Here is a 72,089-nt window from a genome sequence, read left to right on the forward strand (position 1 = left end):
TTAATATTTATCTCATTAGGTATATATTTATCGTAGGTAGTGTAGACACTATCTTAATCGAAACTATTACTATTGTTTTTATATGATACGTATGAACCGTCTTTAGAATTACACCTATCACAATTTAATAATTAATCGCCGTTTTGACTTTGCGTATTTTTGAACAATGTTCTACGTATATTTTGCTTATTATATAACGAATATTTTTTTAGAAAGTTACTATGTAACTAAATAAATGGCATATTATTTAATAATTAGCTTATACTTATTTAAATTGACCTATAGGAATTAGCTATAATGATTCTTCTTAATTTTATTGTGAATAACTATATCGTAACCTGTAAGGTAGTCTGTATTTTATGGAAATAAATTTATATTTGTCTACCGATCTGTTTTTATTTCGTATTAAAGGTATTATTACATTTTATCTCTGAATATGGTCATAATGATTGGCTGAAGATTAAAGGAGCCGGTACAGGTGACTAATTAGTTATTAGACTAGTTAGATATAATTATCATTTCACTACATACAAATTTATGCCTATAAAACAATTCGATGATGTAACTGTTGCTATCTATGAAAAATTGTAAGCTATTTGTAAGGTTTAAAATTTCGATTAAACACCATGGACATCATACCACTGAGAATTATTACAAGTGTGACACACTTTAATATTTATGTTTTGTTGTCGAAACAAAACCAGAGTGGGGGAAGCGATTGTCAGCATTTCCTCAATCATAATCTAGATCAACAGTATCTATTATGGTTTATTGAATTGCGACATTGTCTTTTATAATATATTGATTTCGTCTGCATAAATAGCGAGGACGATCCACAACTTGTCATCTCGAGTACATCATTCGACTCACTACTCCACCCGAGTCCAGTCGCACGACACTCATCATTCGACATCCATCTCTCGAGCACAGACTTCTGAGCTCGTCACCCGATCATCATCATAACCGCCGGATTGCGGTTCGGTCTCAGCACCTAGTTCACCGCGATACTCTACCGTTAACAGGATGCCAGACACTGACCCTTTATGATCTTGATGATCACACTATATCAAGCTGGCCTGGCCGTGGCCCACGAAAATCTTCTGAATCAGTATGTGTAATCGAGTCAATCAATAAACTATGGTTTAGCGGTAACAGGCTTACGCACCAGTTGTCTCGAGCTAACTCAACTTAACATATCGCTAATGAGAAAACAATACCTCGTATGCCACATGACACTATTTGTACATGAGATGAAAAAAATCTATATAATCTATGATTCCATCAAATTTATCACGTATTTTTCATATTCTACTATTAAATTATTTTAATAGTGAAACACAAAAATGAAGAATTTTTATGCATTAAGTGACCAGAGAGAGTTTTCTTCATCTCGTGTTTTGTTATGTGTTTTAAGTCACTTTGCCTCGTTCGTATCGTATCAGATAGAGAGTGCTAACTTTAACAAGTCTACGCGAGTCGGCTGTCTTGAAGTTACTGACTGTACATCTCAGTCACGGTCTACTCATGACCCGTAATTGCTCGTCGTCTGGTCTTGTGACAATAATAAATAAGGGAATTTGAGCAGGCGGGGAATAAGGATGACGGCCGCCATCACAATCGGCCCAACCACCTACGATTAACAAATTTTAAAGCATTTCGATCACATTGTTGTGTTCTAATTAATATCTTTGGGTTATTAATTTTTTTCTTCAGAAATGCTTATAACGATTCCTGTTCTGTGATGCCATATCAGGTTTGCATAGGTTCCATTTTTTTAATATTTGAGTTAAGCATTTTATCTACTTCATATCTTAGATATTTATTTAATTATTGATAAAATAATTGCAAATACCAGTTTTGTAATTTTAATGAAGGTATATTATTTTTATTTAAAATACTGTCGTATATTGAAACTAGTACGGTAACGCTATGTGACCTCACATGACAATACAGTATTTATTAGAACAATAAAAGAAAGGTTAATAAATCGTGTAATCTTATATAACCAGTTTTCTTTTTTTAGCTAAGTACATCTACACAAGACGAGGAGGTGACAAACGTTTACTGATGGTAGACGGGTATACATTTGGTGTTCAGAAGATATGCCCTGATGGTAGAGTACGTTGGGCTTGCACAACCCACACTCCTACAAACTGTCGCGGCTTAGCTTACACATTGAACAATAATATATTATCAATTAAACAAGATCACCATCATCCGCGGCCAAAATACCATGTGTCACCTGATGGGGTTTATGTAAGAATTTAATATCTTGGAAGACTAATTAAAACACTACATATGAAATTGAATTTTTATTTTTCTCACTTGAAAATACCCCTTGGTAACGTATAAAACCTGGGTTATCGTAGTTGGTATGATTAATTCGCATTACTCATAAATGGATCAGTAACTCATATGATCATAGCGCTCGACCGGATAGTGAAGTATGTGATTTCAAATCCCACTAACAGTCTATATTTATTTCTAGTACTATTGCGATTATTGGTTTTGTATTTTTCTGATTTTCTCGAAAATGAAGTAGTTTAAAGCAACTACCGTTGATGATTATGTTTAATCAATTAATTGAATTGACCGTTACGATGATGAGCTTATAGCCCGAAACAGCTATCAACGTAAATGACTCAATTAAAGTAGAATTAACAAAAATAACTTTCTTTCAAAACCATGATTATATTTAACTTTTTGATGGATAGCTCCTGACCTAGTAAGGAGACACACTTTATATATATTTTGTTACGATGTTATTTTGCAAGATAATATCACATTACATATTAAAATTCCTACTTATAAACAATGATTTGTTGGTTTTTTTTTTATTTCCTTGCCTATCTATCTAATGATACTATCCGTTAATTTTACCTTGCAGACTCTATGGCATACTTACAGTGTGTGGATAAATTATGCAAGGCCTCGAAAGATAATAATGTAATTACAGTATCTATTTGCGAACACTCATCTAGGACAAAAAACTATCCAAGCCATAAATGGTGTTGAAAGTTCATTGTTCCCGCGATAGCAGGTACCTACGTAAAATTTTCATATTTCTCTATGCACAAGTATCAAGTATTCTAACCCTTGGTATAGACTAAGACTGGTCTAATTTCTGAACAAAATGAATAGTGTATAAGTACTATCTAGGTTCCCACCACCACCCGTCATGTATGTTCAGTCGTGGTTATCCACGGCCGCCCGCCATGATGCAATGAACGTATCTGAAAGAAGTGATTTTAAGTGCTCATTCCGTCTTGAGACGGAGCCGCACGGGCCGATGCTGCACCCATGGCCGTCGTACTTAAAGAAGGAAGTTAAGAAAGAAAAAAAATATTTTTTGTACTGGCTCTTCCGTCCGCTGACGTTGAGAGCATATTGAGCGTCACTAGTTGAAATAAAAGAGTCTGCAGAGGAGTCGGGACTGTCCCGCTCCCCATACGACGCTGCAAATTTCTCGAAGCCGCAAAGTTGGCCCCGTTTGCTATCAGATCCGTGTGGCCAATTTAGACCGTGTGAGGACGGACCCTGGAAAACAGCTCCGTTCGTTCGGGTTGTATAGGCGGGCAACCCCCGAGGACATGTTCAACGTCTTGGTGGTCATGCCCGCAGGTAGGTGCAACCCAGCCCGCCTACTATTAAGCCAAAGTCGTGGAGTCTGGCGGCGAAGTTGCCATGGCCAGTGAGGAACTGTTTGGAAGTTTATGTTTTTGGTTATGGTTTTAGTGTTTCATCGGAATGTTGTTTTAACGCGTGTAAATTTGTATGATGGCTGTACAATCTACATTTATTTTGATAGCGATATTATTTGTTAAGGTGTTGACATGCGTTAGTTTCAAACAAATGATTATGCATGGATATTTGCGATGGAACATTTTTATTATTTATTATATTGGCAGACATTCGTATAATTTGTTAAGAGCGTACTTCAGTGAAACGGCAAATAATTTTCAACAGTAGGTGCGACGAAATTTCTCACTAGTCTCCAATCGGAGACAGACAGCGAGGTGTCCGTACGTCGATTTGTTTTGTCATGACGTCGGATGAAAATATTCTTAAATCGTATAAAGATGACTAAAAAACTTTACGTAAGTATGTACTTAAAAAAGAAAACAAGTCAATGAACATACTATTATTATTAGTAATATAACAATAAACATAACATTAAATGGACGCATGTTGGATTTTTATGACAAATTATATTTCGTTCGGCACGCCTCATTTGCACAATCCGCGCATCGCCTAGCCACGATTTTTTAGACCATGCCGCAACTGAAGTATTGCCTTAACGGCCAGATGTATCTCGGTCTTGAATAGGCATAACAGATCCACTAAGATTTTTTAGAACATGGATCTTTTTTTCTAAAACATCATTTTAATTTTAGCTAAGTACATCAACACGCTGCGAGGTGGTAACAGGCGCCTTTTGATGATTGATGGTTACACGTTTGGCGTCCAGACGAAATATCGCGATGGCAGATATCGCTGGTGCTGCACAACACATAGTACAACAAAGTGCAACGGCTTGGCATACACCCTCAATGAAAGTATCATATTCTTAAAACAAACTCACAACCATCCTCAGCCTAAGTACCGCATCACCCCGGAAGGATTTTATGCCAAGATAAAAAAATCTGAACTTCCACGAATTCAATATGCACCACAAAAAGGCTTAACCGAGCGCGGAAAAAAGAGTAAGTAGTTGTTTTATTTTACAGCGTTTTTATTAGGTCGTATTCTTATTTGTCCGGTGGTTGTTTATCCAGTACAAATCTTGCAATCGATTTTTAACTAACTTCCCGACTAGCTAGACATTTTAAACTTTTAGAATATAATATAAGAACACGATGCCAATGCATTCTTTTAATACTTTTAGCCATCTTTAAGTAGAATTGAATTCATTTTCAGTTAATTCTATTCTTAAGTTATTTCGGAAGAAATCCGTAATCCAATCCACTATTATTGGTTGCTAGGGGGTGGTCCTAAAAACTAAATTATAATATAAACGTGAGTTACTATAAAAATCAATATGAAATGTCAAAATGACATTTATTTTCAGTATTATTTCTATCAATTCCAATTTTTTTTGATCGTTTAAGCTACTCGTAGTTAAGTCAAGTGTATATGATTCAACAGAAAATTTAAAAACGTTGTATATAAAAAGTTCTTTTTATCTTGTAATTATTTTTGTTATTGCTTCAAATGAACTATTGATATTATGTATAATAGAATTTTATTATAAATAATTACCAATTATTTTTTATAATAAAAATGCATTAACTGCCCATGGTTGGCTTTTTATTTTGATCTCATTCAAATCAACTACCTACTACTGGCGAAAGGTGGAAGTAGGCTGTTTAGATTCGATATAAATAGTGCACACTAAACGTAGTCAGTCAAACATATTTGTTTTCATTGAACGATGACTGTAATGTGTAGACAGTGATTGTTAGTTTGAAAAATTCAATTAAACCCTGTCTAATCCCAGCCATACTAGATAATAGTCAAAAAAATATTCGTTTATCTATAAAATATTCAAAAATATACTATTAAACCATACATAATTTTAAATATTTTATAGATAGAAGAATATTTTTATTGATTACGGTTCGGGTAGCAGGGCTTAGTGAATTTTATAAAACTAACCAACACCATCTGCAATATGTATTCTAATTTAACGAAAACAAACTAGTATCACTGAAAAAGTGTGCACTATTTTTGTTGTATCGCCCATAGCATACCTAAACTATTTTGTTTTGGTTTAGGTATGATATAATTGAATTTAAAAAACTAACTAGCACCATCTGCAAATTGTATTCTTAGTACAACAAAATTAAATAAGTATGACTGACATAGTTTAGCGTGCACTATTTATATCGGATCCTAACAACCTACTTCCACCATTCGCCACTGCTACCTACCTACTTCAATATTTCCACGTTTGATAATAAATTATATTGTAACGTGACACCTGATTATACTTATCAATCGTCTAGCAGGGATATTTTACCATCTCACTTGACTATAAATATACCTATGTCGTATTCCGACAGTTAATAATATATCTCGGGATATGAACTGTTAAGCGTAACTTTTTTTAACGCGTGTCAAGAAGACCTAAAGGTACACAAAGCTCCGCCGAGTCCACGCGAAGTCGACCGTTCTCTGCGAACCAAAGAGATGCGGTTCACATGACATGTGTACCAAATTAGTTATTCGCTTATTACTGTGTTACCAATTATTACCGCTTTGTATACGGTATTTCCCAGAGTGATATTCTTGTTATTTTGGATCAAAAAAATAACGGAAACATGTTACCGTGTTCTCTAGTTAGGATTGTTCGTAAATACAGATCTTTTAAAACACGTTGGCATTGATATACTACTAGATGAGCAGTTCCCATACAAGTGTCATTTAAAAAATGTACCACAAAAGATATTACGAATATCGTCTTATAATATTTCCTTGTAGGTATAATGCGTTAAGACCGTTAACATGGATTCCCGTATTGCCCTGGCTGTAAAACTAAATTTGCGTTCTTGGAATAGTGAACCTAAGGGTGCCTGCAACGCAAAACAGACAGAGCAAGTCGTCATGCGCTGACTATTAGTTAGAGTAATATGCAAGCTAGATCGGACTTACTCAGTAAGTTTTAACAAAGGCCGAGTCGCTGAAAATCGGGCGTCATTTTAAAAAGCATATGATTCATCCAGTAGTATATCAATGCACGTTGGTCTCATCAATTTCGGGTTATATATTTATACATAATTCTGAAAACACATGAGAAAATATAGCCAAAAATATCTTTCAAAAAAAGTAAGACACCCGGCAGGAATCGAACCTGCGTCTCTTGAGTATCGCGCCCTGTGTATTACCGCCATGCTACGACTGCCATGCTTAATTGCGACAGACTCTAACTATTGGCATTTATTAATACCTGCTCATTAGTGCTCTCCAAATTGAGTTACGGTAGGCGATCGATTTTTGTATTCTAATTCTTCTTTCGATTTTTTTTTATATTGGCTATATTTTCTCAAGAGTGTTTTCAGAATGGAAGTGGAGTGGAATAAAAATCTTCAAAAACTAATAATTCGCACTTAGGTACAACAAGCTAGAGCTGTTTTAGAGGTGGTGCCGGAGCGACGTTACGATACTCCTTGAGACAGTTCTCAGCAATGTTATGTTACACAAAATATTTTTTAAATACGTGAATATGTAATTTTCCAGTGTATTACCAGAAGAAATGCCAAATTATTAACTATTTACATACTTGAGATTTGGGATCTAAGCTGAATAAACAGAACAAGGCGACAGAAGATTTGAAAATCCGCCTAATTATGGTAAACATACTCGTGTGCTACTTGCAAGAAACTGCTGTGGTCGAAAATACAATACAAGTAACGAAAATGAAACCTTGTGAACCCAGAAGAGAAGAGCAGTCTTTAAAAAAAATATTGCGAGGAATTATTGGAAAAGAGGCTTTTAGAAGATACTGCGATTGATGAGTTAAGTTACATTGAGATTCTGAATGCGTGGATACCTTAGCGGAAGCACCCTAGAAGGGGACATAGAATAAGGATGATTGACGGTGTCGAGGATCTCCGGTGCAAGGCATGGAAACTGCATAGAACTTGCGACAAATAGGAGTCGGTGAAGGGTGCTTTTTGAGAAGACCAAACCTCAATCTAGTAGGTAGTTCCGCAAAAGAAGAGGAAAAGAACAACATTTCACTATTTTGTTTTATTTTAAATACGTCAGTGTTATGCTGGTAATTGCCGAAATCTTAATTTTTTTTTTCTTTTTTTCAATGTAAAACAAATTGGTATTAATGTAAGTATTCTAATATTTTTCAGTGAAGTACATATCAGCAAAGCGCGGCGGTAAACAGCTCCTAATGATAGACAACTACACATTTTGTATTCATAGGAAAAACCAATCTGGAAAAGTTCGTTGGTGTTGTTCAACACATGGTAGCAGGAAGTGTCTAGCGGTGGCTTTTACATTTGAAAAACATTTGGTGTCATTTAAAAATATCCATAATCATGCGCCGCCATCTAATATTTAATTACCTAATCGAGTGAAACGTTGGTAGACCAGGGGACGTAGAACTTCGTTGGGTTTTTGCCAAAAATTAATTGTAGTACATGATAATATGATATTATTTATACTCAATTCAGACCATTGATATACTACTGGATGAATCATATGCTTCTTAAAATGACGCCCGATTTTCAGCGACTTGGCCAGTGTTAAAACTTACTGTTTTAATATCAGCGGACTTAACCCGATATAAGCTCACTTAATATTTGTCTCGAAATCGACCTGGCAATAATTATGAGTAAGCCCGATCTAGCTTGCATCTTACTCTAACTAATAGTCAGCGCGTGACGACTTTCTCTGTCCGCTCAGACATGAATTTTTGGTAGCTTGCAAGCTTTGGGTTGCAGACACTAATATCTACTTTTGTGGTACATTTTTAAAATGACACTTGTATGGGAACTCCTCATCTAGTAGTATATCAATGATTCAGACATACAAAATTTTTAAATAAAGAATACATTTCAATCTAATGTAAATAAATACTTACTTTCGTAGGTACTATGAAGTATATTTTTAACTGACATTTCGACCCTTTGGTATTGATTGTGGATACAATTGCGGGGTATGGACAATTTTCGTTTTAAAAATTCAGTTTACACTGTTCTAAAATTCAATAAAATACAACAGTATTTTCAAAACCGATCTATCGACCATTTTTTAATTTCGATGCCAAATGGTCTTCTCTTTCAAAATCTACCCGATAGGTATGTACTCACTTTCGTACCTGCTCTGAAAGTAACGCGTAGTTGAAAATGTCCCTCTGAGGCGGACGAAACCGGTCCTAATTAATTGATTAAAAGTGTAATAAGTACTACAAAAAAATTGCGTTTTATTAAATTAAACAACAATACAATGCAGTACAAAACAAAGTAAATCGGTATGACTCACTGTTAAAACTTCTCAACTCAAATTCACAATGTTTCAAAACCTATATAAGTGTTTTTTAAACACTAAATATTTTTTGAGGGTTGCTTCTACATCTCTGCATTCATTCATTTCAACTTTTTTTATATTAATTGAAGCACACACAAGTTTCCTATTTGTCAACAATTTGGTTCGTGGATTTACGCAGTTATGATAATAAGGTGTTAATTAGTGCTATACCATGTAAATATTATAAAAGATTTTTACAATTGGTATTGCTATCCCTAATTTTAAATTAAATATATACGCGATATCTATGAGAATTGATTTACATTTAACATTCATATTCTTTGATCATAATCGTACATATTGTAATAATGTAATGTAATAAACAATGAATACCTTCCTTTTATTCAACATCTTTATATTGTATGACGTTTGGTAAGGTTAGTGTTTTGAAAAATTGTATTTAAAATGTGTGTTGTCGACCTACTTTCCGCGTTAATTGCGGTAAACGCCATTACCGCAAATATTTCTATTATATTTCAACACCACCAAATTCCGGATGCTAAAGCAGAATGTATAGAAGGAATATACTTCCTCGTTCTGGAAACAATCATTGCATTATAATATATGTATATATTTAAAGAACACATATGATACAATGATAACACGAACAATCTGTTTGTGTTCATAATAACTAATAACATATGAATGTAAAACTATCCATGTGATGGCTGCTATGCTATTATAACCTGAAATATCGCGATGATGCATCTATGTACCTTTTATTGTTAGTGTTACCAATTACTTTTTCCTGGAATACAGAACAAATTTAATGTCGACATTCTGTAAGCACCAGTACTTAATAATAGATTTTCGGGTAAAATTAATTATTAACTAATATTTCATTTGTATATGTATGACGTTATTTATTTTCAATAAATATGTTTCATTATTAAATGTTGTGTATTTTTTAATAAAAAAATAAGCTTTGTTTAAAGACATTTAGGTACCTACCTATGTATAAAATTTCGTAATGCTTATTAATGGAGCATGTGGCGGTCAACAACCCCAGGCCATGTCAGCGCGATTACGACAACGCGCTGCTCAGCGAGTTCCACAAGTATAGCACATCACCTCACCTGCGGTCAGCACATTCTACAGGTGTGACATACTTCGATGGCAGCAGGTTACCCAATGGTGTCCTACATCAACAATGACTTAAAGCGTTTTTTGAATATTCATTTCAATAAATAGCGAAGGATGATTGATGGAAACAGACACTCGACTGTAATATCTCAGTGTCTCAGTAGAAGTACACTCTATCATTGTGGCTCGGACTGAGCCGATCTCAACAAGAGACACACTCGAACGTAACATCTCCGATTAAGCATATCTCACCGCATAGTGTCTGTCACTGTTAACGTCGCACTTGTATTTTGTTTGTATTTCATCATTCGGTCAAATAAACTCTCTCCTCGCTTCGCTCCAATCAGTCTTTTCATTGCTACACCTTCACCATCAAAAAGCGATCTGATGATAGAATTTAAAATTCCATCAAATAATAATATATATTCATCTACATTCGCAAAGAAGTCACTTGGTCGATATTTCAATGGTTAAATCACTCATATCGATATGGTATGATTGTGTTCGAATTTATCACTATGATTTTTTCTATATCTATTTTCAATGTTAATTAATTACTGAAATTAATACGATCTAAATAAACTATTTTCTGTTGGTTTCCAGTGCACTACATTCCATCTAGTCATGGTGGGAAACTCCTTATGGTTGACAACTATACATTTAGTAGACACAAGCGTCCCCGTCTAGATGGTAAACGAAGGTGGGTTTGTTCATCACACTGTGGCAAGAAATGTGGCGCTGTGGCCTATACCCACGAAGACACATTGATATCACTTAAAAATGTCCACAACCATAGTCCTCGGGACTACTAACGCCATAACCTTTATTAGTTTATTTACTGATATTCTCATATTTATAATACTTATGCGAGAAACCTTTATCTCACATAACTATAAGTTAAATACAAAAGTCTTTCTCTAATCACGGAATCATAGAGAAATAAATAACATATCAATTATATAATCTTATCCTATCTCTTGCTCATAGTATTTTTATTTAAGACTAAAACAGAATTTAAGAACAGTTAATTATTTATTGAAAATGTTTTCAATTAATCCACGAGGCTTTTCCAATTATCTGTGTGATTATTCTTGGATAGATGATAGAGATTAATATGTGAGAAGAATGCATGATGGATTAAGTGAATCGACCCCACGATGGCCGCGCGGCTTAAGCGTCGGCCTATAGCGTCGTGGGTCCCAGGTTCGAATCCTGGGTCCGGCAAATACACATTGTTTTTCAATTTTTGTTAGAGTCAGGGTATGGACCTAATAGGTTGAGCAAGTGGCTGACATCAATTTCTCCTAAAACAAAATCTGTTTATAAAAACCTCCACCTGTGTAAGCTTATGATCGTATAAGGATCGGACATGGTCGAAAAAGAAATAAACAAATAAATATTCGATAACTGCGAAATGATAGATTTTTTAAAGACTCCTTTCAATCGTTTACCTAAACAATAAATTAATATCTTGTAGAAAATTAAAACATCGCGTTTTTTTATTGTTTTCATTCCTTAAACGTGTATATCTTAAATACCTGGCACGTAACACGTATAGGTATGACTATTTCACATGTATGGTTCGGTCACTGCAGAGTTGATGATGAGTGTAACCCTCAAAACCGTAATATGAGAACTGCAACCGGCACTGGAATTACTATTTCATGATTAATACTTTTTTTTTAAATCTAACGGTTGGTTGAGTGGGAAAAGGTTTGATTTTTTTAAGAAAAGAACTGGAACACAATGTTTTTAGGATCCACTCGATTTTACGTATTCTAAAAAACGCACATTGCGCTCCACAATTTACTTCGTCAATCATGAACAAAATCGAACATAACATTTAATATATTTCTATCTAGTAAAACAGATTTTGAAGTTTTGTACCTTTTTACATCACGCAAAATACTGATTTACCTGCATCCTAGTATATTGACATAATTTTTATATTTGAAGAAATATACCATTTCTAGTTTCACATTAGAAACTTTCGTAATTTTGCTGTAAGTACATTATATTATGTAAAAGTTTTTTTGGTTCTTGTCTGTTTAGTGGAAGTCAGCGGCAAACAATTTTTTAAAATAGCCGATATATTGGATTATTCGATAGGTTAGGTTAGGTTATCATTATTTTCAATTTTGCCGAAATCGGCAACGAAAATTACCGCTGTTTTCGCTGTTAATTAATTATTGAAATTAATCCGATCTAAATGAACTATTTTCTGTTGTTTTCCAGTGCAATACATTCCATCTCGTCGTGGTGGAAAACTCCTTTTGATTGACAACTATACGTTTTGTATCCATAAGACCCGTCTAGATGGTAAAATAAGGTGGGCTTGTTCATCACACTGTGGCAGGAAATGTGGCGCTGTGGCCTATACCCATGATGAAACCTTGATATCACTTAAAAATGTCCACAACCATAGTCCTCGGAACTACCATATACCATATCACATCTGATGAAGCTTTTGTTAAAATTTAATATAACGGCATGTCCTTTATTAGTTTATTACAGATATTCCCATAGTTACAGTACTTAAACTAATAAACTTTACCGCACATAACTATAAGTTAAATACAAATAATACAAACAATAATCACGGAATCATAGCAAAATTAATCACATACTAATTATGGTTCAGTGAATAAACAGAACACGAAGAAATAGAACGGTGAGAAAACGGAACACCGATTAACAGAACTATGACATTTCGGGAAAAATATAACATTTTATATTGAAATTGTCGTATCTTAATAATGTTGTATAGTTTTTTAATAACACTGGTGCTGTAAACGCCGTAAAAAACAAATTATATAATTTCTAATCGCTGGAAAGCCTCAATTATACTCGGTGTTGCCGGCAAGCTAGGTATATCTCGTCTTCATCAATATAATATGTTCAAAACACTTAGGTGGCTAGGTACAACGAAATAATGAGTTTAATAATTCTGTGAAGTTGTGCACGATTATCAAAATCAAGCAGATAAATCTAGTTTTTTTCGGCGAATAGCCAACATGCAGTGACTATATAAGTAAATATATTTATTTTTTTATTTAAGTACGTAAGTTTTATAAGTATTTAATTCATAAATAGATACGACATAAATGAATGTTTTATTTTTCCACTGGCTGTTCTGTTTTGTCACTGTTCTGTTTCTTCATATTCTGTTTCTTCATACCTATTCTGTTTCGTCTGTTCTGTTTATTCATGTTTTGTGTTGTCCGGTTACCACCAATTATATATTACCTATCTCTTGCTTGTAGTACATATTCTGTTTTCTATTATTATTTTATTTAAGACGAAAACAAGGTTTAAGAATTATTAATTATTTATTGAAAATATATTAAGTAGGTATATTTAATCCAAGAGGCTTTTCCAATTGTCTGTGTGATCATTCTTGGATAGATGTTAGAGATTATCATATGAGAAGAATGTATGATGTATTAAACGAATATATTCGATACATACGAAATGATGTTTTTTTTTAAAGACTCATTTTCATCTTTTTCGTGGACAATAAATTAATACCCTGTAAAATACCTGGCACATCACACGTATATTTATAATTATTTTCCATGTATGGTTAAGTCACTGCAGAGCTGATGACGAAGCCTGAGTGTAACCTTCAAATCCGCATATTTTTATTATAACTGTAACCGGCACTGGAATTATAATTTTTATAACCCCGATCTTGAATTGTTTTGCAAAAATTCGAATATAATAAAATTGTAGTACTTCTTTACTTGTACTGTAAATTTAAAATCCTAACGTATTTTTTTGAAAATACTAGATTGGTCGTTTGAGTGGGGAAGGTTTTGATTTATTTTTAAAAAGGAACTAGAAACCCTCTATGGTTTTTGGATTACCACGTTTTTACGTATCCAAAAAAACACACATTCCTCTACAAGTCTACATAACCTACTTCGTCAATCATAAACAAAGTCGAACATAATACTATTTAATACATACCTACCTAGACAGATTTGTTAACTTTTTTACACCCATAATACTGTTTTACTTGCAATCCTAGTTTATCGAAATAATTTTGATATTCGAAGAAATGAACCATTTCTAGTTTGACTTTGGAAGCTTTTGTACTTTTGCCGTACATTAATGTAAAAGTTTTTTTCTGTTATTTAAAAAAAAATCCTATTGTCTGTACTCTACACCTATATAGTTTCTTACTACTAAATAGTTAATAAAATTTCACTGTGTGGCACCTAAATTAAAGTTGGTATTGATATTTTTGTCCTTTTGCATGTGTGATGGAAGTCTGTAACATGTAGGTATATTTTATTTAAAAAAATAGTTTTATATAAAATATCATTCAATAGATAAAGGGTTGAAATAATAATTAATAATCGTTCTATTATATATATTTCAGTTATGTACATCTACACAGCGCGTAGTAAGAAACCCCTGTTGATGATAGAAAACTTTACATTTTGTGTCAAAAGACTAAACCCGGACAAAGGAATCACATGGTATTGTTCGACCCATAACAGCAGAGGATGCCGAGCTGGCGCTTTTACCCATGAGGGAAAGTTATTGACGTTGAAAAATATCCATAACCATATACCACCAAAATACCATATTGCGCCGGACGGGAAATATATTAAAATATAATATAACATCTTTCTAAAGAAGTTTTAAAAATATAATTATATTTACATTGCTGTTATGTCGGTGATGTACAACCTTTTCATCAGTAGTGCACATATTCTTTCACGCCCCAGCATTGGGGCATAGGGCAAGCACAAATTCGCGCCACTTCCCTCGGTCTATCCTCAATTCTCGCACTTCCCACCTCCCACCATGCTAGACCTGCAGCGCGTAGATCACTTTTGTAGCACCGCTGCAGAGTGAGGGAGGGAATCCTTGAGGCTTTGCCACTCTGGCGGCATCCGAAACACATGGCTTCTGTGTCTGCTCATGAACATGAGTGTTTGTAACACATTCTTACCAATGTACCCCTAAAATTCGGCGGAGATATCGATTCTCAAAGCTCAATAGCCGAGACCTTTGACGCCTAGTAAGATGCCATATTACAATCGCGAATAATGTTAAGTCAAGTCACTCCTGAGTAGGGAATCCAATCCCGAGCCAAAATTCTGATCCCGGGATTTCGGGATTACAATTTGACAATCCCGGGCTGGTCCCGGGATTGGCATTTTTCTCCGTTGTTAATATAAAATTTTTATATTTACAAGTAACATTGATAAAATCGGTCAAAAATAAATCTAGTATAATTTATACTATTTAAGACATTTATTGTTAATATTGTATACGTTCAATCTTGGAAATACACAAGTTTAATGGAGTAAATAATATTGTAATATAAATAATAATGTGAACTTAATATGAGATTGCTGTTTCTGATAGTAAAGACATAATGAATGGATTAGCGAGATTTCAAATAGTAAAGCAAATAATCATGGCGTACTTGGCCTTTCCGCATCATAAATCTAATTAGTCAGCCAAATATGAAACTGCCGTAAAACGTATGATATCATGGTAGAATTACTTTTTTAAAAGTGCGAAGCATTGTTTTTTCCCAATCTTTCTCATTTTTAATAATTCATGTGAAAAAATAAAATGAATCGGCAACCTACACATGGGTATAAATCAAATTTCATTCAAACTCAGTTTATTTCTAATGTAGTTATTTTTTATTAAAAGTATTTTTTCTGTTTTATTTTATTTTCCATAAAAATTGATAAAAAAATCAATCCCGAAATCCCGGGATTATGTTTATCAATCCCGGGATTCATAGGTATCGAAAATAGCTCGGGATCCCTACTCCTGAGTCAAGATATATTATTATTTTTAACTAGTTGGAAAGCCCATCCAAATATATCTACATATATGTAAACTAACACAACAAAATATTGCGTAAAATCCTACTATTATGGGTATAATATAATTATACCCATAATTATCTACTTTTTACCACTACCAAGGAAATATCCTGCGTGTGTTAATATATTAATGATATATTATGGTCCAGCACAATAAACTATACTTAATATTAATATTACATTATTCTAATTAGCAATTGGTCGCAGTTTGCGATGTTTAATCTAGTCAGGATATTTATGAGGATATGCTTGGATTATTTTTTTCGCATATTTAATTTGATGGGCGGACCAACCCTCTGAGGCTACTGGTCATGCGCCTCTGCCTTAAATAGACAGTCAATAATATTATTGAACTTATATAGGGGACGCTCTACAGAAATGCCCTTGAGAATTGAAAATATGATATTTTTATATGTGGTCCGAAATAGCTGGTCTACTAGTAATATTAAAACGTCGCCGCCGATACTTGGGTCAAAAGTAATGGTCAATAAATTAAATTTAAAACAAACAAACTCGCTTCAGCTTAGTGAGTATGGCGTGACCAAAAAATAATATCTTTTAATATACTTAAATGTTACTAAATTCAATATGTTAATCAGCTTTTTGGTGGGAAGTATTGCAACCAATATGGTGGATATTGTGACGTTTTTAAACTTAGAGTTTAGTTTAGTAGTTTAGAAACTTAGAAATGGATTAATAACTTTTTAACCTGAAATTGTACGAGAACTAAACATACGAAGGATTTTGAAACACATTATCTACCTACATTTTTATTTCATGTCCTATCCAAAAAACATTATTAATGAATAGTAATTATTTTTAATGTGTAATACCTACATAATTATTTTAAAAAAATAGGTAAGTATTGTTTAATTCTAATGCATATTTAAAAAAACGTACAATATTACACTTATGACACTTTTACAAACTAGTAACGCAATTACTTTTATAATATATGTACAATATAATACAATATAATATAACAATACAATATAATATGAAACAATAGGTAGGTACTATTATTGTATTTTGTTGGTTGAGTAAAGCCAATGCACGAAATAATTTATAACGCCTAATAATAAATATTATCGTATAGGCCAATGACATATTAAATGGACGACTCACTTCATACCCGGCGCGCACGAGAAATTGTGCATGAAAGTCATTCACAGATGTATAGGTAGATGTCACGTGACCATTGACGTATCCGTTTCCATTATGCGATACAAGCTTCGAGAATTTATAGTAATATAACCTTTATTGTAATGGCGTATTAGTGTCATGACTCATTGCGTTAGAAACAGATTCTCGGTTACTTACGACTTCTCGGAGATTAGACGCAAGTGAACCCAGCGAATCACAGGCAACTGACTGTCCAATGGTTCCTGTCATTCAATTGCATTGAATAAACATTCATCAATATCTTAAAATGGCATTTTATAAATAATAAATAATACTCACACATGCAAATTGATATCCCATCTTTCTTGGAGTGTTTAGTAGATTTTTTTACAATTTTTAACTAGGCACATTGGCATTTTGTAACGTAATAATAACGGTGGAGTCGAAACCTGACAGTCAGAAATTTCGTATGGGCAGACCCAGCGGTGTCGCCAGACCGCTTGCAAGCAGAATGTTCATTTGAGCGTAGGATACCGATATTAAAATATGAATTTCGCCATCCGGCAGACCCGACACAAAGTGAGTGTCATTTTATTTTCTAGATGCTTCGTCCATATTAATGTCATTGGTATAGGCACCCCATATACTTTTATTATTTTCGCATTGTTTTCATTCCGCCGGCTGGCGAGAGCGTTCACGGCACCTAATAAATCATTGCAAAGAATTGCTCTAGCGACAATAATTATTATTATATTTTTAAAATAAAATCTTTGATGACCAGGTATTTTGTTGTAAATTTGATTTAAAATGACGTGGTGCTCGCTCTGTGGACTCTGCTCGACTGAAATATGAATCACATTGGTCTGTTATGCCTACTAAAAAAATCTGTAATACATACTTTTCATTGGTTGAATATGTTCTGAAAATGTAGCCAATAGAATTGATTGTTACTAACAAAATAAAAATCTGGTAGCACTTCTCATTGTATAATACGTTTTTGTAAAAATAAATACAATTCATTATAATAAAAGATATAATACTTATTTTGTGTTTTTTTTCAATGAAAATAAGTTTTATATTCTTTCTTTACTGAAAATAAAAAATCTGAAACGATTGTTTTGCGTCAATCAGCGGTTGATCAGCATCTTTTTACTTGTACAGTACGCATTATACGTAGGTAATTTAATAAAAAAAATCAGGAGCGGTTTCGTCCACTGAGCAAGACATTCTCAACCGATACGAAACATACGTAAGATATTGAAAACATGAAAACTGATTATGTATTTGTAATATTAATTAAAAGCTTCATTTTCGTTAATAGTAAATTAAATTTTATCGCTTGCGATTACTAATTCACGTAACTCTCATTTAGATTGAATTAAACACCCGCGATAGCCGAACGGTAACGTGTCGGCTTATAATCTTGAATCCAGGGTCCCCAAAATTCACATATGCGTGTTTTTCAAAGTGTGTTTGGGAATATTTCTCGTTAAAACAAACATCAGTATGTCACGTCCCAGGATTGGGACATAGGGCAACTGCAAGGTTACGCCATTTCCCTCGTTCCATTGCCAAATCTCATGTCTCTCGCCATGCAACACGTAGATCGCTTTTGTAACACCGATGCAGAGTGAGGGAGGGCCAGCCATGGCGAAGAAACTCTTGAGGTTGTGCGACAAGGGTACGGAGCGTCGCACTCTGGTGGCATCCGGAACACAAGTCTCAGCCACGCGAAGAGTCTCTTCTGCTGCGTCTTGCAGGATTAAAAATAAATAATTACATTCTTCAATATTAAAATAACTGTATCTAGGCATACAACTATAAAAATGAAAATAATTGACGGCTAAGTCAAACAAAAGAACATCAAATTAAAATCGAATCCAAAACATGCAAACTGTATCTTGATCTGTCGTGAAAATTCAAATTTGGAATCGGCAGGAAAGGTATTTTGAACAAAGAAACTTTATATGTAGGTAATATATGGAGATGCCAGTTGGGGCCAAATAGGAAAAGGAAATCAATCAAATATATTTTGACTATATAATTATATATGTCGGAGAAGTACCTACTATGTTTCGATTGTGTTCTATATCTATCAGAATTGACAGTCAACGCATTCAAACTACTATTAATTTGTTTATATTAAATCACTCGAGTCTCGTTACACAGGTAATGATAATACGTTGTTTTAAAATTAAATTATTTAATTATTGTAATATGATCAATTTACATTTGAATACGAAATTTGCAAACTGTAATTAATCATATTTAGTCAGCCCTGATGCAAACAAAGTACAACTGTCATTTAAAATTGTATAACGTCAAATATTTTGTAGTAGTGTGGACCTATTAATTCCATAAGCAGAGATTTTGTTATATACATTCAAGGATTAATTTTTGACTGTGTTATTTTTTCTGAAGTCAGATACGTGTGCTCAAAATTTGGAGGAAAACCTCTCTTGATGATAGACGACTACACGTTTTCCCTCCAGAGGACTAGCCCGGAAGGAAGGTCCCGTTGGTACTGCTCGTCCCACCACAGTAAGAAATGCCACGCAGTAGTGTACACTTGTGATGAAATAGTCACGTCCTTCAAAAATGTTCACAATCACCCGCCACCTAAGTATTATATTTCGCCCGAGGGACAGTACATAAAAATATAAACAGAACCTATACCCCTCTAGATTTTTTTGGGTCATCAAAGTGGTTTTTAAAACTTTCACCTTTGACGTTTCAACCTACGTCCGATTTTCATTTTACATTAATTAACTTTCAATACAATAATTACTTAGCAATTTATCATATTGTTTGTGTATAACAACAGTCGTGTTGTTGTTTTTTGTCGGTTGCATAAAATTAACAAAATTATAATAAAGGCTCGAATATTTTATTATGCACGTTGTTTTATTTTTTACCAATATATTATATTAAAAAAAAAAACTATGAAACTTCGTAATGGTCTTAGATTGTAACAATATCAGATTGTATGCGCTTCGGTGCGTCGTGGCACGTGGCCCGTTTACACATTTAATAAGGTAACTAAATCAATATATTATTTCTTGGTTCTTTAGAATATCACCACGTTAAGAAATCCGCGTAAGGTAATTTGTACGAAAAAAATTAATGAAACCATCAGAAGGGCAATTCACGAACGAAGCAGTAAAAAACACCGCTTAACTGAAGCATGTAAAATTTGTAGTTTTATAGGAGATATTGAGTGTGTAGAGCTTCGAACGACATCAATACGTGCGAGTGAGAAAGCATTCAGCATACTTTTACCTCATGTCCATGCGTTAGAGTAAGATAGAAAGTAAACATGCCAAAACGGATCGTTTGTGAATGTCATAGAAATTAAATAACATTTTTATCCATTTTGGTAATGACTTCATATTTAATCAGTACTTACTGTTAACGTTGCATGATTAAATCATTCATTGTTGAAGTACGTAGCCAATTAATCTTTAAACAGGCTAGTTACGTCTACAATATAACAATATTACAACACGGAATTACCGTTGTATTTTGCAAACAAACATGTGTGTTTCTGTATTACAAAATCACAATAAATATTTAAGTGAGAATTTAAATTCAAAATAATACTTTCAGCGGTAATAGAAAAAATAGAATAACAACCTGCTCACTACGTACAAATTTTTGACGTTTAATAATATGTCAAAGTCAAACGGATAGTTACTAGCGCCTCTACCGGCAAAGCGTGTATACTAAATTGCATACTGTACCCGACACCACCGGTTGACATTTAATATACTTCGTTGTAGTAGGTTTGCGCTTAGGTTGTGCAACCGGCAATACTGCTTTATTCAAGAATTGGCCTTCTGGGCGATTTGAAAATGCAAAAGAATATTATAAGCGAATGAATCACCATCAGTTTTGTCTTTGTTTTGTTGTACGAATATTTAAAAAATAAATATCATTAGTTTTGATAAACAACATTATTTCGTAATAATTTGATATGCTGGCTCATAATGTCTGAAAAATTAGTAAAGCAGCATCCAAGCACCACAGTTTGTATGTACCTACCGTCAGGCTATAAGCGAATTAACTCGCGAGATCTTTTCGATGGCATAGTAGTGTTAGTACTAGTTCATGTATATTTTAAAATAAATTTTTATTATTTATTTATGAAAAAATACAGAAACGTGTCAATTATAAGGTTTCACATTTTGTCAACATTCTATGCGCATTTTATAATTCTCATTTGATTTATTTTATTCCAAAAATACCTAGCTTAGAAGTATAATTTGGCAGGCAGTGAAAAGGTTAACGTTTAATTAACATATATGTATACCGAATCACTCCAGTTTAATAAGCACCGAATATTATCGCATGTTTGTTCGGGCTCTTTCACATATATGGCGCATTTGACTAGACCGAGACCTAGCTGATGCTTGGCGACCAAAACCGACAAGGTTTGTGACCGCTTTTCCCCGTTTCACATGCTGCAAATTTTATCGCACGATAATATTTACCTCATCAGTGTACCTACTATGCAAAACTTCTGTACAGTTCCAACATTTCCAACGCTCCACTGAAGAAACCGCTTGATGGAAAATGGTGATGTACTTTGTATTTAGTTACGTATAAAATGGCCGTAAATGTTCTGTTCCATTAATTGATTACTTATAACTTATATCTCGAGAAATCACAGGAGTTGGGTCGTAGGAAGTGTGACTTGACACAACGTTTTTGGTGGTATGTTGTCAATAATCACGTTAGTTTTTTAATATAATCGTTTGTGTATATTATTAATGGTTTGTAGTACTAATTCTAAGTGTGTCACCGAAACTTAAAATAATATTATCAATTTACTTTTCAAGTTCAATACATCACTCGGAAACTTGGTGGTCCACGGCTATTGATGGTGGGAAATTATACGTTTGGCGTCAACAGAAGATTGCCCGATGGTCGAGTTCGATGGCATTGCTCGACACACAACAACAAAAAATGCAACGCATATGCCTACGTGTTTGAAGAAAAATTGGTATCACTGAAAAACATACACAATCATCAACCAACGAGATATCACATTACAGCTGAAGGAATATACGTGAAAATTTCGTAATTCATATATTATATTATATATCGATGTATCATTTTGCGAGTGTGCAACCGGCATACATGAAAGCTACCTTAGTGATAATGAGTACAGCTCCGGTTTATGGGTAAAAATATTTGTTTAATAAATATGATATTACGATCAAGTTGCATACAGTGAGAGAAATGCTGTCCGTACGAAAAGCCGCATTTAGACCAAGCGAGCAAATGTTTGTTCTTCCCCCACTCCAATGAAATTCTCTTGACTTAAACGCTTTTTGTTGAGCGAGGATAGGAATTTCGCTGGAAGTTTAGGAAGAGCAAACATTCGCTCGCTTGGTCTAAATGCGGCTTAAGGTATCTACAGCTGTTCGTGTATGCGCATGCCATCCCCCTACACTAAGGGTCGATGTACATATCAATTTATTATTATTCTAAACAGTTCAGCCCTATTTAAAAAAAATATGTGCGCGGTCTCCCTAAGCCAGATGTGTTGAACCCATGTGCCATCTGCGCCACGCGAAATGTCTATACATGATATTGATTTTATATGCCTTAGCGCCTCACCACTATTTTTTTTCCTGCCCAAAATATCTAATATTACTGGTAATAAATACAGTATGTTTACATTTACTATTATTATTGTACTTACTTTTTGCTTTTGTGTCACTGGTAGTAGGTATTAATTAAAGTATTAAAGAATGTACAATTTTTTGTATCTTCCTATTGACGCGATGAAACTGTTATATGGTTATAAATTATACGGAGTAAGAATATATTATAAATATATTGTGTTTTATTTTTATTAATACACTATCTTTTCATGTAGGTTTGACAGTGAACATCTTTAAAGTGTATCTGTGATCTTTGCATCGTGAGTGTACCTAATTTTACATTATTTTGTATATTTTACATATTTATTTTACGTTAAATATAGACATATTGTAGAAAAAGTTGACTTTTTCCAATATATATTTACAACATTTTTTGGAAACTAATAAAATACGTTTATATCACAATTTACCAGATGTATGGAAAAATAAGAAAAAATCTTACACAAATAGTAAATTTGTTGTGTCGTAAAAGAGAATTTTTGCGGTTTAGCACCACTGTTAAAGCCTGATATAAATAATCAATGGTTTTCAAACATCCTAATTTAATTTTTAGGTACCTAAATATCTTTCCATGTCACTCGGAAAATATATCAATTAGCTGAATGAGCGAACCTGGTCATCACACAGTTTCTCAAATATTGGAATTAAGCTAGACACAGCTACCCTAATTTTTTGGTTTTACATTTTTAGTAATTTTTAGTTTTTGTATTACAGCTGACACTATCATATAAGTAGATATATCGTTTGCGGCCTCTTTTCATTGTGATAATACATATTAAAATAAAGGCAGCATCTATCGTTATATGTAGGAATCTATGTATTTGAAAAGACCGACGAGTTGGGCCAGTTAAATGTGTCATTCGGTAGACAGATGGAGGGATGTAAAATCATACCCAATTTAGATGCTGTACATAATGTCAACGATATGGGAAGATCACTTTAAACACAATCACTGCTGAACTTTTAATTATCACATTTAAATAACACGTTAATTATATATAATAGCCAAGTACTCCAAACGCGCCAGTCGCGGTGTTAGCACTAAATGAGTTTTAAAGAAAACGGTCACTGAATCAAACGAATCTATTGTTGTACCTAATTGTGCAACCTGGGTTTGAATTAAAAAGTCCTGTAAGTACCTATTACAATTTTCGAATGATTGTCATTGAATTGTTGTGCACACTTTGAAAGCCTTTGATTTATGCAATTATTTTTCATTTGCAGATATTAATCACTATCCAATAAAGGGAACAAGCCGTCGCTGCGCTTATTGCAGTCGAAAAAAAGAAGTCAAACGCACTACTTTATCTTGCCAAAAGTGCAAAAAAGGTTTATGCCTACAATGCTTTTTGCCATTTCACAAAACTGGGTGTCATAAAAAGATACAGTTACATTAAGTTTTACCATTTTCACCTGTTGGTTGATAAATTTTCTAAACGTGTACCTAATGTACGTACCTGATTTGAATAAAATTATTGTAATTATGCATGTTCTTATGTTCATTTTAAATCCCTTTTCATTTCCTAATTATGATAACAAAAACGTGATGACACTAGTCCTGTCATTATTTAAAACTTTCACACTGTTTTACAAACATACCTACCACATAATTATTGTTGAAATAAAGGCATTCGTAAAATAATATTTATCGGCGGCGAAGTTGTCTATTGAATCTATGTAGGCTGTGGTAAATAACTAAAAAGTCATACGACCGTCATATTATTTACAGTATCTACCTACTTAATTTTGTTTTTTTCATATTCGGTATTTTACAAAAACCTTTTTACAATGCATATTACATGAAATATAGACCGCGTTCGAACCCGGCTAGAAAATTGTGCTATCACGGCAGTCGGGGTCTTAGACCGCGACACTGTTTCGGTTAGCGCGCCGAAATTAACTTACAAAATTTACATCGTTGTATGGACCGGAGCGCCCGTTAGGCTTAAATAACTACATCCCCAGGTCACGTGATAGTATGACACTAATTTTTACATTGCGTCTATATATTTTTTTCACAAATACCTACGTGTGAAATCGTACACACCTATGCGTTTGCGGGAAATGTACCCACCAAATCAGCTTGTTTTGGATTGTGTTTGTGACGATGTTGCAATAGCTGCGCTGCATACGTGTTTGTGGCGATAGTTACATGTATTTGTAATCAAACAAGCCGGCAGTCAATTTATAATAAATACATACAGACAGATATTGTTGGAGAATTATTATATATTTTTTTTGGATATAAAATAATGAAGTTATTATTTAAATACGTTAATAGGCACTTAATTTGTTTTTAAGATTGTAGATTTTAAATAATCGTCTAGTATGGAGTCTTAGCTCCTGCATTGTATACACAATTATTTATTTCTCTATATTGATTTGATTATTTATTTCACTACTGTGCAACTATAACAATTCTTTTATCTTATCAAATTATAGTACTGGCCTTCACAATGGCATATTAAGAAAATGTTGATGCCCTTTGATGCGTGTTGAAACACCGTCACTGTGTCGGGAGATGGCAAACATTTGCTGGTAAACGCGTATGTCGCCCCTTCACAATGGTGAGCATGATGCGACTACTAAAATTTGCCTGAAATTGTCATTGGGCCATTGTGAAAAGCAATTATAAGAATTAACCCAATGACGTATTTAGTAGGTATATAAAGAAACGATTGTTTAATTAAATGACAAATTAATAAAAAAAAATCAGAAATGTATTTTTCGCATGAAAATGTTACGTGGATGGTCCCTATGAACCGTTAGCAGAGTCACTTCCTAATGCTAATATTCTTTCTTTTTCTGCGCCATAGATAACGCAAGAGAACGAAATAACATTTGAATACGTAATATATTATATTGCTAGCTTTATTTCCAATGTTAAGCACATAACATAGAGACTATTGTTTATATGATTGTTTATTTGTTGTTTTCTAGATGCTAAAGTGAAACGTCACATAATGGAGAAAAGCACGAGTCGCCGATGTGCCTACTGCAGTACGGTAAAACATACAAAACGTAGTAGTTTGAGTTGCCAAAAATGTGAAAGAGCGCTGTGCCAGACATGTTTTATACCGTATCACAAAAACGGGTGCAATAAAAGAAAACAGAATTAAAACGTGTCGGTGCTTTGCATATAAAAGTTTACAAAACGATTATTTTGCTTTTACTTTAAAAAAATAATTGTCAATAATTGTGAGCATTTAACATTATATCCAAGTACCACACATAACAGTGGCGAAGGGTGGAGGTAGGCTGTTAAATCCGACATAGATACTACACACGAAACTTTGTCAGTCAAACATGTTTATTTTCATTGAACTAAGACTACAATGCGTGGATAGTGTTTGTTAGTTTTTAAAATACAATTAAACCCTGCCTAACCCAAGCCATAGTGGATAATAGTCAAAAAATATTCGTTTATCTATAATATATTAAAAATTATGTCATTAAACCATACATCATTTTAGATATTTTATAGATAGAAGAATATTTTTATCGATTATGGTTTGGTTAGGCAGGGTTTAATGAATTAAAAAAAAAACTAGCCAACACTATCTGTTATAGGTATGTATTCTTAATTCAACGAAAACTTATAAGCGTGACTTTTAAGTGTGCATTTTTTTTGGCGGACTGCCCATTGCATACCTAAACAATTGTAGTTTGGTTTACAAACTAATTAACCAGCACAATCTGCGAATTGTATTCTTAGTTCAATAAAACCAGATATGTATGACAAGGTTTAGTGTGCACTATTTATATCGGATATTAACAGCCTACCTCCAGCCTTCGCCACTGACACATAGTACAAATAAATTAGTATTTATGTATATTATTTGAGTCGAGTATTAAATAAGTCCATTCTGTTGAATGTACTGATATCAGTGGCGGTTTTACGTGCAATGAGGTCCGAGACGTTGACAGGTTTGGGAGCCCCTTTTAAAGATTTGGCCTGTACACGATCGCGTCATTTGCTTCATGTAAAACTGCCACTGGGAATAGTAGCAGATTATTTAATTCTTTATAAGATTTTGTGTAAAAATCGATGATACAATCTAGCGGTAATTATCGAAGCAGTACGCCATTGTAATGGCCAAGTTACATGTTTATTCACATTTTATCGAATAATCTAGTACTAACCAAAGATTAGCACTATATATGATACATTGATGATAAGTATACCTATCATAAATTGACGTATTTCTGCAAACAAGATCCAACCCACACGTGTAACATGTTGAGAAAATTTAATATTTGAGCTAGGATTGATTTAAAATGATGTGTGATTATTTGATTTTATTAAAGTATCCCATCAGATGTTTCAATTAAATAATCACAAATCATATTTTTTAAATCAATAATCCCTCAAATGTTGAATTTTCTCAACATGTTACACGTGTTGATTGGATCTTGTTTGCAGAAATACTTCCAAATGTAAATAATAAAAAAATACATCTTGTCAAAGGTACCTACATCTTGTTTTTATTTTAATTTATAAGATGTACAATCCCATTCATTCCCCAGAGAATTCATTTTTTCCCACAAAACATAGATTTTAACCGTTTACTCAACTTACCAGGTCAATGCTTTGAATCCAAGTACACATTGAAAAACTATATAATGTGAAATTTACTGACACGGGATTCAAACTCGTAATCCACGAGTGAACACTTTGTAGTTTATCGTGGATACTTTTTTTCTATAAAGCTGTCACTCAATTTTAAGTCAATGTGTTTGATATTTAATCGATTTCGTATAATAATATGTCAAATGTGTAATAAGACTGTTGTTGATATTATAATTTACTTTGGTTTCGTAGACATGACTGCCGAAGCGTGCCCTCTCTCCAACAGACTTTCTTCACCTCTAGTACACTATGTTTTAAAATCTTAATTAAATTCCATTAGGAATACATTTTTTTTCATGTTATACCTACTTCTTCCTGAAATGCACTTAAGAATTTAATCTTATTGTCATGTGTCTCATAACCCTAAAAATGTTGGTTATATAGTTATAATAATTAACGTTTACTGGTAATCTACGCTGTAACGCGGAATAAATGCTTTTATTACGCATTGCGATACCAGTGGTTTTACAGTTTCAAATTCTGTCGGGGGTCGTATTTTTTTCTAGTAGGTATATCTATATATCTGAGGTGTTTTCAAGTTATGTATGTTGAATATATATAATGTTACATTCTAAAATCTTGTGAATTATTCGTTGAATAAAAAAAATGGTTTAACAAACAATACTTACTTGAGTTTTATCCAAAGTATGATAACGTTATAAAAATGAGCCGGATTTTTTGTGTTATCCTGAATGTGTCCCGAAGATAATTATATAACGTATTGTCTTTCTCTTTGTTTCAAGTTAAATTCATCAGGAAAAAATTAGGCGCACCGCGTCTTTTGTTGATTGACGATTATACGTTTTGCGTAAATAAAACATTACCTGACGGCAGAATACGGTGGCATTGCTCCACACACAGCCACAGAAAATGCAACGCTTATGTCCATACACTTGAAGATAACATTGTGAAGACGAAGACAACCCACAATCATCCTCATTCCAAGTATTATATTTCAAACGAGGGACTATACATAAAAATTTAATGTCAAGGAAAGTTGAGGTGTAGTACTAAAACTGTTGAGGCATCTGGCTACATAATGCCAAGCATAAAATTTACATTAATTATTTGAAAGTGTTTCTAATGTTTTTAAATTTAAAGATAGTTTTGCAATTATAATAAAATATTCAAAAATGAACACTTTCATCTTATTATTAGGCACATATTTTTATTGTTATTTTTATCGCTAATATGTTTTATAATGTGTTTTGAACGTATCCATTGTAAATATTCATCAATTCGTGCGCACTAGAAGAAATCTCAATGCGCACAAGGTTAAATTTTATTGTTCCACTATAGATAATTGTTAATTTAAAAAATATACTTATCAAATTATCTAACAATGTGTATAAAATGTTCTGGGTTGTCACCGTGTATTGTTTCTCCTTCTGTCCTCGACGTGTTTCAGTCTCATTTTAGAAACGATTCTCAAAGAGTATTGAAGAAAACTGTTACGCGTGATTGCGAACGCCGCTCTCATTGTGTCGAAACTCAGCTCATCTAAACGGATCCCTTTTCGACAAACTACTTACAGCTGCGTTCACATTCATACACCTAAGGCATAAAGCCCACTAAAGGCGTCGGATCGGTGCGATCACCGCGAAGTAGGCCCGTGAAGCGTAAATACAACCGAAATGACACTCCTCCCACCCGCGCATTACCCTTCACCATTGTAATAAGGGGCACAAGAAGCACAAAATAATTATTATTATCAGCGTCTCTCATAACAAAGCAATAACAATATTATTAAATTTCTCGGCGGCTTGTAATTTATATTCACGATGACGTAATTCTACCAGCGAAATATCTGACACCCAGCAACTAAACAATGAGTTCACTGTTATTAAATTATGCCGAGGCGCCCGTCTATCGACGACGCGTCCAGAAGCGGATAAAATAAACAGCGCGCGCTCCTTTTGCTTGCCGTGTTCAATGAATGGGCTACGTTGTGTTTTCGTTAATTCGTCCCGCTGAGAAGCCAATTTACTGGTGAATCATGGGGCGGGCGGGCACAATGCTCCGTCAAAACGAATGTGCGCTGCCATCTTTGATTACGTTGTATTTTCGATGATTCACATTGAATGTGCGCGAGCACCCCGCTCGCCCGCTTTAGTGGGCTTTATGCCTTACAGTACACTCCAATAATTATTACTTGACAATGGCCTCTGCAACGAGAGGAACACGCGGTAATAACCCATGCATTTATTAGGATAACTGACCACCGTGAAAGTTTCAAAAAATATAATATGACGTATAAAGCCTTCGAGTCATAAACTCCATATTATCTAACATTATTCCACCAATGTATTATAAGTACATTTATTTATACTTATGTATTGTTTAAAATCGCCCTGATGGTTGCCGACCTCCGCTAGGGGATGGCACGATAACTTAGAGAATGCAGTGTTTATATTAAAATAGTTTATTTAAATATTTATTTTTTTCATGTTATTATTTTTTTATAGACTTGGGTAATAATTGTAAATAAATCTTATTTACCTAATAAATATGTTTATAAACATATTTAGTTTTTTTAATTAATTATCTGTTCACATCTGGCGTGAAATACAATAACCTAACATATTTAATAATATAAATTATAATTAAAATATAAATAACTAGATATTGTGATAAAATTATAGAACACGACATACTAAAATTATTCTTTCTTCGCCGAAAGATACTGTTGTTTACTACACCTGGCATGGTCCTTAAAAAGCAAGAGCTCGTGAATATCTATTAGAAGCACATCAATATTCTTGAATAATAATTTGTTTGGATATCTCCAGTACTTTTATGATTACACTGCACAATGTTTATAATTAAATCTTCTTCTTTTTGGCGCAACAACCCTATGTGGGTCTTGGTCTCCCCGGCATCTGCCTCTAAAGCCACTTCTATCTAGTTTCCGACACCTAATGTTTTTAAATCCGATTCGACACTATCCCTCTATCTTCTACGAGGCCGACTAGGATTTAGATTGTATTTTTTTTATCTACATCTCGTAATTGTATCTCCACCTCAACGCCAATTGTGTGCCCGTGTGTCATTTATGTGTCCCTAGATACCACGCTTCTTGGTTCGCTTAAATGAGCCCAATATTCTTTCCACGTGTTTGATCGTGCACTAGGTTTCCGAGCCATACATGACAACTGATCTTATTAGTGTTTTGTAAAAAAAAAATGCCGCCTGCCTTGGAACACGTCGCCTTCATTTGACCGAAGTGCTATTTTTGTGGCCCAGCTAATAAATTCGTTTTATAGGCTATTCTCAGTGTTAGTCTAGTCACCTTCTAGTGAAGGACGTTAGATACATGAAATTATTGGCTCTCTCAAAAGCGCCGTTGTGTACACCTAAAAGCTAAAAGTATCAGAAAGTCTGGCCGGCCCTCCCGATACAACTATGTATTATTTAGTTATCTCCACGTTAATAGTGTACCTTAGTGCTCGGCCGTAGTAATTTGGCGGGCGCGGCGCGGCGGCGTCTTGCGAAACTCAAATGTATAAACGTGTGTATTATGTCCCAAAAAAGACACTGTCTACGAACATTTTACACACGGTTATACGTTTGAGTTTCGCAAGACGCCGCCGCGCCGCCTCCGCACGACCACTACGTTCTTGCACTTAGTGTGTTGTCGTTTTCCCCTTGACCTTGGTTCACAAATACTTGTTTGACAGCATTTTCGTTTCGGTCTACGATGTCAATTTCGTCCGCATATAATATTTGGGTTTATTGGCATTGATTTTAGTAATTCTTACTACAATCACATACATTAAACCCGTTTCTTTATGTTTTATTCTTTATGATTTTTAGAGATCGATGCTTCCTAGTTAGCAACGTCCAATTGGACTGGATCGGCCCAGTTTGGGCCTAATTACTTATTGTACTACTAGGGTAGCTCATGAGTGCTATAAAATACATATCCTGATGTTAATTAGTGTAACACTGTGTAATTATTATTTGGTTTTATTTTCAAGTTAAATACATCAGGAAAAAAAATGATGGGCCATTTCTGTTGATGGTGGATGATTACACATTCTGCGCCCATAAAAAAATCTCTGGTGATAGAATCAGATGGCGCTGTTCAAACCGTCTAACAAAGAAGAGCAAAGCCAACGCTCTCGCACACGAAGACCGACTGATAGCATTGGACAACAATCACACTCATCCGCCAACGAAGTATTTTATTTCAACTGATGGGACATACATAAAAATTTGAGGGACAGAAGATTAGACGAGTTCAAGTGGCATATAACTGAAAAATGGGTTAGAGAATCAGTTTTCATCCCATATAAAAATATCCAAACATATAACTGATTTATATAATTTTACTCTACAATTTGATGATCATATTAAGTATGTGTACTTATATATTTCTATTATATTCATAAAAACGTATCTAATTTGAATTTTCCTAACATGAACCGCCTTGCACCCCATATAAATCGCGTTAGTAACTGATTACCTCAATTTAATTACAAAGCCGGCCGCGCTAACTTAGTGATAGTAGTAACTAGTGATTGCAATACCGAATAAATATTTCAATACCGGTATTTCAGGCGGCTCTCGTGGTGCAGTGCCTAAGGCGCTTGTCTTCCTCCCGACATTTCTAAGTTCGATTCCCAGTCACAATATTTATGTGTTTTTATCAAAGCCTGGGTGTTTGTGATTGTTCAAAATTACTAACAACCACCTTGTACGAAAAAGCAAGGACATGGTTATTAATAATTAAAAAAAAAATAGCGGTATTTCAATATTTCATATTAAATACCGGTATTCTTCAAAACATAGAGAAAAATAAGTGTCAATTAATAAGTATAGCAATTAAAATCTATTTTATAGCAACCTAAAGTACATACCTACATTTATTATGTTGACCTTTATAAATATGTCTACTTAGATCATAATATTTTAGAACTGCTAGAATTTTTACAAATAATATAAGTCCAGGTACATGAAAATTTCTCTCAAATGAAAGGTTTATTTGATGTTTTATCAACGTTGGATCAATAGTTATAAATACTTAGAAATATTTGCCACGAATGTTTTCTTTTTCGAAATATATTGATGCATCGCGACTTTTATATATGTATTTAAGTAGGTATATTTGAGGAATTTTGTTATATTATTATTTCAGTTTTGTTGGTTTTAGTCAATATATCTTCGTTTTTAAGCAGCACTTCTTCTTCTTCTTCGATGGCGCTACAGCTCAAGTCGAGCCCTGGCGTCCTCCACCGCCGTCTTCCAGCCGGAACGGTACTCCGCACGTCTTTTCCAGTTCATGATTTTTAGCAGCTGGTTGGCATCTTTTGTAATGTTGTCACCCCATCATGTGCGTGGCTTTCCCACTGGCCTTTCCCCCCCTGGGTTTCCTTCGAGGATCTTCTTCGGTATCCGTGACTCAGGCATGCGCTGGACATGGCCTGCCCAGTTTAGCCTCTGGAGTTTTATGAAGGTGGAGAGTTTTGAATCTTGGTATAAGCGGTATAGTTCCGTGTTGTACCTAATTCTCCACTCCCCACCATCATTCATGGGTCCGTATATCCGCCTCAGGATCTTTCTCTCAACGCAATCTACCATTTCAGCTGCTTTCACATTTAGCGTCCATGACTCGCACCCGTATGCAACGACTGTGCGTATGGCGGTTTTATAGAATCGGGTCTTAGTTTTACTGTGGACATTTCTGGATTTGAATATGGGCAGCAATGAGAAGTACGATTTATTTGCAGCGTTTATACGGGCTTTTATTTCTTCCAGTTCCTCGTTCTCTTTTGTAATATTGGAACCCAGGTATGTGAACCGGTTGACAACCTCAAACTGGAACTTTGGCCCAGCCTACTCTGATTTTGTCGGCTTTGTACCATGACTTTAGTTTTGTTTTCATTTACTCTTAAGCCAATCTCTAGTACGGCTCTTTGGAGGTGGTCAAATTCTTTCTTCACAATCTGTATGGATCTGCCCATCATGTCGTCTGCGTAGCCAACCAGTTGGCTCGGTCTGCTTAATATAGTGCTGCTCCTATTCACTTGAGACTTTCTGATAGCGGATTCGATGGCTAAGTTGAACAGCATAGGCAGCACTAATCGTATACAATATTTTTGTAAGTAATGAAAAAATAACATTAAATTCTTTCTCTAAAAACATAAACTTGTATGCTTTCTTAATACCGAGAATACCGGTATTTTGGATTTTTGAAACCGGTATTTCGGTATCGATAAATAATTGAATACCTACCTGTTTTGAAATACCAGTATTGCAATCCCTAGTAGTAACACCCCAGAGTGGGTATATGAGATGCAATTTGAATGAATCATAGTCGGACCCATAGAGGTATATAAAAAATGCATTATTTTCAAAATAACGGTTTTCGGGTTCACTGAAAAATTGATAAATTTTAAAATATTAAATATTTATATACATATATGTATTTCGTTTATAAACATAAGTTATATTATATAATTATTTAATTAATAAATAGATTCCACAAAAATTAATGTTTTATTTTTCTCCTGGCTGTTCTGTTTTGGCATGGAACCAATAGAAGTAACTACACATTTCCCATTATTTCAAAATTCGTGGAATTCTTTGTTTTGATGTCATACATCCCGGTCTAGCATTCCACGATTATTTCGTTTAAAAGTTACATAATATATTATTTCCAGCGATTTAGATATAATATCTACGTTTCTTCCTTACTCTGTCGATTACAGGCTTTTTGATTAGGGATTTATGAATTTATTACGATAAGTATCAGTTCATATTAATGATACCCAAGGAAAAGTGTGATAAAATAAATTATCTTTATAAGTCTGAACGGAAGTATCAATTCGTCCGGATGTATGGTAAGCCTATTGATACCACATTACTAATTTGTAGATATATCATTCAAGTTTAATGGAGTACTCCAATCAATCAATGTCACTCAATGGTGACTCAGATACTTTCGTTTAATCTGTTCTAACGGGTTAGTTCATTTGAGTCATTTGTTATTTGAGTCAGTTGTGAATATGAACGTAGAAATAGCATTTTAACCCGTCTGTTTTTTAATCTTCATACATCATGAAATGTCCCAAAGAAACACTCAAGTCATGAATCACGAAAAGTTGCTTATGAGTATGACATTATGAAACTGTGTGTTACATTCGCATACAAACTGGTGACTGTTTCACAGACAGACTCTGACTATAGAAACGTAGCTTTTCGGCAATTACGTCATGAGTCAGTCATGACGTGTTTGAGTAGAAGATGGTGCATGATGTTATGTTTAGGAGAGATGTGGATGGATAGAAGGATGAAAGGAGCGTGGATTTAATAGGGTGTGGAATTATTCGTTTCAATACAACATCCGTCATCACAATTAAGGTTATGCGGGACTGGCATCGTCTAGTTAAAATATGAAATTTACGTACCAACGAAGTTACTAAAATTGATTATCGCACTACTGGTGGCTGGTGGTAATCGAAACAAGAGAAAGATCAATGAAAAAGTAAGGATTAAATCAATCAGGGTGCCACTCAGTCTGAAGGACAGAGAAATATAAACATGTGAGCAATCAAAGAAATCAAAACACGATTAGTTAAGACGATCAAGTATTTTCAGACATAATAGTGTATACATAAACCACTATCAAAGAGACTCCGAACGAACGAATTTAGATACAAGTTAACACGAGGTACGAACGGTGAGCATAGTAAATGTATCAAATTATAACGAAGCAGAAAGTAACATAAAGCTTCTACGAGAGTTCGGTGGACCATTAAAAAAATAAATTGAATAAAAATTAATAGGTCTGGCTCGATGGCTCTCAGCTTCCGAAGGCCGGGGGACCTCAAACTAAGGCACATCCGTCTTCTTCTACGGTACGGGTCAAAACTAAAGGACATCAAAAAAACTCCGATCCTCTTCACGGCGACAATTCAAATTGCAATTACCCCTTTCACTCTACGGGGTTCTTCTGCCGACCATAGTGCTAAATAGTGAAGACACTTACTGGCCGGCAGAATAAAATTGGTTATGAACAATGACTGATCAACTGGTAGGCTTTAACTCTTGCAGTTTTAATCAGTTGTACATGAACGTCGTACGTCTAGTGCAAAGTCGCCATATATGTTATCCTGCTTTACATATTATTATGTACTAGGTGCCCTGATATATTGACTAGTGAAGCCAAGTATTTTTCTATTTTATTTAATATTTTTTTAATAGCCATGATCTGACCTACAGTGGACATCTCACAATTTGAAAACCTGAAGAAGAATATGAATTTTTAATACTGGTCTTATTTTTTTTAAGTGAAATATATCACGACGCAAAAAGGAGCGAAACGTCTCTTGATGATCGACAGCTATACATTCTGCGTCCATTTGAAAAGGCCGGATGGAAGAATACGATGGTTTTGCTCGACACACCACGACAGGAAGTGTCGCGCCGTAGCTTACAGTCGTGATGAAAACCTGATATCGTTTAAAAACAAGCACACTCATCCACCTCCTCGGTATCACGTGACAGCTGACGGGATCCACATAAGAATATAATCAGCTATCCACTTCCAGAGCACCGAACTTATATTATTGAAAGCTAGACCGGGTCTTTATTACTTAAGCTAAATCTGCTAAATCCTTGTTTTCATTTGTAGAGATAGCGGTAGTTTACTTTAGCAAGTACCTTCTAACCATCCTTAAAACTCAACCAGTGAAAACGTAATTGATACAGTAGTGAGTAGGGTACTAAATCGTGATAGAATACCTAGAATAAGATTTTACGGTGGATTATTAATTCTGCAACTCGCCTTCCCCCTTTCGATTTCACGCTTTATTTTACTATCGCGCGTTTTAAAAATAAGCGACACGAGTGATGAAAATTATACTTGACCGAGTGAGAAAGCTAAATCATTAGACTTTGGATGACTTGACTCGACTTTAATATGCATGTAAACGTGTATTCCACCAACTCATTGGTCTTGATAATGCTGATTAATATTACAACCGAAATAGTTATCGACTTAGAAATTCACCTGTAAAGTTTAATATAATTCATATTAACATTTCGTAGAGTAGAGCAGTTTGGATAGTAAACATGCTAGTGCGCTAGTGTACCCGCTAAGTCTACCAATGAAAACAAGACTTATGGGCCAGGTGTCTGGCCATTTATTTTAGTCTGTGAAGTCATCAAAATATGCTGTCAGAATTACCAGGTGCATCGTGCATTTAAATAGGGCAACTATAGTGTTGCATTTTGTAATGTCTTTGAATTTCAGAAATTCAGCCTCATTTTATTTCTAAGACTAATCTTAGTCTTCTTCTTAATCATCTCAGTCTTAGTTCTAAGTACGATATGCGTGACTTCTTGTCTGCCACTATTTGGTGGCGATGCATTTATGTTAAGTCAATTTAACGACGACCATTCTGCATATGGACCCAAGTCCCTATATGGAATGGGCCGATAGAAAGGTATAACAGTATTTTTATTTAACTTTTGCTTTGTCAACATTAGAGTCCAATTGCTGTCTCCTGTTAGTTTATTGTTCAATGATATTATTTTTAATGCATGTAGAACTGTACTAAGCCAAGAAAGAAAACAATTAATTATAAATTATAAGATTTATACTAAATGAATAAATCCATGATTTTTTTATTGTTTATGCTTTGGGAGTTGACTGTTATTACGTGTTTTCTTGTGTCTTGAATTATATACAAATATGTAATTATTGAATAAAAAGTACTATGGCTAATTAAATATTGTGTTTATTTTTTATTGACATCAGGAACAACGATGCTTGTCCACGCATACAATGAGGACAAAGATGCAGGGCGCTGCAAGATGCCGCGGTCGAGCCGCATTGACGCGGATACTAAGTTAATTAGATGTGCATAGACAATGCGATGCACATCTGCCAGGCAATTTGTAGCACCGCGTGTCCTAGCCCAAACAAAAAATGGCACAACATTATTATAAAAATCGCAGCCTAAAGATTTTAAACACAATAAAAAGAATTGATCAGTAAAATTTTAAATACAGAAGATAATTAAAATAAAATGAACTATGTAACGGAGGCACAATAGTATAGTATAGTAATATTATATGTATAATAGAATGTACAGATACGACAGCCAAACTTTTTTCAAACATTATATGCTGTGAAACTAATATGGTAATCATTTTGAATTTAATAGCTTGCAGCAAAAAGAAAAATCTGGCACATGACGTTAAATATACTTACCACTTTTTTCATTCCTAAAATTTCTTATAACGCTCAAATATTTCACCGGGTTTGCTTTAAAGTCTACATTTGTTTGGTTTATATTATAGTTATAATAAACAAATACGGCGTGTTTGATCTTAAGAGGGTCAGATGGTCTTCCACAGTGGAGGTTGCTTTAACATAAGTATTTTTGAACATACATAATTTGAAAACATTTCTGAGACAATATACCTCTAACCATAACCAATAGAAAAAATCTTTTTTGAAAAAAATACGACACAGCAGAATCGAACCTGCGTCTCTTGGGATTCGCGCCCACGCACATTGACCACAATTCTATAGGCATCTTATCTAATTGCGACAAATTTATAATATATTAATATATATACTCAAAAGATTTTGAATATATATTAGTCTTCCCGTATGCATTTACCTTTTAATACAACATTTAATATAACATCTTTAGCATTTCAGTCACGCTCAATCCAATGCTGGAAATATGAAATATATATGAAATCTTATTTAGTATGGTCCCAATATTTAAGCTCAATTTGATATAAATGAAAAGGAGTTCAAGTTTTTTTTTTTCGACCATGTCCGATCCTACGTATCCACAGAGTAGAGGTTTGTGTTAACAGATTTTGTTTTTACGAGAAATAGATGTCAGCCACTTGCTCAACCTATTAGGTCCATACCCTGACTCACACACAAATTGAAAAACAATATGTGTACTTGCCAGACCTAGGATTCGAACCTGCGACCCACGGCGTTATAGTCCAACGCTTAAGCCGCGCGACCACCGTGGGTGTGCTATACACATTATATACTTACTTAGTTTATACATTAACTTAGTTATACACATTATATACTTACTGTGCGAAACCATCTTCTTGGCTACGTTTCTAGGCGCTGTTGTTTACTAAATGGGAAGAGCTTGTTAGTTTATGGAAGTGCGGTTAAAAATGGGCGGAGCATGTTAGTTCACAGTTTTAACACGTAGCCAAGAAGATGTTTTCGCACTATACCTGAAAATCGATGTTTTTTTAAATCAACAGGTATAAAAAATATTAAAAGTATGAATTAGTCAAAAATCTGTATGAGAAAAAATTGAAAACTTAATAAACTAAAATTTAATAATAAATATGAGCATAAAATATAATCTAATAATAACGTAACTGTGTACGTAAATATGTAACAAATTCACATTTTTTTTCAATTGTAAGTTTATCTTTGACTTAAAATAAAAAATATTTTTCTTTTTAATGTTTTCTGATACATATTTGTTAATTAATACAGTTGAAATTGTAAATTATCAAAAAAATGTCTCAAATTGCAAGCTTCGTATTTTTCCGATAGGTGCCTCTGGTAGCTAGAAGCCTCCCCCTTAACCTTTAATACATATTGTATAATATGTACTTATATACAATTTTGAAAGAAAAAGAAACCTATTAGAAACAATCATTTGAAAACGTTGGACAGAGTGTGACTTGAATCACTTTCAAATTTCTGCATTTTCCTTTTACTCTTATATACTTACAACTTTGACTCCATCACTCTTCTGCATTGGAGCATAGGAAAACCACAACATCGTGTCATTTCCCTCGGTCCATCGATACGTCCATGCATGGCGGCGGAATTTATGCCTAGTTTCGCACTTCCGTGCTCCATCCGGAACACATCCCCCAACCACTAAAATACCTACCTGTGTTCATATCCATCACCGTGGTCTGACATGTCGGCTCACCAACTCGAGTATTTGTAACACAGTTGTATCACTGTACCCTGACGATTTGGCGAATAAACATACATTTTTGAAAACACATTGCAATTATTAACAATAATAACATGCCAATCTTATGACGACTGCAGAAAAACTATTTAAATACAACATGTTTTACTTTTTCTAGTCAAATTCATCAATTCAAAACATGATGGGAAACAACTCCTAATGATCGATGGTTATACGTTCTGTGTCCACTACATAACGTCGGATGGCCGAATCCGATGGTATTGCTCCACACATCGCACGAAGAAATGTCATGCCGTGGCTTACACGAGACAGGATAATAGTTTATCTTCTGTAAAAAATGATCACTACCATCCGCCACCAAAATACCACGTATCAGCTAAGGGAATCTACTTTAAGATTTAACCCAATTTCTTTATTATAACGTATCTTTAGTACCTATCTGTCGGTACTAGCAGAACATCTTCCGTTGTCTCTAAAGTTGTGTGTTAAAAAGACTATTGGTGGTTTGAGACCGAACTGCAAATTATCATTATAATGTCAGTCGATTCAAAGTTAAATTGAAATCTCAGATTTAAATAAAAGATCACATTACCTATATGTCGTTTGTAATGAAAATTCCGAGAATCTGAAATCTCATGGTACAAAAAGGGTTTATTATTATTCAGAAGCGCACACAAGAGGAAGACGGGGGTTTAGGGCTCTGACCAGGGAACTCAGAAAAAAATATTATCTGTTCTGTGGCTCTGACCCTCCCCCCAACTGAAAAAATATAAATTATTTATGTAGATGGAATATTCTTCATATTTTTTGTCAAGACCTCATGACTGAGGATAGTGACCCGGATGATTTGGCTATCAAACAGCCTATGAATGGATTGACCCCACTAATCTCGGCAATCTACGATACACAAGACCTGTGACCGCTAGAAGACCAGTGGCACTCATAAATTGGTGCAACTTCAATGTTTGCTTTAATATTCCGTCGTCATATCTAAAATACAAGAGAGCGCGGACGACTCAAACGGACACTAACAATTATAATAATTATGTCCCTTATGCCACGCGCATTCCGTGACAACTTGCGAATGAGACAGCTCGAAATAACTCGTAAGTGAACACACTTTGATATACTGGCAGGTCAGGTGTTTATCCCTAGCATCAATTCGCGGAGTGCCCATGGATGAAGAATGTATCTGGAAAATGCGGTACCTATTCCGCGGTAGAAACGACGAGAAGCTATAAGTAGTAGGCGGAGTAAATGTTAAAATCAGTGACATCTGTAAATTTTTCACCCCCCCCCCTACCGCTGCTTTAAAAATCAATAAAAAAATATTATGGATATACACAAAATGGACCCTTCCCCAAGCCACTTTTCTGTATATCATAGTGTTATTTCATTGCATTAGATCCCTACGTTTCGATTTAAGTTAATTTTCTTTGTGACTTATTGGTACGTTCAAAAAATCCCTATGCATAAATAAGTCTGTATGAGTAGTACATCATCAGTAACATTGTTCCATCTGTAAAGCAGTGTCTTTCGAAACAATTTTTCCATATTTTTTTTCTGTGTCTTCATTATAAATAATTAATTATCTATGAAATATATATACATATAAAAACGAACTGTCTTTTTTCTTTACGTAAGTTGCATTTGTATTTATAGATACTATATTATTATCATCATTGTATATAGCAGTTGCGATTGGGTCCTTTGAGGTCGGGTATGCATCAAAAATATATACCTATTTTGAATTCACACTATTCTCTACAAGATACTCCAATTTTCAAATACGTATTTTTATAAGGCCTGAACAAAAATGAACCATACGTGCGAGTGAGAAAGCATTCGGCACGCTTATATCTCCGCTCTATGCGTTAGAGTAAAATATATTTTTTACGGCTGAATTAACTATTTTTTGAAAGCGTAGCCGGTAAATATGGATTTGACTGGATTCATTATTTCAAACTGCGAGCTCGTGTTGCTGAAATTTATTGTTTTTGAGTTAAATATAAAGTTATATAGTGTATATCTGTATAAGTTATATACACGATGGTATAACGTTTAATAGTTAAATTGATAACTATTATATAATTGACACTGTGCGTTAGACGCAAGAAACACGGCTTCATTTTGCCGAAAAATCGGCGCTCTTTATGAATCATTACTATTTAAGAGTATTTCTACTAAATAACTAAATGGTCGATTTTAAAAGTAAATTAATGTAACCTTGTTGTCATCAATTCTTATTAAAATTAAACGTTAATAACACTCCTAAAATAATAGGGTACTTTTGGGAAAGTATGAAAAAGATACTACTAAATACCAAGTTTCACACCACTGCATATTTCCTATCATACGGAGCCAGTACTTACTGGGCAGCTCGTGTGTGATTTAATTTATTTATTGGCTTTATGGATACCTAGGTATGTTATCATATGAATATATCGAAACAATTAAGGCATGCGCTACATCCTAGTATATTTGGACCGCACGCCACTGCTATATAGGTACCCGCAAAATATTTTTAAATACATATTATTATATTACGCTTGCATACTGCCTTTTTTAATATATATGATCCGATGTCATCATGCTTCATATAATATGCTGTCATATAGTATGCTTATAGTTATATTCGCTGTGTCGTGCTATGCCCAGGCTTGATTATCCATATGTTTGTCATTAATAATTATTATAACCAAGCTGTCCGCATTTTTCTTCAAGCGTTTTTAAATTTTCAGCCAATTTCCCTCGGTGGGAGCTGGATTGCAAACATCTTTAAATTAGTCAAAATCTTTATGCAGTCATATTGAATAACTATATTGAGCGTTGAGAAGTAGCGCGAGTAGGTGCCAAGGCTGCTGACGTTGGTAATCTTTCCAGTGGTTGGAATCCACATGGGCATGGTGGAGTCGGCTTTCAGCGAGTGAAGTCAACGTTGTATTCTATAAAGTCGAAATGCCGCTCTTTAAACTGTTGCCGTGGATTACCTATGTACCTACATAAGCTTCAGTATACAAGGGCGGCGGCTGGAGGGGTGGGGGTTTAAGTCACTTATGCAATTATGACCATTATGTATTCGATAACCATCTATCATAACCAGCAACGGGTTGCAATAACTCGTTGGTGAACACCCGTAACTGCTGCGTAAAGTCAGGTGTTCATTGTGGGAGGCGTGAAGCTATAAGAAGCAGAAGTACCTATTTGCTGGATTTTGTTAATCCCGACTCCTCCCGCCGTTTTAAAAAATAAATTATTGTCAATATTTTTTCGAAATCTTGTCACGAATATTTTTTTAAACTAAAAGATTGATTTATTTTTATATTATAGCCAAATACATCAAGACGAAAGGCCGCAAAACTCTACTAATGATCGATGAGTTCACATTCTGCTTTCATATAAAGTCTGGAAACGGTGGATTCCGTTGGATCTGCTCTACACACAATAGCAAGAAATGTCGCGCAAGTGCGCACACTCTGGGAGAAGAACTGGTGTCGTTAAAAAATATTCATAACCACCCGCCTCCGAGATATCTTGTCTCTGATGGAACTTACATAAGGATTTGAAACTTTTGTCCACATCTCGTGTTTATTGTTCTCTTTTATGGTTACATGGAAATTGTACGTATTACATTTCACCGTAGCACAGTCACGCTCTTTTCACACTATACGGTTTATGCACGGTTTTTTTTTCCATTACAAGCTCAGTTTGTAGTTGATCGTTGTGCTGACCGTACGATTGTAAACTGTCTAATAGAGTGCATTAGGTCACGTACACCACTGAGTCATCGGTGGCCGTCCGGGCGCTGTGAATACAATGGAAACGGACGGCTGCTATACGGCGCAGTTTCGGTTTTTAACCGTCGCCGTGTAATGTGAAAAGGGCCATGCTCTTGTTCACGCCACTAAAAGAATATCGCCGTTCGAGTTTTCGCCGTACGGTCAAAACCGCATCTTAATGTGAAAGGTGAGCTTTCTTATCGGAAAGAGATGGCCGTATGCTATAGTACCGAGATGAAAAACTACGAGTTGTTCGTATTTTGTATTTCTAATTTAATCCGCGCCAATTTTCATAATCGATTTTGGCAAATTCATGAATTCAAGAATGAAAACCTAACCTTACCAAATCTAACCTAACACATGTCCTATGTCCCAATACTGGGTCGTGACAGAGTGAAATCAGAAGAAGAAGAAGCTAACAAATAATCCAGTATATCGGCTATTTTCAAAATCTGTTTTGCCGCTGGCTTCCCGTAAACCAGCAAGAACCGTGTTTTATTTAGACATGCATTTTGTCACAGTACTATACGACCCAAAGAGGTTGGTTGGTCTTTAATATACGACCATATACAACATTTCACGGTGAAGTGTGATACGGCGAACTGCATAGATACGTACAAATTTCCGGACACGATGTTAATGTGCCCCCGTAGTATGCCCCACTTCTACATAAAAAAATGTATGCTTTCTGATTGAATAAATTTTAATATTTCAAAAGATTCGGAGTTTACTTAGTGGGCAATGATATTTTTATATAAAATAGTTATTGCCTGGTATTCACAAGAAAAAATATGTAAAACTACACATATCCACTCACTTTATACGGGATAAGTAGGTACCAATTTTTTATGTTTAATTTGAGTTGTGTTATTATTATTCATATACTATATTTATGGCTGCGCTTAAATGTTTAATCTGGTCTGTAATATGACGGAATGATTCGGATGCTAGAGGCGTGGTGGGGGAGAGGGGGGAGGGTTATACATACCGAGGATGCCAGGCACTGACCTTTAATAATGATAAGGCTGGCTCCGTGGTCTGGTTCTCACTAACTAGCACTGTCACTGTTGCAATTGATTATTGAGTTACCCTGTGCGCGGCAATTGACGGTCAAAACCAGTGGACGTAATGACGTCGTAATATTTTACAAGCACACGATTGAAGAATGACTGACTGTTAACAGTAGGATTAGCTTGGCAAGGATTTGGCATTTATATTGTATTAGGGCCGTCATAATTGGCCCAACCAATTTATTATGTCGGAACATAATATTCAATATGTTTTTTTTTCTATTTTATTACTTCAATGGTCTTATAAGTAACAAATAATTCAATATTTTTCTACAACAAAATTTTTAACTCCATGACCAGTTTGATCTCAACGAACACAGATTCCATTTGAATCACTACAATTGCGTGTTAAATCTGTTCAGATTCACGGTTATATGTATATTATGTATTTAAATTGTAATTGATTTAAATTTTGTACTATCCCATTTGAGACGTCTTTTGCGACCCGTGTTTCGCTATTAGGTATATTCAGGCACTGACAATGAATACAGTAATTAATTTTCGTTTATATAATTTATTAATACAATAAAATCAAATATCGTAAAAATCTTATTACTAACTAAAGGAGCAAGTAGGTTTACAAATTAATGTTGACAATAATTTGGGAGTATTTATAAAAACCCGTAGTATTGAGTGTAGGGACATTACTATTACCACATTCAGTATGCGCTTTAAAATGTTATTACTCACAATATTAAGGTGATACATCAGTGAAACGGCAAATAATTTTCAACTATAGGCGCGACGAAATTTTGGACTCGCTGCCATTCGGAGATAGAACGTCGAGCTGGAAAAACGTCAATTTGTTTCGTGATGGCGACGGGCGTATTAATTCTTAAATCGTGTAAAGATGACTAAAAACGTTACCCATTTACTTGAAAAAGAAAACATGCCAATGAATATATTATTATTGTTACTGATAGAACAATAAACAGAACATTAAATGGACACATGTTGGATTTATATGACAAATTATATTTCGTTTGACATGCGTTATTTGCACCCGCGACCCGCAATCCGCGCATCGCCTAGCCACGATCTTTTTAGACCGTGCCTCAACTGAGGTATAGCCTTAAGTAAAATATTCGGAATATCATAAAATTAGGTATGATTTTTGAGAATATAGCCGTTTCACAATTCACCGAGAGATGTTGTAGGTATCGTAAATAATTGGCCGTATAGTATTGAGATCAAATTATTGTATTAATGAAAAACGACCGGAATACAAGGGAACGACTGAAGTAAATAACTAAATAGGTAATGTAAGAAAGTTATAAATATATATATATAAGTATATATAAAATTCTGGTATGTTCTCGTAAGTATCAATTCGTACCTATCAAATATCTCTACGTTATTATCATACATTTTGATACAAATTTATATGAAATTAATGTTCTTTTTTAATCTAATAAAATTGTAACGGTACTATCTGCAACACTTTACGAACTACGTGTATTTTTTGATCTTAATGCGTTATGTCCATCTCTTTCTAATAAGACATTTCATGCTCATTGGACATTTCTCACATTCATGCGTTAATGATTGTTTCCCTGTTGTTTGTCTGAATACATAACAACCGTGAACCTGGTGATATTATTGAAGATTTTTTTAAACTACAACGACGTTTTCTTTTTATATTATAGTTAAATACATCAAGACGGCAGGCCGCAAAAGTCTTTTAATGGTCGATGCCTACACATTCTGCATTCAAAAAACGGGTAGCGATGGCAGATGCCGTTGGGTTTGTTCTACACACAATAGCAAGAAATGTTCCGCCAGCGCACACACACTGGAAGAAGATCTGGTGTCGTTAAAAAATATTCATAACCATCCACCTCCGAGATATCATGTTTCGTCTGACGGAACTTATATACGAATTTGAATGTTATCCACATCTCAGATTTTTTTAAATTTATTTGTAAGACTTTGTTATTGTCAATAGTTTCAAAAATTTGTCACGTAAACAGAATAGTCTAAAATATTCAGGGCTTTCCCATTATTATGTCATAGATAAAAAATCCCATCAAAGTCTAGACTGGCAATTGGCTCTCTTATTTCTATCTTATTAATCTCTTTGGTTGAAACTAGACAAAACACCCGTCGTATTAAATAGTTTTTAATATTAATACTACCGACCGAGGGTCCTTTTAATTGAAATTATAATGGATTTAAGTTTTGTACTATTCCGTTTCTGTCGGTATTGCTTTCGATATATAATTATTGCTTATATACATAACTGTACCTATTCGTTGTCAGTGAGCATTTGTCATTGGTGAGAGCGCATATTGCCTGAAGTTACCGTAAGGCGAAACCTGGGTTGCAAAGTACGACTCTAATGGAACAGTAACAGTACACAACTTAAATCCATTAGAATTTAAATAGTTTTTATATGCGATGAATACATGTGGCAATATATTCAAATATTGATTAATAATATTTATTATCGAATATTTTGTTTGTCTGTATAATGATGTGACAGTATCATCATTTTTAATTACTAAACTATACATTATTGTAAAACCTAAGTCCATGAAGTGAATGCTTACTTTATTAATAAAAATGATCTCTCTTATTTTATTTGTATTATTCTTTTTTCTTAGTTTCTTTAAGGAATGTACCTATATTATATAGAATGAAAACAGTTTCACAATGTATGGCACGCAGGTGTTAGTTGTAATAGGTACCTACTTATATATTTTTGACTTAAAGTTTTAACAATATTTTCTCTCAACAAAAATATATCATTATTAAGGGTGGGATATCAGGTAGATATTAAAAGTGATATTCAACTGAAATTTTACAGCTTATATTACACGCGTCTTGTATAATATTTAGATTTTTTTGAGTAGGAACAAAGGTATAGGTACATTGTGACCCGCACATGTCACAACATTAAGGCCCATTTCAGACGGGTCACCGGTGTCGCTCTCGTATTAATAAAGGGGGCCTTTGTATTATGTTTATGAACGCCCGGTACATTTTTCTGTCGGCCGCTACATTCTCAAGCCGCCGGTACACTTGTTTTTATTGTCGCAGCCAGTATTGTGTTCTAATTTAACATGCGAAATTATGCGTTCACTAATTAGCTCTGGGGCGTTTATAAACATAATACAAAGGCCCCCTTATTCGAATACATAGGCTAATAAAATTGTAACATTAGATACTATCTGCAACACTTTACGAACTACGCGTATTTAATGATCTTCATGCTTTACGGCCATCTCTTTCTGGTAAGACACATAGCTCGAAGAAGAGACAATCGTTGGACAAATCTAGTCACCCAGTGGTATCCAAGAAGTACTAATCGTCCGCAAGGTAGACCTAGAGGTCGCTAAGGCGAAATGATAAAGTTCTGTTGAAGTACGTGGCAACGCAGTGCACAGGACCGAGAGAAGTGGAAGCAGCTTGAAGAGTCCTTCATCCAGCAGTGGATAGATTCAGGCTGATGATGATGATATCAAATATCTCATAATAGTTACTGTGTTATTATCATATATTTTGATACAAAAGTATCTAAAATTAATATCGTATTTTAATCTTATGAAATTGTAACATTATTAATTCGCAATACATTACGAACTACGCGTATTTAATGATCTTAATGCTTTACGCCCATCTCTTTCTGGTAAGACAGTTCATGCTCAGTTAACTATTTTTTTATTAATATGAAATTGGACATTTCTCACGCGTTAATGATTGTTTTTTGTCTGAATACATAACAACCGTGAACCTGGTGATATTATTGAAGATTTTTTTAACTACATTAATGTTTTCTTTTTATGCTATAGTTAAATACATCAAGACGAGAGGCCGCAAAAGTCTTTTAATGGTCGATGCCTACACATTCTGCATTAAAAAAACGGTTAGCGATGGCAGAAGGCGTTGGGTTTGTTCTTCACACAATAACAAGAAATGTTACGCCAGCGCACAAACACTGAAAGATGATCTGGTTGCATTAAAAAATATTCATAACCATCCACCTCCGAGATATCATGTTTTGTCGGACGGAACTTATATACGAATTTGAATGTTATCCACATGTCAGATTTTTTAAAAATTTATTTGTAAGACCTTGTTATTGTCAATAGTTTCAAAAATTTGTCACGTAAACAGAATAGTCGAAAATATTCAGGGCTTTCCCATTATTATGTCATAGATAAAAAATCCCATCAAAGTCTAGACTGGCAATTGGCTCTCTCATTTCTATCTTATTAAACTTTTTGGTTGAAACTAGACAAAACACCTGTCGTATTAAATAGTTTTTAATATTAACACTACCGACCGAGGGTCCTTTTAATTGAAATTATAATGGATTTAGGTTTTGTACTATTCCGTTTCTGTCGATGTATAATTATTGCTTATATACATAACTGTACTTATTCGTTGTCAGTGAGCATTTGTCATTGGTGAGAGCGCATAGTGCCTGAAGTTACCGTAAGGCGAAACCTGGGTTGCAAAGTGAACTCAAGGATTCAAATGGAATAGTAGACAACTTAAACCCATTAGAATTTAAATAGTTTTTATATGCGGTGAATACATGTGGCAATATATAAAAATATGGATTAATAATATTTATTACAGAATATTATGTTTGTCTGTATAATGATGTGACAGTATCATCATTTTTAATTACTAAACTACATATTATTGTAAAACCTAAGGCCATGAAGTGAATGCTAACTTTATTAATAAATGGTCTCTCTCTTATTTTATTTGTATTATTCTTTTTTCTTAGTTTCTTTAAGGAATGTACCTATATTATATAGAATGAAAACATTTTCACAATGTATGACACGCAGGTGTAAGTTGTAATAGGTACCTACTTACATATTTTTTAACTTTTGCATACTTTGTTTAAAGTTTTAACAATATTTTCTCTCAACAAAAATATTTCATTATTAAGTGTGGGATATCAGGTAGATATTAAAAGTGATATTCAACTGAAATTTAACAGCTTATATTACACACCTTTTGTATAATATTTAGATTTTTTTGAGCAGGAACAAAGGTATAGGTACCATGTGACCCGCCCATGTCACAACATTAAGTGTACGAATTAAGGAAATTACCTTATCTTTTGATTTTTAATTAATATCACTTTTATACTATAGATCAGGGTTGGCGCTATGGTACGTACGGAAATTTAGCTGGCACGTGAACGACTTACAAATTCAATTCTTTTATGTATAATATTTCCATACTCTCATCACTCTTTGAGAAAAGCAAGGACAAACAAAAAGTATTTATTGATCGGGCAATTAAAAACAAAGTATTCAATCAAGAAACCTATTGACATTAATCGGCAGCCATTCAAATATAACAGTTGGTTTTTATTTTGCCTCAAACATTATCGCTAAAAATGGAAAACAATTTTGTGATAAGGGATATTATATTATTATTATGAAAGAAGCATAGTCAAAATACTCGCACGATCCCTTTGATTTTTTTGAAAACAATGAACATAAATATTCAAAGAATAAAAGATATACTTTCGGCTAAAACACGGCGGAAGATAGAATCTCAAGAACTCAATTGTAATTTTTAAACATACATAATTTTGAAAAACACTGAGAAAATATATTATAACAAATAGAAAAAATCGTTTTGATAAAAGTAAGACACCCGGTAGGAATCGAACCTGCATCTCTTGGGTTACGCCCCGTCCGTGTATTATCCACTATGTTACGAGTTGACATACTAATTACGACAATTTTTAACTATTGGCCTTTTAATACCTGCTCATTAGCGCTCTTCCAAATCAAGCTACTATTGGCAATCGGTTTTTGTTTATTAAATCAAAGTAGGTACCTACTACTTCAATTAATTATTTTAAGTTATTTTTAAACTTTATCTTTTAGAAACTTTTTTTTCATTCTTTCCCCATGAAAAAGTACTTAGTCGGCACGCCACAGCCAGTGTTTATGCAAATTACACAACACGTTCTGTGTTCCATAGATAATAAATTATCTAGTATGCCCTCCCATGATCACGTTAATATAATTGTATACTGTTTTTATCTCTACTAAGTCAAAGTTTTGTATTTTTCTAGTTAAATACATCAATACGCGTGGTGATAAAAGTCTTTTAATGGTAGACGGCTATACATTCTGTATGAAATCAAAACAAGCCAAAGGTAAAGTGGTTTGGAAATGTTCTACGCATAACAGTAAGAATTGCTACGCGACTGTGCACACCATGGGAGACATTTTAGTGGTGGTAAAAAATGTTCACTATCATGCACCTCCGAAATATTTTTTGTCGGACGGAAAATATGTAAAAATTTAATTGTCTTTTTATTCTTTCTTGTGTTTAGAAGTACCTTCCTGCATTGATCATATTAATAATGCATTCGAAAATATATAAGTAAAAAATTAAAGCAGGTGTTTTTTTTAAAGATAAATTGACGACTAAATTGCTGCTGCACATAAATTGTGCTTTGTTATATGTGAATTTTATCAAGCCATACACCCGTATTCCACAGACTTGCGGGGCATTGCGCTACTCAGCTGCAGGCACCGATCTTCTATAACAATTAACTCACGAAGACGTGGTAGACGGTCATTATATTGTTTTTTTAACAAACTTTTTTATCGAATTTTACTATTTTTAAATCATTGATATTGACAAGTGTGGGTGAATTTTCGTATATATACCTATCTACGATTGATACCTACTAGAAAACCTTAGGTCATACAAAAAAATCGTACCTACTGTAGTTATCTCAGAAAAAGATATCGTATAAACGTCATGTGTAACAAAGCCGGTGCGCGAGTAAGGTGGGTTAAGACTATTTTATTTATCCGTGGAGTGATCGTGTGAAAACAGTAAAAAAAACCCGAGTGGCCTACGCTACGCATCTATATGGTAAAGGAATTGTGCGTTTCAATGCATAGTATTTATCTGACGTCGCCAATTCTTTATTGTGCAGTGTTATTAATTATTCGGTACAAATTTAAATAAAATAATGTGACAAATTAAAAAATATTGTATTGAATTTTGTAATATTTTAATCAAATCTCATTTTCCTCTTCCTTTCCATGGAATTGTACACATGACACAAAAACATATTATCGTACAAATGGAAGTGCTTTGATGAAAACACATTTTGACGACACCACGCGTCGCTACTTCCGATGAAACAGTAAAAATCCCATAAATATGGTCACCTGTTTCTCGGTGCATTTGCACACTTTTTACATCCGCGGTTTAATACAAAACATGACAAATGTTTTTAAACATATTTTTTAAAATGTTTATTTGATTATTGGAAGATGTATGCGGGTTTGAACTAGGCTTAAATAATATTAACTAAAAATTTTCAGAACTAAGCTACCTTAACAACATACATTGTTATTGTTAGCGGCGAAAATTCGTCATATAGGTACGTATGACACTTTGTAGATAACGGCCGTTTTGGTTTAATGTTAGCGTTTACACAACTATGAATTTTAACAATTAAACGAGTATATTTTGTCAAAATAAAAACTCGTCATAAAAATGTTTTTAATTTAATCACTCACTGATTTTTATCAATAGTTTAGTGGCGATTTTGTATAACACGGACCGGGCAACTGTACTTCTTCAAACTGTTATCATCAATATTATATTACTTACAATAATTTATAATTACAAGACTTTACACAATTGAAAAATATAACATTTTAGACCCGAATAAACTATGCGTAAAATGTTAGTCAGTCAAATTCGATCTTCTGTATTTAGTCACTTCGATTTTATCGACTATTCATTATTGTTATCAATGCTGTACGAGATAGTGCATGTGAGGGGTGGAAATGTTATTTAAAAAAAAAATAGTTAGGTAAGTTGCTGGGGTTAATTAGGATTTAAATAGTTAGCGACTGAGCACTATATCACCATGCATTATTATGTATCTAATGATAATATTCATGTATGAGTGAGTAGGTATCTTATTTACAAACCGTTGTACTACAGATTCACTAACTAACAAAACCAACGTTTTATATGTTTTTAGTAAGATACATCAATTCACATACTGGTAAAAATATTCTGATGGTCGATGGTTTTACATTCTGGAAGCGAGCAAAACAAACCACTGGTGTGATTCGTTGGATCTGTTCTTCATACATAAAGACCAAATGTTCGGCGACTGCACACACCCAAGGAGAAAAATTGTTGACTTTTAAGCATACTCACAACCACCCCGCTCCACAATAACACGTTTCAGCTGACGGAACGTAAATAACAAATTGAATGCTGTTCTCTCTACATTGTATTGCTTATTTTTGTATTATGATGCTTAAACCCGTACGCACATTTAAACTCGCCTCGACTGCAACACGTCGAATTTGTCGGAGTGATTTTTTTGTCATTTTGAAAAAAATGTAACTTAATGTAGATGAAAGACAGAGCATTGCGGCCACAACGAAATCACCTTGAAACGGTACCAACACTAAAAATAAAACGCCTGCATTGCCAGAAGAATCTGGCCATCCTACTACCGCACATAGCGTCGGTGCGACATTTTTGGTAGACAAAAACAATTGCTAGTCGCGTGTAACAAATATCACCTGACATGGGGCGCAGGTAGAATATCAAAATTTCGCATCGGCGCATAAGCAAAAGCTGCGTTCATTCGTTTCGGATAGCCGCGTGACGTCAGTGTCCCGGCATGGTCTCGCTTGTGCGCGCAGAATACAGTTGCAACATTGCCGGTGGCGTTGATTTATTACTATATCCCAGTCGAGACAATTTTTTATGTGCGACCGGGCCAACATTATGTGTACTGAATAAACAACACATAAAAATGCGATTCACACTTTTCTGTTATAAAGCCCCGACGAAGAAAACCATAGTAGGTATATGAAATGTCTTTATACTGTTTCATTCTCTGATGTATTAATAACTACCTAAGTATATACTGGCTAGTGCAATGGCGATTCAACAAAATATACCTATAAGTACATGAAAAGGGTTGTTTTTATTTATTTTTTTAATTGATTAACAAAATTTTTCTTTTCAAACAGCCTTAAGGTAATTGGCCAGTCTACTAGCGGCATAACACGAAGCATGCTAGTCAATGGTTTTTAAATAAATTTAAAGTTATACCTACACATTTTTTTAACCTGAATTATGTATCAACATCATACTTTGCTAAACCCAGGGCGGGCCTTAGCCTCCCCCAAGAACTTCCTCTCCCCCTATACCAGGGGGAGAGGAACCAGTCATTCCAACAAGTTTGCCAAAAAACCAAAGACATATATATCACTATCGTAATGAATGGGAAGAGGATTTTTTTCACTATGACAAATAAAAAATTTATTATTTGTACTGCGAGTGTACCAATTCCGACAAGAGGCAACATTGAAAAATATTTTTGAACCGTTCATGGAAACTATGGTGGACATTATTACCCGCCTGGTACCTACTGAGTTGCGAAAAAATAATATGAGACAATTGAAATCACAATTGTCTGGTCAACAGTCTTTTCTCACCACCTACCGTCAGCTACCGTGACTTCTTTGGTAGTAGCAGATGTTTTAATGAAACATAAGTAACACTTCGAAGATTGTGAAATATGGAAAGAGGGTTTTATTAAAACCGGGGAGGCAGTATTTAAAAATTTTAAAAATAAAACTGAAATAATGTCTCCAATCCATGACATATTATCATTATCAAGAAATACTTGGAAAGAATTCTACAGGAAAACATTAATAATGTAAAATCCTATCCATGCAATTTGACGAGTCTGTAGATTACACGGATATTGCACAACTATGCGTTTTTTTGTTTGCTTTTTGAAGATATGTCTGCTTCAGAAGAATTATTAACAGTTCTACCACTGAAGGAACGAATCAGAGGAGAAGACATATTTAACTCGTATATTAATCGTACTCGATTTCCTATTCATCAACTAGTATCGGTAACGACTGATGGAGCTCCTGCTATGGTTGGGAAGTGGCTTACTCGGGCTAAGTTTTTGAAGATTCAGACATATTATGTTACTTGAAATTAAACAGTATTTAATAATGAAGGGGGCAGAATATCATCAACTAGATGACAAAGTCTGAAAATGACGTCTAGCGGTAACTTCATATCACGTAGGTACAATACGACAAAATTGCTGAAAATATGCAATGCAAATATAGTGTTTCAGGCTTTCACTGTTGTTTTTTTTATCGCAGTAGATTTTTGGGTTTCCAACGTGTGTCCCTCTCCTTCGACGTTTCGGGCTCGTTGCATAGCAATATAGGCAGGGGTGTAATAAATTTTCCGGCTAGATTTAAATATATATGAAAATCTTCTATAAAAACAAAACTTGGTTCGCTAGGAGTGTGTTAAAACCATGCAACATATAGATACGACTTTAACCTGGGAATCAGAACGAGAATGTATATTAAGCCTTTGTCATGTAGGGTGGATATCTGGGTACACATATAAATAACTCTCAGAAATCTTTTAGCATCCCTAATTTAAATTAAAGTTAAAATGGATTTATTTAGAACTTTACAAATTACAAATTCAAGACGTCCACAACAACCACATTATATGAAAAATACAAAGAAATAGAATCAGTATTAGATACATGATACACTGTATACAAAGAGTATATATGTTACGCCGAATGTGCGAAATTGAATATTACATGAAATGGGCAAAATTTTGCCTAAATCATGAAAAATGCAAGCCCGTTGTCTTATTCATGAATTAGACAAAATATCTGGAGAGTGCGTGAAATTGGCAGTAATTTTTCTGCCTATTTCATGTCTTGGACAAATTAGATACTAGCGCTACGGTGGTATTTTTTGCAACTAAACTAAATGTGTGAAATGCTCGTCGATTGGTCAAAATATACGTATATTGTCTATGGTCGAAATAGGTGGTCGCGCTCCGGTGGTATTTTTTGCAACTAACCAAATTTGTGTCAAATGTCATTGATTATAATATAAAAATATACCAATCAATAACTAAAATGACGTTCATGTCCATTTACTATGCGCAAAAAAACTAGAACTATAATATGATAACGGATGAATTTTATTTAAAGGTATTTTCGCGATTTGATTCGTGCTTGGGTATCGTACATGCAATGGTCGATTGTATTGTTGACTAACCTCAAAATGGACATTCAGTTGAATAATTCAGAATTTCAAAACCTAATCTAACCTAACCTAACCTAACCTAACCTAAGCCAACCTAACCTAATAATATTATATTATGTCCAATTATAACTAATAAAATCATCCGTATTATATTTACTTTTTCTGCTGTCATGTTGACAGTTTAAGAATTCCATGCCCTGGCGACTTCATGTACTCGGCAGAAAATTTACCTTATTCATGAATAAGGCAACAGGCTTGACTATTACATGAATTAGCCAAAATTTAGCCCATTTCATGTAATAGTCAATTTCGCACATTCGGTGTAACATATACATATAGAAAATACAATACAACAATTATTTGCGGAATAAGCCAAGTAGACGCTGTTCAAGAATTTATGAAATTTAACCTAGTCCACTTAACTAAACTCATCTTCACGTAGTATTAAAAATACATTTATTTGAACTAAATTGACAAATTATGAAAACTTATATTTGTCAATGAAGAATGCAATTAAAACTTAAAAGTTTATTATTTTTATATCCAATCGAGCTTTGGTGAGTCTAGGACCTCGACCCTATCTGGACGTTTATTTGTTTACAATGGGTTTCTGTTAGACACTTGCTGCCCAATTTTCCAATTATCCAGACACCGTCGACAAGTTGGCGCCGCTAAAGATTCTCATCCCCAGGTTCGATTTTGTCACAATAACACTATAAGTAGTATAGTCGTGATTATCTGCCATCAGCTATTCCTCTTGCTAATAAGTCAATGTTTTATATTTTTTATAGTAAAATACATCAATACTCGCGGTGATAAAAGGCTTTTGATGATCGACGACTATACGTTTTGTATGAAATTGAAACAAAGCAAAGGGAAAATGCTTTGGATTTGTTCTACACACAGCGGCAAGAAATGCTACGCGTCCGCGCACACCATTGGAGAGCATTTGGTATCAATAAAAAACATTCATAACCATACACCACCCACTTTTTATGTTTCGTCTGATGGAAAGTATATAAAAATTTAAATCTCTTCATTCTCTGTAGAGCTATTCATATACAAGGCGGCTATCGACGGTACTTTATCATTTTTATGTATTGAGATAGTTAATTATTACATTAAGTAACCATCGTAATCAGGCATGACTAACCCGCAGCCCAAATGAAGACTTTTTGCATTTAGGATGAAACCGGTACAAAAATTTAAATAAAATGTGGAATAAGTACTAAAAATTTGTGTTTTATTTAATTACAAATAATTAATCAAATAATACAATGCAGTTCCACCATGAATTGACAGTTAAACACTATAAAAGAGAAAAAAATACCGTTAGAAACTTTAATGTCGGCCACTTTACACCACTGTACCCTAATCGGTACTCCACCGTATTACACATTGTTTATTTTATATACTATCTATTGCATTCCATACTTTACAGTAAATTAGACTAAACTATGACAAATTTAATTGGGCAGTGACTTCTAGAATATATATTTTTTTAAATCTTAATATATTACTTATAGATAAAACCATAATTGGTTTAGTTTAGGTTGGGCCTGATGAATTAAAAAAAACTGACCGATACAATCTGTAATGTGTATTTTGTCTCCACCTTGATCAGTAGACATGGCAACACTGGCTCTCAATGTATATCATTCCTTCACTTTCTTCGCTCTACGTTTAAATAATTTCGATAACTAGCTGTGGAAAGTTTCAGAAAATATATTGTGCATTCCAAAGTAAATAATAAAAAAAACATTTATCGTTGTTTCTATTAAACACCTAAATATCCATATGACTCAAAAACGTTATTGGTAAAATTATAGTTTTTAATATAATTCACGTACAGGGGGACAGCAATTTGAGACCCGCGGGCCGTATAGGTAGTACCCAAATTTGCAGTTTTCAACTTATACTATTGATCATACTAACAGAACATTCGAGCTGTATATAGAATTATTTAAATATGTACCTATACAAACTTTACTCTAATAAAGTTTTTAAAGTGAATCTCACGTATTATATAACTATACTTGTATGTTGCAAAACTGTATCTGCAGTTGATTGGTAAACAATGTCATAATATATTTTTTGTGTCTTTTAATGTAAATATCAATAACTTACCAAATACCCTATGACTGAAAGAAAGAGTTAATAATATAACGAACCTTCCTATACTGATAACATTGTTTTTAATTATTTTTTCAGTAACATACATCAAGACATCAAACAAAAAAAGACTTCTGATGATTGATCAGTTCACATTCTGCATTCAAACGAAAAATCCAAGGGGCACAGTTCGTTGGCTTTGCTCTACGCATGGAGGCAAAAAATGTAAAGCAAACGCGCATACTCGCGAAGAAAATTTGATCTCGTTGAAAAATATTCACAATCATCCACCTCCAAAATTTCATGTAACAACGGATGGAATGCATATCAGAATTTAATTGTTAATATCTTTTCTGATACTACGCTACGTTCAAGTGCGTACATTTCTCAAATTTAATTCATTGGCAAAATCTCTGCAAATGTGAATTTAGAGTTTATGAAAAACTTATTTTTTGTTAATAAAGTATGCAATTAAAACTTAAAGTTTATTATTTATATCCGAGATTTGGTGAGTCTAGGATGATTTGGCGACGCTATCTGGACGATTTCTTTGTTTACAATAGGTATCTGTTGGACACTTGCTGCTCAATTTTCCAATTATCCAGACACCATCGACAAGTTAGTAACGCTAAAGATTCTCATTTCCAGGCTCGATTTTGTCACAATAACACTATAGTGTAGTCGTGATTATCTGCCATCAGCTATTGCTCTTGCTAATAGTCATTGTTTTATATTGTTTATAGTAAAATACATCAATACTCGCGGTGATAAAAGGCTTTTGATGATCAACGACTATACGTTTTGTATGAAATTGAAACAAAGCAAAGGAAAAATGCTTTGGATTTGTTCTACACACAACAGCAAGAAATGCTACGCGACCGCGCATACCATTGAAGAGAATTTGGTATCAATAAAAAATATTCATAACCATACACCGCCCCAGTTTGATGTTTCGTCTGATGGAAAGTATATAAAAATTTAAATCTCTTCATTCTCTGTAGATCTATTCATATACAATGTGGCGGCTATCGATGGTAGTTTATCATATTCATGTATTGTTACGGTAAGTTAACCGTCTACAGTCTAAACTGTAAAAAATGTTATATTTTAACAGCCCTTCTCTTGGCTGTGTTAACTTTGAGATCGAGGTAGACAGGTTTGATAGTTTACACCGGGGGGTGACAAACCTTTTCCTGTCGGAAGGCCGCATTCATTTATAAATCAAATAAGGTCGCGGTTAAGAAACTAACATAAAAATGCATGTACAGTCATCCCTCAATTTACGCGGTAGATAGGTTCCAAAGGATTTTTTAAGAAAAAAAAATCTCGAAAAAGGCTTTGGTACTCTACGGCATTTTCCATATTTTTTTAGCATCAAACAATGACTTGAAGATATTAGAAAATATATACTATAGTCCAATCAATTCTATCTGTAGCTTTTTATGTGCCTTGATGACATCAAATAGGTAAGGCTAAAATGCTAATTTCAGTGCGATTTCATGAGTCGAAATCGGTAAACCTTTCATCGTACCTATTCTACAATTAATACGTCAATAACAGCTGCGTATTTTTCAAATTCGCAGGTTCGAATCCTGGGTCTGGCAAGTACACATATTGTTTTTCAATTTGTGTGTGTCAGGGTATGGACCTAATAGGTTGAGCAAGTGGCTGACATCCATTTCTTGTAAAAAACAAAATCTGTCAATACAAACCTCCACTCTGTGGAGGCCCATATGATCCTATCAGGATCGGACATGGTCGGAATTTTTCAAATTACTCGAATATATAATTATTCTGCTCATCAATGATTTTCATTAACTAGGGGAAATGTTCATCCGAAATTGCTTTTTGAAAAAGTGTTTTAAAAAAGATAGCTTTTCACGAAATGCCTAGATTTTTTTTCCGCATATAATATAATATAGTATAGACTTAGTTTTACCTTGCAAGGAAATATTTATTCGATTTAACATTATATCACACAACAGTGCAACATTTATATGGAAATTTTCTTTCAATAACTCACATCGCAGATTCTGTTCATCATAATATTCAACTGTCTGTTCTCGCAGAGACAAAATTTCGGCTAACACCTGTCCCTGCGATAGACAACACACTTTAAAATGATATGGCAAATCCATACTGAATATCTCATCGTTCGACTTCATGTTCGACGGCATGTTACGAAACTGTACACACACACTCACTAAATTAGCCAAACTCAGTCCAATTTCTCTACATTTTTCTTTAAAGTTCTTGTAAAATATAAAGTCATATAAAAGTAAAAGGATTTATTTTGTAAAATTTGGATTCACTGAAAAGACTGCACTTAGACCCTAAAAGGCCACAAGATCGTCTTCCCCGGCTTAGACGGTTAACTTATTGTATCAATTAACCGACTCAATACATAAATATGATAAATTAATAATATTTATCACTTTAGCCGTCGATGGCCGCCTTGTGTGTGGATTATAGGCCCACTGATGTATTAATCAATATGTATGTAGCTACTGTGTAATGCATCCATGATATTACAAATAATATAGAAATATGATTGCTTAAAATGTTGTCTTTTTCTACTTATTTACCTGTATAACAAATAAAAAGGTTTACTAAAAGAAACTACCAATTTAGTTTCAAACTACGTCGGCCTTTTATGATGCTTTTTACTGGTTATTGATAAAGAAATGTTTGCCCAGTTCACTATGTATTCATAATATCTAGAGTGTGCGATCGAGATTTCTCGAGTAATCAATTATCATAGATGTATCTATTAAATGGATCAATTATCAATGAGAATTTCGAGAATTCGTGATATTGTTAACAGGGAGAAAATTAATTGATAAATTTAACTTGAAACAAACAGAAAGACAATACGTTATATTACGAGTATTATCTTCGGGACACATTCAGGTTAACATAAAAAATCCGGCTCATTTTTATATCGTTATCATACTTTGGATAAAACTCAAGTAAGTATTGTTTGATAAACAATTTTTTTTATTCAACGAATAATTGACAAGGTTTGCCAATGTAATATTATTTGAACATACATAACTTGAAACCACCTCAGATATATAAACACCCACTAGAAAAAAACATATTTATGAAAAAATTACGATGCTCGACGGGATATGGAATGTTTCACTCTCAAAAATTTTGTGAATTTATTCGTTGAATAGAAGAAATGGTTTATGTATTAATATTCTTTATTGAACTTCCATAATTTGAACTTTGAACACACATCAGACACATGCCTACTACAAAAACTGTATGAAAAAAAATACTAGACCAGGATTTTTAGTCGGAATACAAAATAAGTTAAATAATTTAACGGAAAATTTAAACAAAAATGCTTGAAAAAATGGAAAACTCTCGACTTAACGGTCCACATGCTCAGCGTACGTCAAAATGGAGATTTTATGCTATTTTCAGAGCATAACCCTGGACATTCCTTAAACGTTGTAGACAATCTATTTATATAATTTTGAAGCCTTATTATCCTTTATATTTATTTTAAACAGTTAATGACTGCATAAAGTATTTTTATTACATAAAATAGTATTCTTTTAAACCTCTCGCTCTAATGTTTTAGAATATAGTCATATTTCAATATATCCATATGCTGTGGTGTGCATTCTACGAATAATGTTTGCTTTATAATAATTATTGACCTAAGAATAAGGGAGTATTTTTTTGAAATACGCCATTTCTATCGGGCATTCCCCAGTGGTTAAGCTACAACATACGGCCGTAGCACATAAATTGACGAACGATAAATGAAGTAGGGAGTAAGATCATGTTAACGCGCGTGTTTAAAATAATGTCACAATATATTTTTTTGTCTTTTAATGTAAATATCAATCACTTACTAAATACCCTATTACTGAAACAAAGAGTTAATAATATAGCGAACCTTCCTATACTGATAACATTGTTTTTAATTATTTTTTCAGTAAAATACATCAAGACTTCAAACAAAAAAAGACTTCTGATGATTGATCAGTTCACATTCTGCATTCGAACGAAAAATGCAAACGGTACGGTTCGTTGGCTTTGCTCTACGCATGGAGGTAAAAAATGTAAAGCAACTGCGCATACTCGCGAAGAAAATTTGATCGCGTTGAAAAATATTCACAATCATCCACCTCCAAAATTTCACGTAACAACGGATGGAATGCATATCAGAATTTGATTGTTAATATCTTTTCTGATACTACGCTACGTTCAAGTGCGAACATTTCTCCAATTTAATTCATCGGCAAAATTTGTGCAAATGGGAATTTACAATTTATGAAAAACTTATTTTGTATGCAATTAATAATTAAAGTTTATTATTTATATCCAATCGAGCTTTGGTGAGTCTAGGATGATTTGGCGACGCTATCTGGACGATTACTTTGTGTTCAGATTGGGTTTCTGTTGGACACTCGCCGCCCAATTATCCAGATACCGTCGACAAGTTAGCAACGCTAAAGATTCTCATTCCCAGGTTCGATTTTGTCACAATAACACTATAGTATAGTCGTGATTATCTGCCATCGGCTATTCCTCTTGCTAATAGTCATTGTTTTATATTGTTTATAGTAAAATACATCAGTACTCGCGGTGATAAAAGGCTTTTGATGATCGACGACTATACGTTTTGTATGAAATTGAAACAAAGAAAAGGGAAAATGCTTTGGCAGTGCTCTACACACAGCGGCAAGAAATGCTACGCGTCCGCGCACACCATTGGAGAGAATTTGGTATCAATAAAAAATATTCATAACCATACACCGCCCAAGTATTATGTTTCGTCTGATGGAAAATATATAAAAATTTAAATTTCTTCATTCTCTGTAGAACTACTCATACAAAATGTAGATTATCATATTTATATATTGAGGCAGTTAATTGTTACAGTAAGTTAACCGTCTACAGTCTTAACTATCAAAAAATGCAATGTTTTAACAGCCCATCTCTTGGCTGTTTAACTTTTAGATCGAGATCGAAGTTTGATAGTTTACACCGGCGGTGACGAACATTTTCCTGTCGGAAGGCCGCATTCATTAATAAATCAAATAAGGCCGCGGTTAAGAAACAATCATAAAAATGCATGTACAGTCATCCCTCAATTTACGCGGTGGATAGGTTCCAAAGGATATTTTAAGAAAATAAAATCTCGAAATAAGCCAAAGGCTTTGGTACTCTACGGCATTTTTCCATATTTTTTTTAGCATCAAACAATGACTTGAAGATATTAGAAAATATATAATATAGCCCAATCAATTCCATCTGTGGCTCTTTATGTGCCTTGATGACATCAACTAGGTGAGGCTAAAATGCTAATTTCAGTGCGATTTCATGAGTCTCGAAATCGGTAAACCTTTCATTGTATTCTACAATTAATACGTTAATAACAGCTGCGTAATCTTCAAATGCATCGAATACATAATTATTCTGCTCATCAATGATTTTCACTAACTGGGGAAATGTTCATCCAAAATTGCTTTTTGAAGAAGTGTTTTTAAAAAGATAGCTTTTTACGAAATGCCTGGATTTTTTTCCGCATATAATATAATATAGACTTAGTTTTACCTTGCAAGAAAATATTCATTCGATCTAACATGTGCACAAAAGTGCATTATTCATATTAAAATTTACTTTCAATAACTCACATCACAGATTCTGTTCTTCATAAAATTCAACTATCTGTTCTCTCAGAGACAAAATTTCGGCTAACACCTGTCCCTGCGATAGACAACGCACTTTGCAAATCCCTACCGAATATCTCATCGTTCGACTTCATGTTCGACGGCATGTTACGAAACTGCAATAAATCCTTCATATTTTCCGGTCATAGACGGTGGACCGTATGTAGGTACACACACTTCTAAATTAGTCAAACTCAGTCCAATTTCGCTACATTTTTTTTTAAAGTTCTTGTAAAATATAAAGTTAAAAAAAAAAAGGATTTATTTTGTAAAATTTGGATTCACTGAAAAGGCCGCACTTAGACCCTAAAAGGCCACAAGATCGTCTTCCCCGGCTTAGACGGTTAACTTATTGTAACATTTAACCGACTCAATATATAAATATGATAAATTTATAATATTTATCACTTTAGCCGTCGATGGCCGCCTTGTGTGTGGATTATAGGCCCACTGATGTATTAATCAATATGTAGGTGGCTACTGTGTAATGCATCCATGATATTACAAATAATATAGAAATATGATTGCTTAAAATGTTGTCTTTTTTTACTTATTTACCTGTATAACAAATAAAAAGGTTTACTAAAGGAAACTACCAATTTACTTTCAAACTACGTCGGCCTTTTATAATGCTTTTTACTGGTTATTGATAAAGAAATTTTTGCTCAGTTCACCATGTATTCATAATATGTAGAGTGTGCGATCGAGATTTCTCGAGTAATCAATTATCATTATGTATGTATTAAATAGATCAATTATCAATGAGAATTTCGAGAATTCGTTAAATTGTAACCAGGGAGAAAACTAACATTTTTATTATTCAACGAATAATTCACAAGGTTTGCCAATGTAATATTATTTGAACATACATAACTTGAAAACACCTCCGATATATAATTACCCACTAGAAAAAAAACATATTTATGAAAAAATTACGATGCTCGACGGGATATGGAATGTTTCACTCTCAAAAATCTTGTGAATTTATTCGTTGAATAAAAGAAATGGTTTATGTATTAATATTATTTATTGAACTTGCATAATTTGAACTTTGAACACACATCAGACACATACCTACTAAAAAAACTGTATGAAAAAAATTCGACGCCAGGATTTTTAGTCAGAATACGAAATAATTTTAATAATTAAACGGTAAATTTAAACAAAAACGCATGAAAAAATGGAAAACTCTCGACTTATAACGAATGTCTTAAAGCCCTCGATAATAGAAATTGTGGGTGCAAAGAATTGCTGAAAAAGATTGACCGTAAGGAAATATGTCTCGAGAAATTCGAGATCTCAAGAAAATTACTAATCCAATTACTTACAAATTTTCGACAAAAAAGTATTTTTGAATTTGAGCATTCCCGCATCTCGAAACGATACATGTCGGAAAATTAAAACGTCTATACATATACCTAATATGCTCTTAGGTTTGATCTATTTACTCGTTTTCGTCTTTATTTAGAATACATAAAAGACAAGGAAGTTAAACTTATTAGGTATGTACAGAAATTGGCAAGGTTGTGCAGTGCAACCTTCGATAATAAATATACCGTTAGAAGCTTTAATGTCGGCCACTTCACACCACTGTACCTAATCGTCACTCCACCGTATTACACATTGTTTATATACTATCTATTGCATTCCATACTTTGCAGTAAATTAGACTAAACTACGACAAATTTAATTGTGTTGTGATTTATAGAATATATATTATTTTAATCTATTATGGTTTAGTTTAGGTTGGGCCTAATGAATTTAAAAAAATACTGACCAATACAATCTGTAATGTGTATTCTTCATTCAACGAAAACAATTGAATAAGTATGACTGAAAAGTGTCCACTATTTTTGACAGCCTGTCTGGACTCGACCCTGATCAGTAGACATGGCAACACTGGCTCTCAGTGTATATCATTCCTTCACTCTCTTCACTCTTCGTTTCAATAATTTCGATAACTGGCTGTGGAAGGTTTCAGAAAATATATTGTGCATTCCAAAGTAAATAATAAAAAAAAACATTTATTGTTGTTTCTATTAAACACCTACATATCCATGACTCAAAAATGTTATCGGTAAAATTATAGTTTTGAATATAATTCACGTACCGGGGGACAGCAATTGAGGCCCGCGTGGCGTATAGGTAGTACCAAAATTTGCAGTTTTCAACTTATACTATTCATCATACTAACAGAACATTCGAGCTGTATATAGAATTATATAAATATGTACCTATATAAATTTTACTTGAATAAAGTTTTTAAAGTAAATCTCACTTATTTTATAATTATACTCGTATGTTGCAAAACTGTATCTGCAGTTGATTGGTAAACAACGTCACAATATATTTTTTGTGCCTTTTAATGTAAATATCAATGACTTGCTAAATACCCTATGACTGAAATAAAGAGTTAATAATATAACGAACCTTCCTATATCTATAACATTGTTTTTAATTATTTTTTCAGTAAAATACATCAAGACATCAAACAAAAAAAGACTTCTGATGATTGATCAGTTCACATTCTGCATTCAAACGAAAAACCCAAGGGGCACAGTTCGTTGGCTTTGCTCTACGCATGGAGGCAAAAAATGTAAAGCAAACGCGCATACTCGCGAAGAAAATTTGATCGCGTTGAAAAATATTCACAATCATCCACCTCCAAGATTTCACGTAACAACCGATGGAATGCATATCAGAATTTGATTGTTAATATCTTTTCTGATACTACGCTACGTTCAAGTGCGTACATTTCTCAAATTTAATTCATTGGCAAAATCTCTGCAAATGGGAATTTACAGTTTATGAAAAACCATGGAAAAACCTTTTTTTTGTTAATAAAGTATGCAATTAAAACTTAAAGTTTATTATTTATATCCGAGATTTGATGAGTCTAGGATGATTTGGCGACGCTATCTGGGCGATTTCTTTGTTTACAATAGGTTTCTGTTGGACACTTGCTGCCCAATTTTCCAATTATCCAGACACCGTCGACATGTTGGCAACGCTAAAGATTCTCATCCCCAGGTTCGATTTTGTCACAATAACCCTATAGTATGGTCGTGATTATCTGCCATTCAACTATTCCTCTTTCTAATAAGTCAATGTTTTATTTCTTATACTAAAATACATCAACACTAGCGGTGATAAAAGGCTTTTGATGATCGACGACTATACGTTTTGTATGAAACTGAAACAAAGAAAAGGGAAAATGCTTTGGCGGTGCTCTACACACGGCGGCAAGACATGCTACGCGTCCGCGCACACCATTGGAGAGAATTTGGTATCAATAAAAAATATTCATAACCATACACCGCCCAAGTATTATGTTTCGTCTGATGGAAAATATATAAAAATTTAAATCTCTTTTCATTCTCTGTGGAGCTATTCATACAAAAGGCGGCTATCGAGGTAGTTTGTCATATTTATGTATTGATAAGTTATGCTCGATGGGATATGTAAAGTTACACTCAAAAATCTTGTGAATTATTCGTTGAATAAAAGAAATGGTTTATTAAAATTATTTATTGAACTTACATAATTTTAATTTTGAACACAGATCAGACACATAACTACTGCAAAAATTATTTGAAAAATACGACGCCAGGATTTTTAGTCAGAATACGAAATAAGGAAAATAAATAAACGGTAAATTCAAACAAAAACGTTTGAAAAAATGGAAAACTCTTGAGTTAAAATTACTAATCCAATTACAAATTTTCGACAACAAAATATTTTTGAATTTGAGCATTTCCGCATCTCGAGAAACGATACAAGTCGGAAAATTAAAAAGTCCATGTATATACGAGCCTCATATGCTCTTAATCCAATAATACATTGCAATGCCAACATGCAGGTTTGCTCTATTCACGAGTTTTGGTCATTATTTAGAATACATGGAAGACTAGGAAGTGAAACTTATTAGGTAGGTATGTACTGAAATTATTGACAAGGTTGTGCAGTGCAACCTTCGATAATAAATATACCGTTAGAAGCTTTAATGTCGGCCACTTCACACCACTGTACCTAATAGTTATCTTTTTATTCTTAATTCTAGAGGATCAATATTATATTCAGGATTGTTCATGAAACTTGCTAACTTTTCAATTGATAGGTAATAAATAGGTTATGTTAAAATTGATGTATACTTTGGAATTTGAATATTGTATAATTTCACCTATTATATGTATAATACATATTGTTCAACTTTTTATCTGTGTGTTTTCTTTAAGTTTTTTTTTAAGTTGAGTTAATAATTAAATTTTTAAATGATTTCTATGAAGAATGTAAGTATCACAATTAATATAGCAAGGATTAAATCTCAGGGCGGGATTTCACGAGAGTCATCCACTGGCTTCTGTGAATAGCCAATCTTGTCTCACAACACCGCAACAATATACCGCGATCCTATATTGTCACTTCCGCTGGGGTGCCTACCTAATTTTCAGTGCTCGGCCGCAGTGGTTTGGCGGGCGCGGCGTCTTGCGAAAATCCTATTAATAACACTTTTAATATGTGGCTCATTAAACTTATTGTTCTGGGGCCTTATATTAGAACTTGCGAGTTGTAGTCGCCCGGTCGACATGACGTCACATGACATCATTGTGACGTACTACCGGAGTGATAATAGCATTCGAGAAAATAACGTTACTAAAATAGTGGCGTTATCCATTATCCCCATACACAAATATGTGTTTCAGCATAATAATATCTATGGTGAGCAGTGTGCGTTAGACGGCTTGCCTCGAGCGTGTATTGGCTGACGTCGCAATTACGTCATGTCGTCGGGTGACTTCATATCACTAGTTAGAACATAGGGCTGCTGAACTCGCTATACTCCTTTGCATTCGCCTTTTTGGTAGAGTGATGAATGTCGATTTCAACCAATGACCGTGTGTATTATGCCCCGAAAAAGACACTGTCTACGAACATTTCACACACGGTTATACGTTTGAGTTTCGCAAGACGCCGCCGCGCCGCGCCCGCCGTACCACTACGGACGAGCACTTAGAGCCTGTCCACATGGCTCCATTCCCATTGCGATTTGCGCTTGAGAACCAGAAATGTCTTCCGTCCAGATACGGCGTAGTTTGCGCGTTTGAAACGATTAGGTGACGTAATTCATTTTTGAATCGGCATAAAAAACAAACGCGAGTGTCGTAAAAAGCACAACAACTCAATTGTGTTAGTCGGTTTCTATGGAATTTTCTATTTTGCGATTACTTCCAATACCTATTCTTCGCACTTTACAACCTAGGTGACGTAATTTATTTTGGAGTAGTAATAGGCGATTGTCCAGAGTCTGGTGTTTGCAGGCGACTGTTGCGCGAGAGTCGTCACGCGCGAGCGCTTGTGGACAGCTGAATTGGGTCACATGTACCTGGAGAACGCGCGATTTGTCACTCGCGCGTAAAAACGCGCCATGTGGATAGGCTCTTTGTGTTTTATCATGGAACATTCATTCAATATCGCCCGCTCATCGCAGTTTTGTGAGTTCGAAAATCTCTCAATGGTTGCCAGTTGTCTTAATTGTCTCATTTATCGTCCTACTTATCGTTGTATTTTGTACGTATAAGATGTTCGCACTACATTGCATTTTAAATGCATGGTTTCTTGTTTTTCAATAAAGGTATCAATTTAGTGCCCTAATTTATAGGATGTCCGTAGCTTAATTAATAAAGCACGTTAGCGCAAATCCAGTGGTTACAGGTTCAAGTTCCGTCAGGTGTCGTATTTTTTTCAAAAAGAAATTTTTTAATAGCTGTTATCAAATTGTGTATATATTTCCAATATAAAGATAGTTACATTCACAAATCTTGTGAATTATTCGATGAATAAAAGAAATAAGTTATTATTACAATATAAATTATTTAATACACTAAAGAGCAGTACGTATTTTTTTACAATGTGTATAGGTATTGTAAAAACATGTGGTGTGGTGGTATTCAAAATTATTGCGTCTAACAATATAAAATTGATTAAAACTGTCGTCTTCGATTTTTTTTTATATTCAGATCGTCGTATTACAGTTCACCGTGAGCTGTTATGCTGCCCTGCTAAGTAAAAATATACTGTTGTTGATTTTACTGAAATGAGAACGAGAATGAGTTTTAAATTACATTTTCTCTTAAATTCTGCAAAATTATTGGGTTGTTTTGACATAATGTCTAAATATACACTGTCTATTTAAAAATTATGTCAACTTGTATTATTAGAGATTATGTCAGTTTTTACTTTGCAGGTTAGTATATAGGACATACATGACCGTCTAGCATCGAGATCAAATCAATCAAAAGACTTAAAAAATACGTTATAAAAACTACCAGAATACTACGGGAAGATGTAAGAATATTATAGGTAGGTAAGTAAATTATAAATACATTCATATTGTATATATTATATAGAATTGTTATGTTAATATGTAATTGTTTGTAGATTAGCATGTCGGGGTTCGTAAGTTCTACGCATTGGCACCAATCATATTAATGTTTGGATCATTACTGTCTGCAAACATGCGTCGCTTCTAAATGGTTTTGTAGCATATCTACGTACATACAACTTAATTCATTGTGAAATGATCTACGAACAACGCGTCATATTTTACAAGGTTTTTATTAGGTCGTATTCTTGTTTGTCCGGTGGTTGTTTATCCAGTACAAATCTTGCAATCGATTTTTAACTATTTTCCCGACTAGCTAGACATTTTAAACTTTTAGAATAAATCAGAACACGATGCCAATGCATTCTATTAATACTTTTAGCCATTTAATTCTGTTTTGTATAAAAAGTTATTTCAGAAGAAATCCGTAAAAAGTAAAACACTATTATTGGTTGCTAGGGGTCTGGGGTCCTAGCAACTAAATTATTAATATATACGTGTGTTACTATGGAAATCAATATGAAATATCAAAATGACATTTCAGTATTATTCATATCAAGTACAATTTTTTTTGATCGTTTAAGTTAGTCAGGTCAAGTTTATATGATTCAACAGAAAATTTAAAAACGTTTTGTATAAAAAGTTCTTTTTATCTTGTAAATATTGATCTTAATGTTATGAAGCCACCTGTTTCCCATAGAACAGCTCACGGTGAACTGTGGCACGGCGAACTGCATATGTACAATTTACATATTACTAAAACTGTTTTGAGAAATGCCGTAGCGCCGCCACTGAAGGTAACTGTATGACAAACAAACTATTTTGTATACGGCTAATATTTAGTGTCTTTTCATTTATTGTTTCTTTTATATTTTTTTAGTTCAATATATCAAGACTATTGGCGGAAAAAATCTTCTAATGATCGATTCTTATACATTTTGCATGAAAGCAACAAATGCTAACGGGAGAGTTCGCTGGATTTGTTCTACGCATAGCGGTAAAAGATGTTACGCAAATGCTTACACTCTGGAAGAAAATTTGGTCGCGATGAAGAATATCCACAATCATCCGCCTCGGAGATATCACGTTACAGCAGACGGAACTTATGTAAAACTGTGATCTTCTACTAGCACACTTCATTATTGGCGTTCGCAAGGCACACAGTGGCGTTGCAAGGGTTACATGTAAGTTGTACGTATGCAGTTCATCGTGGGACACTTATTCGTGCGCTACAGTACGTGAAACATGAGTTCGTATAACATTTTATCAAATGATGAGTTCTTCGTTGAACATTTCATCGTGGAATACATTTGTATTTGTTTCACGTACTGCGGCGCACGAATAAGTGTCCTGCGATGAACTGTTTACGTACAAATTTCCGCGTTGCAAGGGCTGGGCGCGTGAGGCAGCTGCCCCAGGCGCATCCCGGTTTGTAGAGCAAAAATGAAGTCACGTTGAACCTGCTAAAAAGTAGACAATTTCAGTCGAGAACTAGTGGTAAGTTAAAGCATGTCAGTGAGATTTTTTCAGATCAATATTAATTAGTAAATAACTTAGTCCACATTTTAAGTACGATGTTAAATAAATGTGGACGATTATTATTAAAAGTGTCATTGCAAGCAATATGCTGACGCTTCTCAGATTAAGGGTACCTAATAATATACACAGAAACTTGATAAACTATTGCGCAGATTTACCATTATTTATGTAATAATTACTACGTAAATGCGTCAGATAAGGTGGTATAATCTCACCCAAATAATTTATAGCGTTATTTAAAGGAAACTTCCTGAATGTATATTATGAGTATTGTGTTGTTGAAGTAAATAATTGTGAAGCAGGTTTAAAAATAAACATATAAACAAAAGTCATTTTAATTATTGCTTTGGTGATCTACGTCACCAAGTGTGTATAGATATATATGTATTTGCATTATTTGCAGGCTAAATCTGGGCTGGAGTGCTCTTAGCAGCCTGAATAAAGTCATCAAAAGGACTTTCCATTAAGACGTAAAGTCACCAGTGTGTATTCTTTGTAATCATATTATGATATGCTTGCAAAAGATAGACTCAGAAACCAAGTAGCATAGCGTAGTAAGGGGTAGGGTATGCTGGGAATAACGTGAAAGGTTAAAAGATTGTAATAATTGGGCAGGAGTATTAGTTTGCTAAAAATCAAATGGAAATTGGCGGTACACCCGGGTATTGGACTCGAATATTGGTCGTCGAATCAATCTATCAATGAATGTTAATACAAAAGATTTAAGAATGAAAATTGTGTATTTTCAATAAAAAGTAACGGTGATTGAGACAATGTCAAAATAGCGAAAGAGAAATTTCATCCGGAAATGAAAACGATAAAAGATAACTTTTTATAATATAACACCATCGACCTAGGATACTTGATAGAATTTGAATTTAAATTCTAATAGATTTATGTTTAGTACTATTCCATTTGAGTCGTTTTTTTTCGACCCGGGTTTCGCCTTTCGGCATCTTCAGGCACTATGTGCATTCACCAAAAGGTACACACTGACAACAGTACAGTTAATCCTAATTCACTTAATTAATTAATACCTACTTTATTGATTTTTCATTCATTTATTATATAAGTT

The 72,089-nt window shown here is 34.0% G+C and overlaps 1 long non-coding RNA gene across 2 annotated transcripts; it reads left to right on the forward strand.

Moving 5' to 3' along the window:
- The first annotated feature begins 10,410 nt into the window (after positions 1 to 10,410).
- On the forward strand, positions 10,411 to 19,961 carry LOC147073263 (uncharacterized). 2 transcript variants are annotated; one of them, XR_015070446.1, is made up of 2 exons: positions 10,411 to 10,825; positions 19,527 to 19,961. It is a non-coding gene; the product is annotated as an uncharacterized LOC147073263 (long non-coding RNA). The 2 variants fall into 2 exon arrangements; XR_015070447.1 differs by lacking the exon at positions 19,527 to 19,961 and adding an exon at positions 12,361 to 13,808.
- Positions 19,962 to 72,089: the final 52,128 nt, after the last annotated feature.

This window comes from Rhyacophila brunnea, unplaced genomic scaffold (genome assembly GCF_057557595.1).
Source record: "Rhyacophila brunnea isolate RB1 unplaced genomic scaffold, BYU_Rbru_1.0 scaffold_18, whole genome shotgun sequence".
In the NCBI taxonomy this organism is placed as follows: domain Eukaryota; kingdom Metazoa; phylum Arthropoda; class Insecta; order Trichoptera; family Rhyacophilidae; genus Rhyacophila; species Rhyacophila brunnea.